We start from the raw sequence: 72,089 nt of genomic DNA, 5'->3' as shown, positions 1-72,089 counted from the left end.
TACATCACGACATGATGTTATGACTATTTGTCTAACCTTATCCTATTTCTTTGCCAGAAATAATCATTTAATGGCTCAAAATAACGACCCAATGTCATCAACTCAAGCAGCAGGAACTCAAGGAAATCGTCTTGGACAAATGTCCATTGAGATGTATTTTTCGCAAATAACCCAATACCTTAGTTACGTGTCATTAGTTTACAACATGAGACTAATAGAGCTGATGAGCGACAGGGTGAACCATCGTTTGTCGTTAAGCCATTTATAGGAGAAAAAAAGGAAAGAACCGAAGAAGCAATCTGCACGTGGCTGGGCCGATGGGAGTCTCATTTTGAGCTCTATCCCACGCCAGATAGTACAAAATTGCATATGTCAGCCGAGAACTAGGGGGTAAGACCTCCGCCTGGTGGCGTGGGCTTCGAACTTTGGGGAAATTGCCCGATACTTGGATGGATTTTGTCACAGTTTTTAAGGGCCAATTTCTGCAACCTCCCTCTCGAACCGAGGCAGCTCAAGCTTTAATGAACCTCTCTAGCAAGAAATTTTCTTTGCTAGAAGACTATGTCCACCATGCTAAAACCCAAATCCAAAAATCGGGTCTAGAATGGGACAATTGGTTAATAGCATGTTTTTAAGGGCCAATTTCTGCAACCTCCCTCTCGAACCGAGGCAGCTCAAGCTTTAATGAACCTCTCTAGCAAGAAATTTTCTTCACTAGAAGACTATGTCCACCATGCTAGAACCCAAATCCAAAAATCGGGTCTAGAAGGGGACAATTGGTTAATAGCATGTTTTGTCAATGGCATCCCCAATTCAGACTATCATTAGATAGTGCACGATAAGGATCCAAAATCCTTCGAAGAGGCCGTTGAAATAGTTCTTCGCTATCAACGCACTTCGAAGAAGGACCACAACAAACCCAATGAAATGCCCGGGACTAAGTAGTCGCAATTCGCTGGGAAATGCAAGACATCCAACGAATTCATGGATCGCGATTATAAGTGACAACATCCTTTTTGCATATTGTTGAGAGACAAGCTCAACATTCGTGCGTAATACAATGCGTAACCCAGTGCGTAGACTGGGTGTGTAAATCGGTACGCATAACATGGTCGTATCGGTATGAAAACCGCGAGGCCATTGGGAAGATATTCCTCGTAAGGAATAATTTTGGGAGTTAGTGTAGTAGGCTCATTTATGAGCGGTCAAGTACTGTCAGTACTTGTGTTAGCCCTATTGTCACCCCTTGTATAAAAGGTGCTCACTGAGCACGGTGTATGTACAAATTGAGTATTATTTTGAATTCAGTTCTGTGTGTTCTCTCTCTGTCTCTCCTGCGTACTTTGTACATTCAAGCTCTCCATTAAACCTGTGTATTTTCTGTGTTTAGTTTTCTATTTCTTCCGTATGCTATTCTTTTTACACATATTCTGCAAAAAGAAGGGTCATACAAAAGAGAAATGTCGAAAGCTCCAACGGAAAGAGCACGACAGCAAAGCTAAAGCTGAAGACCATAAGGGTCAGATTCCTAATGTCCTTCAGGTCTATACACATCATTTAAGTAATTGTCAATGTTCTTTCCCTCACTATGTATTGGGTCCCAATGATTTAATACGTGCAAACAGGTATATCAATGGATCTCCCATACAATTTTTGTTTGATTCGGGACGCTCACACAACTTTGTGAATGATCGTTTAGTTCAGATATGGGGAATCCAACCCACTGTAAGTGATCACACCTATACAGTGCACTTGGCTTATGGAAGAGTACAATACATCAACAGGGTGATTCATTCATTAGGAATTTCTATTGACACTTATATAGAGGAAGTAGACTTCCATGTAATGAATCTTTGTACCACCGATGTAATATTGGGTTATCCTTGGTTCTATAATAAAAGCTCTTCTTTATCTATTGATTGGGTTCATCATTCAATAACATTTGTACTAAACGATTGTACTCATTTTATTCAATGTGTAAAAAAACCATCCCTCTCGATTGTTTCCTCTCCATTAATATCCGAGTTGTCTTGTTCTACTCTATTTTATTGTGTACTTGAACCGGACATTCACGTTTACAATATCGAAATGTCTCGATTCAATTAACATATTTTGAACAACAACAACTCGATGAAATCTTAAATGATTTTCGTGATGTTTTTCTGAGTGAACTACCAGATGGGTTACCTCCTAAACGTAATATAGAGCATCATATAGATATTGTACCTGGCGTTGCACCAATAAGTATACCTCCTTATCGCTTAAGTCGATCTAAAGAGGATGAGGTATCTAAGCAACTCAAGGACTATTTACGAATGGGTTATATACGTTATAGTAGATCTCCATGGGGTGTATCAGTTCTCTTGGTTAAAAAGAAAGAGGGCACATGGCATATGTGTATTAATTACCGACGCTTGAATAGAGTGACGATCAAGAATTCGTATCCATTGCCCCGGGCTGATGATCTAATTGACCATCTCCAAGGAGCTCGGTATTTTACGAAACTTGATCTCCATATTGGCTACCATCAAATTCGTATAAGTGAGGACGATGTTCCTAAAACGACATTTCGTACGCGCTATGGCCATTATGAGTTTTTGGTTATGCCTTTTGGTTTGACCAATGCTCCGGCTAGATTTCAACAATAAATGAATGACATTTTCCGAGAACAACTTGGAAAATTTGTCGTTATTTTCTTGGATGATATTTTAGTTTATAGTCGTACATTACATTCTGTCAGTCCCACGAGGACTTGTATAAATAATGCTACTGAGCATAGTTGTATGTATAGAGTGTTTTATATATTTTTGAATATAGCTTTGAGGTTCTGCTCTCTCTGTCTCTCCCGGGTACTCTGTGTATTCCCTAATTTCTCTGTTTTTCTAACGCTTCCGCAAGTAATCGTTTACATGGTATCAGAGCGCGAGGGTTGAGAACCTCTGCAGCCGACAAACGCTTGAAAGCAAATCCTACCAGGTCGTAAGAACAACAGACAGAGAAGTGATGGATAGAGGAATGGCTGGTTTGCTCCCTGTGGAGAAACTCGACAGATCCAACTATGCATCTTGGTCGTATAAGATGCACTAGTACCTGGTTCGGCATGGGTACTGGAGTTTCGTCGAAGGAGCCAACGAAACAGCACCTGATGCGGCACATAAGGACTTCCTAGTGTGTGAACAATCGGCGAGAAAAGTGATGTATTGCTTCGCGTCCAGTGTCGGAGACCAGCTGTTGAGCCACATCCGAGATGCGAAGACGCCGAAGGAGGCTTGGGGTAACCTGAAGAAGGTTTTCGCCGCGAGCACTACAACCCGGAAGCTGCAACTCCGACAGGAGTTGAGCAATGTCCGACAGAAGGACATGTCGGTGGCGGATTACACAGCCCGGATCAAAGAGATCTGTGACTCGCTTGCCTCTATCAACGTTACCATAAAGGAAGACGAGATGATACAGGTCTGTCTTGGGGGCCTGGCATCTAAGTTCAGAGTGTTCCGAACGGCGGTGTGTACAAGGGAGAATACGCCGTCATTTTTCGACTTACAGTGGAAGCTCCTTGTAGAGGAGAACCACGTCGGTGCGTCAACTAGCGCACCCACTGACAGCCAGATGTTGTACACGGAGGCGGATCGGTCCCGTGGGTGTGGTGGACAAGGCGGGTCGGCACGCAATGGAGGCGGCCGGCAAGAGCAAGAACGAAGGCACAGAGAATGTGCCGACAGCAGTTCCGGGACTTCCACATGCAGGGGGAGTCAAGGCAGTGCCGGAGGCTGGCAAGACAAATCTGCAACGAAATGTTGGTATTGTGGCAAAAAGGGCCATAGAGAAAGCGAGTGCTGGAGAAAACACGCGGATTCAGCCAAATCCTGATCCGGCAAGGCCAGCAAGGATGGCCGACAAAGCTCGCACTACGCGAAGGGATCGGGAGGATCCAAAAACGGTAACGGGCCAGCCTTGGTGATGAAGCACGAGGCAAACTCGATGAAGAAGACCACTTCCAAATCGGAGGAAGTGTGTTATGTTGATTCCGGTGCGTCGAACCACATGACGAACCAGAAAGAGTGGTTCTCCTTTTTGGAGAAACCGGATCAACTAGGAATAGTCGAAACCGGAGACGATACTCCTCACCCAATTGTGCACGTCGGAGAAGTCCCTTTGAGCCACATCGGAAAGAAGGGGAAGCTGATGAACGTATTACACGTTCCAACGATCACGAAGAACCTGGTGTCGGTCAGACAGATCATCGACCAAGGGATGCAGGTGCGGTTTACGCACCTCGGGTGCTTCATCGAGGAAGAGGGCCAGATTATTGCACAAGGGCGCAGAGACAGGAGGATGTTTATCCTCGACACCAATGATGTCGGCACCGCTCTGTTTGCAAAAGGACAGAAGGTCGAATCAGACATCGACCTGTGGCACAAGCGGAGAGGCCACATCAATTACTGGAGGCTTCAAGACCTGCAAACGAAACAAGTTGTTTTCGGTTTGCCGAAGTTTAGCGGCCGGAAGGCCCAAGTATGTGAATCCTGCCAACTCGGGAAGCAACACTAGCTTCCATTCCCCACCGAATGTAACCGGAGCCGTAACAAGCTCGACCTTATCCATTCGGATGTGTGCGTACCGACATAGAATGTTAGTCTTGGCGGGAGTCGATATTTCATCTCCTTCATCGATGACTGTACGCGGCACACATGGATCTACCTCATTGAGCGGAAGAGTGAAGTCTTCGTGTGTTTCCGGAGTCTCCAAAGCATGGTGGAACGGGAATCGGAGAGGAAGATCAAATGCATCCGGTCGGATGGCGGAAAAGAATACTTTTCCAGCCAATTCAACAGTTATTTGCAGCAAAAGGGAATTCGGCGAGAGTTCAGCTGCAGATACACACCGCAACAGAACGGTGTTGCCGAAAGGAAGAACCGGTCGCTTATTGATGCGGCAAGGGCAATGCTGGAGGAGAAGAGCATGCCCAAATTCTACTGGGCGGAGGCAGTCTGAACAATTGTCTACATCCAGAACCGGATCGGTGACAAGGTGTCAGCTCACGAACTGTATTTCGGAAGCAAGCCAAATTTCAGACACCTTAAGATCTTCGGTAGCATTGCATATGTGCATGTACTGGAAGAGAAGCGGAGGAAGCTGGATGCAAAATCGGAAAAATGCATCCTAATCGTCTATGCTCAAGAGCAAAAGGGTTATAAGTGTTATAACCCCCGGACAAGGCAGGTCCGAGTTAGTCGAGATGTCGAGTTTGATGAATCGGCATCGTGGTACTCCATACCGACTCCGACTTCCGAATCTGACCCGATGCCGGAGGATGAGGCTAGTGAGCCTGATCCGATCCAGGTAGAGGATGATGAAGCGTGGACTCAAGATGAGAGTCCGGAATCGTTCCGGTTAAGCGGGCCAAACGAGAGACTGAGTCAATCTGACCAGTCCGATGAGGAACTGGCGAGTAGTGGAGACTCTGCCGTGCACTCCCCGCACAAGGAACCGAGGAGACGGTTCACGTGCAAAGAGAAGGGGAAGAACAAGAGGCCGGAATTCAAAACCGGCAACAATGAGTCGGATCAGTGTGCATCCGATCCCGGCAAGGAGAAAGGCGGATCCTCGGCAACGAAGACCGAACCGGCCAAGAAGGGCCTCAAATCGGGTAACAATGAGTTACGTCGGTCCACCCACCAGAAGGATCCCGTCAAGCGGTACAGGTACAATGAGTACATGGCGCATCACTATGCATACATGACTAAGGTGGCGGAACTGCGTGAGCCAGAGAGCTACGCAAAAGCGGCCAAGGACGCAAATTGGCGTGCCGCTATGGAAGAAGAAATGCAGGCACTTGATGTCAACAAGACATGGGACCTTGTTGACCCTCCTCGTCACTGTAAACCGATCGGATGGAAGTGGATATACAAGGTAAAGTAAAACGCCGACGGTTCTATTACCCGGTATAAAGCCTCGTTAGTGGCAAAGGGATACGCGCAGACCCACGGAATGGACTACGACGAGACCTTCGCTCCGGTAGCGAAGATGACGACGGTTTGTGTGGTGCTGGCGGTTGCGAAAGCAAGGGGGTGGCATCTTCACCAGATGGATGTGAAGAATGCGTTTCTTCATGGTGATCTTGAAGAAGAAGTCTTTATGACTCAGCCCCCCGGTTTTGAATCGAAGATGAACAAGTCGGCGGTATGCCGGCTGAAGAAGTCGTTGTACGGCCTGAAGCAAGCCCCTCGAGCTTGGAATGCGAAGATCACGCACCGGTTGTGTAAGATGGGGTTTGTGGCCTCCAAATCGGACTCTTCATTGTTCATCGGCAAGGCTTAGCTGGTCCGGTATGTATACTACTATATGTTGATGATCTAGTCATCACCGGACCAGGAGTTCCAGAAATCAACTGCGTCAAGTCCCAGTTGTCAGACACATTTGAGATGAAAGATCTGGGGGACCTTCATTATTTTCTAGGGATCGAGGTGATCTGAACCCCGGACGGCATATTGCTCTCACAACGACATTACGTCTTGAATATGTTGTACAAGTTCGACATGACAGAATGCTGACCTGTCTCCACACCCTTGGACCGGAACCAGAAGCTTCGTCCCAACTCCGGACCGGCCTGCAACAAGCAATGGTTCCAACAGATTTTCGGAAGCCTTATTTACTTGACTATCACACGACCCGACATCAGCTATCCAGTCGGAATGATAAGTCAGTTCATGCAGAAGTCGACTGTGGAGCACCTTCAGTGCGCGCAAAGGATATTGCGGTATGTCAGTGGCACGAAGGACCGGGGCCTGTTATACCGGCGCAGTATACCCGAAGAGCTCATCAGTTACACGGATGCCGAATGGGCCGGCGACGCATCAGATCGCCAATCAACCTCCGGGTACATGTTTTCCCTAGGTAGCGTGGCTGTTGCATGGAGCAGCAAAAAGCAGCCAACAGTTGCTCTGTCGAGCACTGAGGCTGAGTATCGGGGCGCTACCATTGCAACCTGTGAAGCCATTTGGCTTTGGCGACTGCTACAAGACCTATGGATCGAGGTACCGACCCCAATTCTGGTCTACTGCAACAACATAAGTAGCATGCAACTCGCCAAGAACCCTGTATTCCATGCTCGCACAAAGCACATAGAAGTGCACTATCACTTCGTGCATGAGCGTGTCCTGAGCAGTGAGGTTGAACTTCGGTATGTTCATACGGATCGGCAAGTTGCCAACATCTTCACCAAACCACTCGGATTGGACAAGTTGCAGCACTTCACCGAAATGCTTGGTGTTCAGCATCTCGACGTGCCACACTTGAGGGGGAGAACGGGCAAAGACACCGGAACGGGCAAAGGCAAAGAGACTGCCGATTGCGCTAGTGAGGGAAGAATAGGGGGCGACAGAGTCAAGAAGGACAGAGCCGACCGAAGGAAGAAGGTAAAGACCCGGACATGGTCCGATGTGGTGAAGGGCTTGGAACCAAAAGACGAATCAGGAGCAACCAATTCGGACAAGAGCTAGAACGAATCGGAGACAGTCGATTCGGTTCAAAACACAGACTCGGAAGAACCAGATCAATTCAAGGCCAAGCAGACACGACTGCAGCGGAAGTCGATGCCATCGTGGAGGAACCGACGGATCGGCAAGCACCGGAGTCATAGCAACGAAGAAGCTAAGAGGGGCCTATTGAGCAAACATGCCGACCAAGAAGGTCGAGGCGCGCAGAACCAAAAGGGTCGTGGCAAACAGGACCGGACCGGACGAGGAGCACGAGCAAGGCGAAGCGACGCCAGGAGAAGTCGGTTGGAAGAACCGACTGCCACAGAGACTGACACTAATATCCAACCTCAAGTTGAGCTTGAGGGGGAATGTTGAGCGGCAAGCTCAACTGGAGCCGGATCGGCTGAATAAGCCTGAGCCGGCAAGCGAGACGGATTGGTAAGCTATGAGCAACCGAGCCGGCAAGCAACAGAGCCGGTGAGCTGGGGAGCCGGTTAGCCGGTTAGCCGGATCCAATTAGTAATCGGAAGCCTAGTATTAGTGTAGACTACTAGGCAATTATAGTCTCGTAGTAAGTGTTAGATGCTCGTGTGAGCATTGAAGTACACAGTACTTCTGTCAGTCCCACGAGGACTTGTATAAATAATGCTACTGACCATAGTTGTATGTATAGTGTTTTATATATTTTTGAATATAGCTTCGAGGTTCTCCTCTCTCTGTCTCTCCCGGGTACTCTGTGTATTCCCTAATTTCTCTGTTTTTCTAACGCTTCCGCAAGTAATCGTTTACAAGAATCGATTAAAGGTCGAAAAAGGAAGGAGGGTTCTCCTTCACAAGAATGGCCGATTTGATTGTCCCGAATCGAGGTGCCAAGCTGCCGAGGCATATTTGCACCATTTCGTCATCATCGATTACGACATTAATTGAATCAAGGGCATCGCACAGCTCCTTGATCTTCAAGGTATAGCCGGTGATCGACATGTCCCTCTATTGCATATTGTTTAGCTCCTGTCGAAGTTGGAGCTTTAGTGCAGTCGTATTGACCGCAAAAATCTTCTTGAGATTTCCCCAAGCTTCTTTCGATGTTTTCGAATCTCGAATATAGCCGAGCATGTGGTCATGAACGCATGACGCAAGGCAGTACAACACACGGCTCTTGACCTGATCCCATGCTAGGTAGTTAGCTTGTGTCAGGTTGGGTTGCATTTTGTGAGCTCCCTCGATGTAGCTTTAGTAACCTTGTCCGACAAGGTACTTGTAAAGAAATGGAGCTGGTGGTGTAATGTAGCGGAAGATAATTGTGTGTGTGTGTGTGTGTGTGTGTGTGTGTGTGTGTGTGTGTGTGTGTGTGTGTGCGTACAACAAAGAGAGAGAGAGAGAGAGAGAGAGAGAGAGAGAGAGGGAGGGAGGGAGGGAGAGAGAGAGGGAGAGCTCTTAACAAGAAAACTGTATAGTACTTCCAACAGTAACAAGGTTGCAAAGGGTTGGTTTAAATACCAACTAAACTAGGGCAAGGGCCCTTTCTACTATTTACAAAACTAGCATGGTTGTCTATGAGCTAGTGTGAAACCTATTTCTATGGGAAGTTGAGTTCGATTCTCAACACGCCCCTGACGGGAACTTGTCGTTCCTTATGCACAAGACTCTGCCACAACCGAGATTCTTTTCATACACAGAAAACGGGAAATAGAACACGACACAAAGAAGAGAAATGGTACACAGGAGGTTAACGTGGAAAACCCCAAACTAGGGGAAAAACCACGGCAGCGCACAGGCTGCAAACTGTCACTATGTATGAATGTACAAAACAGTGAGTACACGGAGGCAACGACCTCGTTCTCTCTCTTTCTCTCTCTGTACAGTTATGCGCTCTCTCTTCTTCTTCTGCACCAACAAGGAAGAATGACAACAACGTTTAAAAGTTTGCCCTAAGTCATATTTATACTAATATGACTTTTCGGCTATTTACAAATGTAGCCACAATGGGCTCTCAGAAACATATTTACGAATATGTCTCTTCCTCCGGTTCATACTGGTTCCGCACCATCCGGCTCTCCGTAGCCGGGTACTACTCATCCGGTTCACACCGGGCCTGTATTTTCCGGCTTTCCGTAGCCGGGTACTCCTCATCCGGTTCACACCGGGCCTGTATCATCCGGCTCTCCGTAGCCGGGTACTCCTCATCCGGTTCACACCGGGCCTGTATCATCCAGCTCTCCGTAGCCGGGTACTCCGTAGCCGAGTTTGTTCGTCGACACTGTTCTTCTCCCTTCCCATCCGGAGGGACCTGTCTCCCAACAGCCCCTTCGAACACAACTTCCGGATATCAAAAAATTGTTTCGGATCAGTCTTTGGAACACTTCGAACTTTGATTGTTCGGCTTTTCAGTTGCGTACTCCTTGTTCGGCTTCATTGTTCTATACTCCCCCTCAAGCTCGGATGGTCGGGAAGAGATAAGCCAAGGTTCGACGCGAACTGTCGTAGCTTGTCGATACCAAGGGCTTTCGTGAAAATGTCAGCAACTTGGAGGTGCGTACTGATAGGTGTAAATCAATATCTCCGGCACGTACGCACTCGCAGATGAAGTGGTAGTGCACTTTGACATGCTTAATCCGCGCGTGGAATACGGGGTTCCACACCAGGTAGATACTGCTCATGTTGTCGCAGTATAGATGAATCGGATCCTTCATGGGTACGCCCAGATCCTTCAGTATATGCTTGAGCCATACAGCTTCGCACGCGGCGACCGCCGCGCCCTCGTATTCGGCCTTTGTACTCGACAGTGCGACTGTCAGTTGCTTCTTGCTACTCCATGAGATTGCTCCGCTGCCAAGGGAGAAAACGAATACTAATGTTGACTGTCTATCCGCTTTATAACCTGCCCAGTCCACATTTGTGTACCCTTTAAGTCGAATTATCGTATTTGACCTAATTTGACGTCGTAATCCATTGTACCTCCAGCGTACCGAAGTACCCTCTTAGCGCAGTCGAGTGCCACGCACGTGATGCTTGTTTGAGGCCATAGAGAGGCTTCTTGAGTCAACACACGGCGTTCGGATGACTATGCGATTCAAAACTGGGTGGTTGGATCATGTCCACCTCCTCTTCCAATTCGCCTTGAAGGAAGGTGTTCTTGACGTCCATCTGGTGGAGGTGCCACCCTTTTGCTGACGTGATGGCAATTATGGTCCACACAGTTTTCATCTTTGTTACCGAGGCAAAGGTCTCTTCGTAGTCAACTCTGTGCGTTTGTGCGTATCCTTTCGCAACGAGCCATGCTTTGAAGCGATTTATAGAGCCATCAGCATTGTGGTTTACTTTGTAAATCCATTGGCAACCAATTGCTTTCTTGTGCAGAATGTGAGGAACAAGATCCCATGTCTCGTTTTTGCATAGGGCTTGCATTTCTTCATTCATCGCGTCGACCCATCGCAGATCCTTTATGGCTTCGGAAAGGGTTTCCGGCTCCCGTACTAACGCTACCTTCATCATAAAGGCGTAATGGTACGCCATGTACTCATTGTAGCCGTAACGGCTTACGGGGTTCCTCTCTCAGTTGGACCGGCGTAGCTTTTTGTTTGCAAATACTAAGGCTTTCTTTGCTCCATTGATCGACCCAAGGGCATCGCACAACTCCTTGATCTTCAAGGCGCAGCTACCAATTGACATGTCCCTTCGTTGAATGCCATTCAACTCCTGACGAAGTTGGAGCTTGCGGACAGCCGTATTGGCCGTGAAGATCTTCTTGAGATTGCCCCATGCTTCTTTGGGCGTTTTCGCCTCTCGAATATAGCCAAGCATGTGATATGTACGCATGATGCAAGGTCGTACAACACACGGCTTGCAGCCTACTCCCACACTAGGTAATCGGCATGTGTCGGGTTGGGTTGCGTTTCCTGAGCTCCTTCAATGTAGCTCCAGTAACCTTGCCCGACAAGGTATTCATGCATCTTGTATTCCCAAGATGCAAAGTTCGTTCTGTCGAGCTTCTCCGTCGGAAGAGCGCTTCCCATCTGAGTATTCATGGTGGTTTCTTCTCTGTTGATGAGCCGGTTCTATTGTTCGTCGGCGTGTAGCACCACACAAGAAATGAGGAGGAGGATTAAGCAACCACACGCTCTGATACCATGTAAAGAAATGGAGTTGGTGGTGTAATGCAGCGGAACATAATTGTGTGTGTGTGTGTGTGTGTGTGTGTGTGTGTGTGTGTGTGTGTGTGTGTGTGTGTGTGCAGCAAACAGAGAGATAAATAGATAGATAGATAGATAGATAGATAGATAGATTATATTATCGTCTTCGGAGGTCAAATATGACCTATGAGACCAAAAATATTACATTTCATGTGATACATGTGAAAGTGAGTAGTGACTCTCGATGTTCAAGAACTTTACCAATGAATGTTGCAATTGAGAGTGCACATTGTGGTTGTGAGAGGAATTCGTGCAAAGATTGGGCTCGATCGAAGAGATGTGGAAAGCATGGTCGAATATGATCAAAGGCAGAGCATTGTATCAAAGTGTGATACTCAGACTCGCGAACTTGTTTAGGGCAAAGTGTGCATAGCCGACCACTCTCATCACTTGTACCCCAACGCCCTATTTCACATCACAATGCATGTGAGCTAAGTCGCATGGAAGCAATGGTTCGAATGGCAGATAACGGTATGGGCTCTAACATGTATGGATGTGTACGATTTCCCCGTTCCGCAAAGAATATGGTTTTGTAGTTAGGTGCAACATGTGTAGTATAATGTGTGAAGTGTGAGCCTCCACATTTGTCCCATGTCATGATACATTGGCGTTGCAAAAATGCCTCATTTACAGAGGAATCTAATGATGCATCATGAAGCAAGTGTCTCGCATCCCATCTACCAAACCATTTTTCTATATCTTGCATCCAACCGGAACACAAAATTTTGCTTTTATGCATCTTTTGGATCTTTTTGCTTGCTTCCCACGCAATTCTAGGAAGTCGATGTGAGGGACTTTTTTGAACCTTAAGCATGTATTCAACAACCCTTTCCATGGCCATGATCTCAATGGGAAGCGATCCCGTCTCAAGGAGGAGGAGGGTGTAGGGCGTTTGTTTCTTAACTTGTAGAAACTTGGTAAGAAAATGCTTTTGGACATTTTCAAACTCTTTCCACATAGATTTAGGGATGCTACGCCCCCATACTTCCACCCCATAGAGAAGAACTGGTGTCACCAAAGTGTCGAAAACATATTTCTTGAGGACCCAACACTTAATATCTCCAAGATTGCATGTGTTCTCAAATGCATAGTATGCTCACTTGCCCACCTCTAAGCGACGTGTAGCACATTCATTCCATCTATGATTTGAAGGAACTTCAAGGCCAAGATTTTTGAAGCTTTCCACACATTCAAGTGGCTCATTGTTGTATATAATGCATGGTGTTGAGAGACAAGCTCAACATCGGCCTGATCGGCTGAAGAAGCCGAGGACCGGATCGGTTGGGACCGATCGGTTAGGCCGAGTGCGTAAACCGGGAGGTCGTTAGGAAAGATATTCCGTGAGGAATATATTTGGGAGTTAGTGTAGGAGCTCTTGATGAGCATTGAAGTACTGTCAGTATTTCGGTCAGTCCTTCTAGGACTTGTATAAAAGTGTTCACTGAGCACGTCTTATGTACAGACTGAGTATTATTGTTGAATATAGTTCTTGTGTTCTCTCTCACTCTCTCTGTCTCTCCCGCGTATACCGTGTAATCTCAAGCTCTCCATTAAACCTGTGTTTCCTTCCTTCTGTTCGGTCTTCATACTTGCTTCCGCACACTACTTTTCACATGGTATCAGAGCGCGAGGGTTAAGAACCTCTCTGCAGCCGACACAGCTTGACGAAGAAGAACAAGAAGAACGATGGATAGAGGCATGGCGAGCTCACTTCCAACAGAGAAGCTCGACAGAACCAACTACGCGTCTTGGTCCTACAAGATGCACCAGTACCTGCTCAGGCACGGCTACTGGAGTTATGTCGAAGGAGCTAATGACGTGGCACCCGAATCGACACACAGAGGCTTCCCGTCGGGGGAGCAATCGGTGAGCAGGGTATTATACTGCTTCACGTCGTGTGTGGGCGAACAACTATTGAGCTATGTTCGGGATGCAAAGACGCCGAAGGGTGCATGGGAAAATCTGAAGAAGATTTTCGCCACGAGCACCACAGCCAGGAAGCTTCAGCTCCAACAGGAGTTGAGCAACCTACGACAACGCGACTTGTCGGTGGCGGACTATACCTCGAAGATCAAGGATATCTGTGACTCCCTCGCCTCCATAGAGGTGAACATCGAGGAGAGCGAGATGGTCCAGATCTGTCTCGGAGGTTTGGCGTCGAAGTTCAGAGCGTTCCGAACGGTTGTGTGTACCCGGGAGAATACGTCGTCCTTTTTTTACTTACATTCAATGCTCCTGGTAGAGGAGAACCACGCGGGTGCGTCTACAAGCACGCACGCCGACAACAGAATGTTGTACACGGAGGGAGATAGGCCCCGTGGACGTGGAGGACGAGGCGAGTCGGCGCGCAATGGAGGCGGCCGACGAGATCAGGGAAGAAGGCACCGAAGTGATGCTGACAGCAACTCCGGATCCTTCGAAAACAGGGGGAGTCGAAGCGATGAGAACCGGCAAGGGAAGTCCATCGCGGAGTGCTGGTATTGTGGCAAGAAAGGCCACAGGGAAAGTGAGTGCTGGAAGAAGCGCGCCGATTCAGAGAGAACTGGTTCCGGGAACGGCTCCAGACATACCGACAAGGGAAATCGGCAGCGATCGCACTACGCCGAAGACTCCGGGAGAGCCGGAGAAGGGTCTGCCTTCGTGACGAGACACGAAGCAAACTCAATGAAACAGAGCACCCCGAGATCGGACGAGGTGTGGTACGTAGACTCTGGCGCGTCAAACCACATGACGAGCCATAAGGAGTGGTTCTCGTACCTCGAAAAACCGATACAACCTGGAGTAGTCGCAACTGAAGACGACACTTCGCATCCGATCGCGAATGTCAGAGAAGTTCCCCTTAGCCATGTCGGGCAGAAAGGGAAACTCATGAACATGCTACACGTTCCGACAATCACAAAAAACTTGGTCTCGGTCGGACAGATCGTCGACCAAGGGATGGAGGTTCAGTTTACACACCTCGGGTGCTTCATTGAGGAAGAAGGCCGTGTGATTGCGCAAGGGCACAGAGACGGGAGGATGTTCATCCTCGACTCCACTTACGGCGGCACCGCAATGTTCGCGAAGGGAAGAAAAACCGAGTCGAACATCGACTTGTGGCACAAGCGGATAGGCCACGTCAACTACCAGCGGCTTCAAGATCTGCAATCGAAACAGGTAGTGATCGGATTGCCCAAATTTAGTGGCCGAAAGGCACAAATTTGTGAAGCTTGCCAGCTCGGGAAGCAACACCGACTTCCTTTCCCCAACGAGCAAAACCGGAGACGGAATAAGCTTGACCTTATACACTCCGATGTATGGGGGCCGGCACAAAATGTTAGTCTTGGCAGGAGCCGATATTTCGTCTCCTTCATCGACGACCACACGCGGCACACGTGGATCTACCTCCTTGAGAGAAAGAGCGAAATCTTCGACTGTTTCCGTGACCTCGAAGGGTTCGTGGAAACGGAAACAGGACGAAAGATCAAGTGCCTGCGGTCGGATGGCGGAAAAGAGTACTTTTCCGGTCAATTCAACGGTTATCTACAACAAATGGGAATTCGCCGCGAATTCAGTTGTAGATACACGCCGGAGCAGAACGGCGTGGCCGAGAGGGAGAATCGGTCTGTTGTGGAAGCGGCACGGGCAATGCTGGAGGAGAAGAGCTTGCCCAAGTTCTACTGGGCCGAGGCAGTAAGGACTGCGGTATACATCCAGAACCGGATCGGAGACAAGGTGTCGGCGCACGAGCTATACTTCGGAACGAAGCCGAACTTACGACACTTGAGGGTGTTCGGTAGCATTGCGTATGTGCATATACCGAAGGAGAAAAGGAGGAAGTTGGACGCAAAGGCCGAGAAATGCATCTTGGTCGGTTACTTGGACGAACAGAAGGGTTATAAGTGCTATAACCCTCGCACCAAACAAGCGTGTGTTAGCCGCGACGTTGTGGTTGACGAGTCCGCATCCTGGTACCAGCCCCCGACTCCGAACCCCGAGTCCAATCCGTGTTCTGACGATGAGGTCAGCAAGGCCGAGATGCCTCGAGATGAACCCGAAATCGAGACCCGCGAAGAGAGTCCGATTTCACCCAACTTAAGTGGACCGATTGGACGACTGAGTCGGTACGATCAGTCCGATGAAGAGCCGGCGAGTAGTGGAGACTCGGCCGTGCATTCCCCGTGCAGGAAGCTAAGGAGACGGCTTACGCGCAAAGAGAAAGGGAAGAAGAAGGTGTCAGATTCCGGCACGGATAAGAACGAGTCAGACCAAAGCGAGTCCGACTCCGAGGGAACTGGTGACAGGTCTTTAAAGGTGAAGACCGCGTCGACCGAGAAGGCCTCAACATCGGCTAATGTGAGATTACGCCGATCTACCCGCCAGAAGAATCCTATTTTGCGGTTCGGATACAACGAGTACATGGCGCATCATTATGCGTACATGACCCGTGTAGCGGAAGTGCGTGAGCCAGAGAGCTACGCAGAAGCGGCTAAAGACGCGAATTGGCGTGCCGCGATGGAAGAAGAGATGGACGCATTGGCGGAGAACGGGACCTGGGACCTGGTTGACGCACCAAGAGGGGTAAAACCGATCGGGTGTAGGTGGGTGTACAAGGTCAAGTACAACACCGATGGCTCGGTCAACCGGTACAAGGCTCGGCTAGTGGCAAAGGGCTACGCGCAGAAACACGGCATCGACTACGATGAGACGTTTGCGCCGGTCGCGAAAATGACGATCGTCCGTGTTTTGCTCGCAGTAGCCGCGGCCAAGGGGTGGCACTTACATCAAATGGATGTAAAGAATGTGTTCCTGCAAGGTGACCTTGAGGAACAGGTGTACATGGTACAACCCCCCGGATTTCACTCTGGAACGAACTCCTCGGTAGTATGCCGATAAAAGAAGTCCCTTTACGGACTGAAGCAAGCCCCACATGCCTGGAACGCGAAGATCACGCAACAATTGCGTCGGATGGGCTTCATCACGTCAAAATCGGACTCTTCCCTGTTCATCCGGAAAGGTCGACTCGGACCGGTTAGTATTTTACTATATGTTGATGACTTGGTCATCACCGGCGCCGACCTAGGTGAAATCGACCGCATGAAGCTCTAGCTTGCGGCATCGTTCGACATGAAGGATCTGGGAGACCTTCATTACTTCCTCGGGATCGAAGTGATCCATACCCTCGAAGGCATATTGATCAGCCAACGTCATTACGTGTTGGGTATGCTCTTCAAACTCGGGATGGCCGACTGTAAGTCCGTCTCGACTCCTCTGGACAGAACCATCAAGCTTCGTCTCGATACGGGAAAGGTATGCGACCCGACGAGGTTCCGACAAATTGTCGAAAGCCTCATATACTTGACCATCACCCGACCCGACCTCAGTTATCCGCTCAGGGTGATCAATCAGTTCATGGCGCGACCTATCGAGGAGCACCTTCAGTGTGCGCAACGCATACTTCGGTATGTCAACGGCACTAAGGACCGTGTACTGCTATATCGGACCGGTGCAACCGTGCAGTTAGTCAACTACACTGATGCTGATTGGGCTGGCAACGCCGCCGATCGCCGATCCACGTCCGGATACACGTTCTCCCTCGGAAGTGCCGCGATCGCGTGGTGCAGTAAGAAGCAACCGACAGTTGCACTGTCGAGCACCGAAGCTGAGTACCGAGGAGCGGCTGTCGCGACATGCGAAGCCATATGGTTGAAGCGGCTACTTAAGGACCTGCACGTGGAGGTGTCAGATCCGACGACGATCTACTGTGACAACCTCAGCAGCATCCAGCTCGCGAAGAACCCTGTTTTTCACGCACGGACCAAGCACATTGAGGTGCACTACCATTTCGTCCGTGAGCGTGTCCTTTTCGGTGAAGTCGAACTTCAGTACGTTCCGACGGATCGGCAGACAGCCGACATCTTCACAAAGCCGCTTGGTCTGGACAAGTTGCGGCAATTCTCAGGTGCGCTCGGGTTGTGTCACCTCGACGTGCCATACTTGAGGGGGAGAACAGTCCCGAATGACCAAGCAAGGCAGCAGGAAAGGAACGGAGACCGCGACACTGAGTCTGAGTCGGTTGACTCGGTTGTCGAGTTCGAGTTCGGATCGGCTGAAGAAGCCGAGGGCGGACCCACAAAAAAGTCCGAAAGCGGACAGAAGGGGAGCAGCCGAAGGAGAGAGCCGATGCCAACCACGCATGGGGGAGATGACGCAATCGAGGACGAGAAGACCGAAGACGAGTTGGAGACAGCCAACTCGGACGAGAGCGAAAACCGATCGGAAGTAGCCGAGTCGGTTCGGATGTTTGATTCAGATACGCTGAATCAACCGAGGCCCAAGCGAAAGAAAAGGCAGCAGGAGAAGCGTCAACACCGCAACAGCAGAAGAGCTTATAAGGGCCGCATGAGTAGACAAGCCGACCGGAAGGGTCGAAGCGCGCGGAGTCGAACAGGTCGAGGAGCGCGAGCGAGGCATGAAGCCAGGAGGAACCGAAGCTGTTAGCCCGAGGATCCCAAAGAGCCTCAAGTTGAGCTTGAGGGGGAGTGTTGAGAGACAAGCTCAACATCGGCCTGATCGGCTGAAGAAGCCGAGGACCGGATCGGTTGGGACCGATCGGTTAGGCCGAGTGCGTAAACTGGGAGGTCGTTAGGAAAGATATTCCGTGAGGAATATATTTGGGAGTTAGTGTAGGAGCTCTTGATGAGCATTGAAGTACTGTCAGTACTTCGGTCAGTCCTTCTAGGACTTGTATAAAAGTGTTCACTGAGCATGTCTTATGTACAGACTGAGTATTATTGTTGAATATAGTTCTTGTGTTCTCTCTCACTCTCTCTGTCTCTCCCGTGTATACCGTGTAAGCTCAAGCTCTCCATTAAACCTATGTTTCCTTCCTTCTGTTCAGTCTTCATACTTGCTTCCGCACGCTACTTTTCACAGCTCAACACATGGTTTATCTCTTTTTTGGCTCTTCACAAGCATAATCTTTGTTTTAGATCTATTGACACTTAATTTAGTATGCATGCAAAAAATTTCCAATGCCTTCATAAGCTTTTGTGCATCTCCTAAAGTATTTGCAAAGAGCACTACATCATCTACATATAGCAAAAGCATAATCACAACATTCCCAATGGCAAATTCTTCAAAACATTCTTCCTTTGCAAACTTGGTAACCATTTCTTCCAATCCATCAATGCATAGACCAAATAGTGTTGGTGAGAGTGGGCATCCTTGTTTAACACCAATAGTGCTTTTGAAAAAATTTGAAAGTTTATCTCTCATGCGCACACAACATATAACCTTCTCATAAATTCGGGAAATTGCAAGCATATATTCACTTGGCACCTCAAGTTCTTCCATTCGCCTCCAAAGATGCTCACGAGGTACCATATCAAAAGCTTTCTTGAAGTCTACAAAGCAACAATATAAACCTTTACCTCTAAGGAGACTTTCCTCCATTAATACTCGAAGGGTGATAAGGTGATCAATGGTGCTATGGTGTTTCCGAAAGCTAGCTTGTCCATAAGCTCTCTTACCACATTTTTCAGCCCATACACTTATCTTCGATTCCATTATACATCCAAATAGTTTTGCCATTAATGAGCCAACCATGATGGTTCAATAGTTGTTTACATTATTTATATCTCCACCTTTATGTAAAGGTTTGATCCAATTTGTAGTCCAATCATACGGCATACCATGTTTCAATGCATCATTAAACATATCACGTATCCATATATGTGCTTCCTTTCCCATCCATTTGAGCATTTCAGCCTTTATACATTGAAGATCGCTTGCCTTTCGAGAGGCCAATTTCTTAAGTCCTATGCATATATCTTCAATTGTAAAGAAGGGAGGCATATGTGAAAGAGAACCATAACACATCATCTTTCCGGCAAGAGATAACTCATATAAATTCTTACAATGCATAGACAAGTTGTGAAGAGTTAAGTCACCATAACTCTCAACACGTTTTCCCTTTAGATTTCCCCAAAATTATCACATGCATGTGCTTTCTCTTGCGTTTGGATAAATTGTTGAGTAACTTCCCATATTCTTCTCTTGCTTTTGGTAATTCTCTTTATCCTTAACTACATCCAAAACCATAAGGCACTTTCGAGCTTCACGACATTCTTTATCAAACCATTTTTTCCTAAGTTTCTTGGTGCATTTCCAAGATGTGCGGTTGGTCGAAAAACATTTGTTTGTACATGAGAGAATGACTTTCTTGAAAGCTTCCCATTTGCATTCTAGTGTGGCACCATGTTGTATCTTTGTCATTTGTAACATATCCTCAACCATCTTGGAATACATGGGTGTTTGCTTAAGGTTCATGCTCAAGTGCGGTTGTTTATTATCTTCAATAGCCTTCTCACAATCAAACCTATGCATACATTTGAGATCAATACATAAAGGCCTATGATCGGATTCCGGTGTCCATTCACCAAGTGAGAATTTATGTATACGATCCAAAATACCTTCGGAAAGTAGCACATAGTCAATCACACTATTTCCGTTGTGTTTTCTACATGTAAAACCATTAGTGTTGGGCCATAAGGAAATACCATTTGCAATAAGCAATCCGGTACTATTGCACATTTGTAGGAGTAACTTCCCAAATTGGTCCGGATCTTTTTCATCGCTAGAAGAGCGGTTATACATTTGCATATCCTCTTGCATCCTTGAGATATGTGGCATGAAAGATTCTTGTGAATCAAGTTGGAAACTTCTTGTACGAGCATTCATGTCACCAAAGACAATAACTTCCCCTTTGGATTTGAAATAAGCAATATCATCTTCTAGATTGGCAAACGGTTGATCTTTATCCAAACAAGCATAAAAGTTAGAATCTTGATGAGGAATGTAACATCCAACTACAAAAGTGGGCAAATCATTAGGTGTTTCTATTTTGAGCCATATGTAGCATTTATTTTCATCATTTTTTATGATTGACACATATTTCTCTATTTCCTTTTTAACCAAACATGCCACCCCTCCTTGTCCTCTTCTTTGTCTTGGATTTTTCTTCCATATCAAAGAGTGTACATTATAGTTTCCTAAACCTTGAATCCTTCGAGTATCATGCTCCCATGTTTCAACAAGAAGTGTGATATCCGAGTCATCGGTGAACTCCTCTATGCCAAATCCCGCATTCCATGGGTATCCATTGCAATTCCAAAAGCATAGTCGTAAAAGGCGTGGGTTAGTCTCATAGATCACGTGTCCCTATTTGCCTACATTTCCATCTTTAGGCACATCCTTAACCTTGTTTTTCAATCTTTCTTCATATGCTTTACGGCGAGCATTTTGTTGTGAGATAGTACGATCTTCACTCACAAAGCATTGTGTACCTTTGAGGTATACCCAACTATTTTCGAGTATGATCCGTCGCTTTGTATCATCTGTCATTGTGCATACAATAGGCCTTTCTCTGGAGCGAGTAACACCATGTTTCCCAACTCGGTGTGCCCCATATACATTCACATCTGACATCCCATAATGCATGCTAAAAAATTCACCAATGGCCTTTCCAAGGGATGCGGGTGTTTCCATAGTCTCTTCTTTAATCCCACGGACGACAATGTTCTTTGATCGTCGTTCACGTTCTTTCAATTCTCAGACATCTATGCTTTTTATATTCTTCTCTTGATGCATCACATGCATATTAGATGAGTTTGATAGCACATCCCCACCACATACATCGGCCCATGACTTCGTTGTACATACATTTTTCATCTCACTTACATCCCACCTCATCGTGTCCAATTTTTCTTCTTTTAATGCTTCCTTTAACTCAATCTTGTTAAGGTGCTCATTTGTTTCAAAAGAAGCTCTTTTACATTCTTGAATCTCTTCTTGAAGTTTTGCAACCACTTGTTTAAGACTTTCATTCTCAATGACAACACTTTGGAGCTTAGGATTCTCTTTCATTAATGTCCTAATCTCTTCACCTTGCTTGTTTATGGTTTCTTGAAGAGAAATCAAGTGACTCATAAGCATTTTGTCCATTGCATTAGAATCGAGATTTGTTGGTGATCTCGGGTCATTATCAATCATACCCCCGAACTTTGCGGCGGTTTTACGAGTATTTGCCATTGTAGGGACAAACCCTATGGGAAAAGAGAGACAAAGAGGGAAGGATAGAGAATGTACCTTTCACTCGATTTAGGACTTCAAAATCTACCTTCCGTTTGAGGAACCGTGGGGCAAAGATGGTTGCGGATGAAAATGCCCATAACTTCTCGCCACGGTAACGGAATTCATTAAATGAACATTCTTTAGAAAGCTCTCTCAAAGAGCTTTCTAACGAGCTATAGAACATAGAAAACGATGGCGAGAGTGAACTTACAGAGAGCTTTGAAGAGAGAGAGAGAGAGAGAGAGAGAGAGAGAGAGAGAGAGAGAGAGAAAGCTCTTAAGTCTATCAAACAACCTCTCCCTAGGAACTGAGAAAGAAAGAAAGAAAGATATATTAACGTCTTCTAAGGCCAAATTTGGCCCATGAGACAATTGGTTTACAACAAAAGAGTATTTATCCAGTCATCATAACTAAAATAAAATTAAGTAAAAAATAGAACTTAAACAATCCCTAGGAACTGAGAGAGAGGAAAAAACGCAAGAGTGGAGAAGGGAAGAAGAAACGAATTTGTTTTTATTGTTGCGCTCTCTATCAGTAACGGAATTGAGCACAAAGATAAGCATTGGAAAGCCCTCGAGTAGAGCTTCGCAACGAGATATTGTTCGGATTTCGGTCCCTCCGGATGGGATGTCCGGAGATGAATGACGGCAAGCCCGGTTGCGGTTACGGAACCGGAGGATGAAGAGTACCCCGCACGAAGCCGGATGAAGAGTACCTAGCTACGGAGCCGGATGACGGATGTACCCGGAGAGAGATCCGGATGCGGGGACATATCTGTGAATATGTTTGTCAAGGGCCCCTGAGGCTATATTTGTAAATAGCCCGAAAGTCATATGTGTATAAATATGACTTAGGGCAAACAATTTATGTTGTTGCTCATTTTTCTTGTTTCTCACTTAGAGGTAGAGAGTGAGAGCAGCCGAGAGAGAGTGAGAGAGAGAGAGAGACGAAGAGGTCGTTGCCTCTGTGTATTACCGCCGCCTGTGGCGAGGACAGCGAGCTCAAGGTCGTCGCCTTGCAGCTCGCCATTGTACATTCCCTACGCATAGTGATAGTTGGAGTTCGTGGACTCCCGTGGTTTTTCCCATTTAGGGTTTTCCACGTAAAACATCCTGTGTACTCTTCTCTCTGTTTTCTTCGTGCATTTTTTGTATTTCCTGTTTCCAGAGAGTTGATCCTATTCCTCGGTTGTGACCGGGAGCTGTGTTCAACAAGTGGTATCAGAGCGACGGTAACACAGAAAATGGAAGGCGGCGGTAGTGGGCCTTCGGGCATGATGGTGTTGAACTCACAGAACTACGCCGACTGGAAGATAAAGATGGAAGACCTTCTCATCGTCCGAGACCTGTATGAACCGATCGACAATGCCGAGATACCCAAGGGGGTAATAGAGTCGGAGTGGAAGCTCCTGAACCAGAAAGCCGTAGCGACGATCCGGCAATATGTCGATGTAAGCGTTCTACAACATGTGGCGAACGACACCAACGCATATGAGATGTGGAAGAAGCTGTCGGGCCTCTACGAGAGGAAGAATGCGTTGAACCGGACCTCCCTGATGAGGAAGATAGTGAACCTCAAGTACCGGGACGGCGAGAATATGGTGGAACACGTGAGCACGTTCATGGGATTCGTGAACCAGCTTGCGGCGATCAAGTTCCCGTTGGAGGATGCAATGCAAGCCATCATTCTGATGTGTACATTGCCGGAAAGCTGGGAGAACTTGGTGGTGACTCTCAGCACCTCCTGCACCGAAGATAACTTGTCTCTACAAACGGTAAAGACAAGCATTTTGAACGAAGAAGCGCGTCGGAGAGATAAAGAACCGGTTTCCGATCCGAAGATGCTGCTTACCGAATCGGATCGGGGAAGACAATGGAACCGGAGTCCGCAAAGACGGGAGAAGTCGGGGACCCGGTCGCAGTCAAGAGGAAGGCCCACATGCTTCCACTGTGGGAAGCCGGGGCACTTCCGGAAGAATTGTCGGCATTACCGAAAGGACAACGGAGCCGACGACACCGATTCGAAGAAGTCACCGGAGAGAAACGGTGCATACCGGGGATCCACGGACCGGAGAGGTCCGGATCGGCGAGGGCAGGACCGGAAAGGAACGACGGCACTCGCGGCAAGTGAAGAAGAGATAATGCTCATTACCGAAGAGACGGAGCTGAACCTTGCCGGTGAAGAGATGACCTGGGTGGTCGATTCCGGAGCGTCGTTCCACCTGACCCCGGAGAAGAAATATTTCTCATCCTACACAGCCGGTGAGCACGGCTGTGTCCGGATGGGAAATGAAGGTACATGCCGGATTGCCGGCATAGGAGACGTGTGGCTGATGACATCAACCGGATGCAAGATGCTGCTAAAGGATGTTCGACACGTTCCGGAGGTTCGATTGAACCTGATTTCGGCCGGGAGGCTAGACGATGAAGGCTACACGGGTAGTATCCGGAACGGTGTCATGAAGTTCAACAAAGGGAGCCTGATAGTGGCTCGGGCCCGGAAGGTCAACACACTGTACCTGATGAATTCCCGGCTATGTCCGGAGGAGCTGAACGTGGCAGCCGACACTGCTGGTGAGCTGTGGCACAAGAGACTGTGCCACATGAGCGAGAAGGGGATGAAGAGGCTTGCCGAAGACAACCTGATACCGGTAAAGCATGTACAACTGGGGAAGTGTACCGACTGTCTGGCCGGTAAGCAAAACCGGACCTCCTTCCGCTCAAGACCACCGACGAGACGTAGCGCACCATTGGAGTTGGTGCACACTGACGTGTGTCAAGTAGAAACGAAGTCACATGGCGGAGCCCAGTACTTCGTGACATTCATTGATGACCACAGCCGGAAGCTGTGGACGGCACCATTGAAGACAAAGGACCAAGTATTGTCCGTCTTCAAAGAACTCCACGCTAGAGTGGAAAGGGAATCCGGCAAGAAGCTGAAAGCGATACGAGCGGATAACGGAGGGGAATACCGGGGGCAGTTCGAGGAGTACTGTCGCTCGAAGGGAATCCGGCTCGAGTTTACTGTGCCGAAGACGCCGGAACTGAACGGGCTGGCCGAGAGGATGAACCGGACCATAATGGAGAGGGTCCGGAGTATGCTGGCGCATGCGAAATTACCCAAGGGGTTTTGGGCTGAGGCAATGTCGACTGCGACATATGTGATAAATAGATCACCCTCAGTACCCCTGGATGGAGACACGCCACAGAGAGTGTGGACCGGTAAGGAAGTGTCCTACCAGCATCTGAAGGTGTTTGGGTGTCTCGCATACGTGCATGTGGCAAAGGACCGGAGAGGAAAGTTAGATCCAAAGACCCGGCCATGCATATTCCTCGGTTACGGCAACGACGAGTTCGGCTACCGAGTATGGGACCCGGTCGACAAGAAGATATTCAGGAGTCGAGATATCATCTTCATGGAGGACGAGACACTCGCCGACTGGGAGTCGGAGAAGAAGATGAAGAGCTCCAAGTTGACCGGTGAGGATCAACTCTACGAAGAGCAGTCCCGACCGGCAAGGGACCGGTTAGCACTCGAGGATCCGGCCGAAGACGGTGAAGAAACAGAACCGGCCGAGGAAGATGAAACTGATACCGGAACCGGCCCCGATCCCGAAATGGATTCGGATGAAGAGGAAACGGAGGAGCCGGTTACCGAAGCTCCGGAACGGAGATATCCTCTAAGAGAGAGAAGGGCCCCCCGGAGATTTCCGGAACCAGAGCACGTGCTACTAACCGACGAGGGGGAGCCGGAGAGTTTTGAAGAAGCAAAGCTTGATACACATAGCCGCAGGTGGTTAAGTGCCATGCAGGAGGAGATGGATTCCCTGCATGAGAACCACACATATGAACTTGTGGAGTTGCCGAAAGGAAAGCGGGCACTTCGAAACAAGTGGGTGTTCAAGCTGAAACCGGGAGATGCCGAAAAACCCCCGAGATATAAAGCCAGGATCGTGGTGAAGGGGTTCCAGCAGAAGAAGGGCGTCGACTTCGACGAAATATTTGCCCCGGTAGTGAAGATGACCTCCATCCGGACGGTGTTGAGCATAGCGGCAAGCATGGACCTCGAGGTAGAACAGATGGACGTGAAGACTGCATTCCTTCACGGTGACCTCGAAGAAGAGATCTACATGCAGCAACCAGAAGGATTCGAGAAGAAAGGGAAGGAGCACCTGGTGTGCCGGTTGAAGAAGAGCCTTTACGGACTGAAGCAGGCTCCCCGGCAATGGTACCGGAAGTTCGACTCTTTCATGACTGACGAAGGGTACCACAAAACGCAGTCCGATCACTGCGTGTTTGTGAAGAAGTTCGAAGGAGGAGACTTTCTAATACTCCTCCTGTACGTGGACGACATGTTGATCGTCGGACGGGACCAGGCCAAGATACGGATGCTGAAGAAAGCGCTTCACCGAACTTTCTCAATGAAGGACCTGGGTCCGGCGAGGCAAATACTAGGGATGCACATCATCCGGGACCGGAAGAAGAAGCAGTTGTGGCTGTCACAGGAGAAGTACGTGACAAAGGTGCTTCACTGGTTCAACATGTCGGAAGCAAGACCGGTCGGGTCGACCCTCCCGGCAAACTGCAAGTTATCCGGCAAGCAAAGTCCCAAGACAAAAGTGGAAAAGGAGGATATGATGAAGATACCATATGCCTCTGCCGTCGGGAGCTTGATGTACGCAATGGTGTGTACAAGACCGGACATAGGATATGCAGTCGGAGTGGTGAGCCGGTACATGAGCAATCCCGGCAAAGAGCACTGGAACGCGGTCAAGTGGATACTCCGATACCTGAAGGGCACGGCAAACGTGTGCCTCCAATTCGGCTCCGGTAAGCCCGAACTCGACGGCTTTACCGATTCGGATATGTCGGCTGATGCAGATACCAGCCGGTCCACATCAGGGTATGTGATTACGTATGCAGGGGGAGTTGTTTCGTGGCAGTCGAGGCTGCAGAAGACGGTTGCGTTGTCAACCACGGAGGCGGAGTACATGGCGGCTGTTGAAGCCGGCAAGGAAATAATATGGATGAAGGACTTCATTAGAGAGCTCGGTATCCGGCAGGAGGAGTACCGACTTTACTGCGACAGTCAGAGTGCCATCCACCTTGCGAAGAACGCGGCCTACCATTCCCGGACGAAACACATCCAGCGTAGATACAACTGGATCCGGGAAAGGATAGAAGACAAGGAGTTCGTGCTGACGAAGATCCACACGGACGAAAACGGGTCGGATATGCTGACCAAGGTGCTCACACCCGACAAGCTGGAAGCATGCCGGAAGAGGATCGGATTGGAGAGACATCCCATGCCGAAGTGAAGGGGGAGTTTGTTGGGATTTCGGTCCCTCCGGATGGGATGTCCGGAGATGAATGACGGCAAGCCCGGTTGCGGTTACGGAACCGGAGGATGAAGAGTACCCGGCACGAAGCCGGATGAAGAGTACCCGGCTACGGAGCCGGATGTTGAAGACCCCGGCTACGGAGCCGGATGACGGATGTACCCGGAGAGAGATCCGGATGCGGGGACATATCTGTGAATATGTTTGTCAAGGGCCCCTGAGGCTATATTTGTAAATAGCCCGAAAGTCATATGTGTATAAATATGACTTAGGGCAAACAATTTATGTTGTTGCTCATTTTTCTTGTTTCTCACTTAGAGGTAGAGAGTGAGAGCAGCCGAGAGAGAGTGAGAGAGAGAGAGAGACGAAGAGGTCGTTGCCTCTGTGTATTACCGCCGCCTGTGGCGAGGACAGCGAGCTCAAGGTCGTCGCCTTGCAGCTCGCCATTGTACATTCCCTACGCATAGTGATAGTTGGAGTTCGTGGACTCCCGTGGTTTTTCCCATTTAGGGTTTTCCACGTAAAACATCCTGTGTACTCTTCTCTCTGTTGTCTTCGTGCATTTTTTGTATTTCCTGTTTCCAGAGAGTTGATCCTATTCCTCGGTTGTGACCGGGAGCTGTGTTCAACAGATATAGCAAGCTGAATTTGGCGGTTTGTACGAGAAGCAGCGATAGCAATAAGGAATCTTGTGTTGTTGGCATCCACATACTCAAAACTCATTGTGGGTCTTCGATTGCTTTCAAAATCTTCGACCTCTTCAATCGGGTGAGTTCTGATTTTCTCTCTTGTTCATGGAAAATTATTTTTATCCCAGATCAATATAATGATGGACATAAACATGAATTCCTCACAAATTGTGGGGGATATTGATATGGAAACAATGGATCCAAAAAAGAGTAATGTGATGGTTGAATGTAATCATGAAAGGGAAGACATCGGAAGCTCTAAGAGGTTTAAGGGAATTGAAGAAATTAATGAGAAAAAATTAACATATGCCGAAATAATACATGTAGATGAAGTTGACAAGGATCACTGTAATTGGGATAATTTATGGGGAATTACCAATACCTTATTATCGGATATTGTGGAAGAAAATGAAAATGCAACAAAAGAATGCATTGAAGAGGATGTGCATGATGTGGAAGTTGATGCTAAGGCAGTTTTGCAATCATTTGATGTATTCTATGATCGTGCTATTATATTATTTTTTACCGGCAAACTCCCATATGTTAATTGGATTAAACAATGGTTGAACACAATCGTGTCACCAAATTGTGCTGAAAATATATATGTGGGACCACGAGGGTTTTATGATGTGGTATTTCGTTCACCGGAGCATCAAAGTGCATTGTTGGATAAAGTTCTTGTGTTTTTTGATAAACGATTGGTGCATGTTATGCAATGGTCCCCCGTAGTGGACTATCATGCTTTGTTAAAACAAGAATGTCCTGTTTGGGTTACAGTGGATTGTAAGCATGCTTTTTTATGGCCACTTTTACCAGAGTTGATGAGTCAAATGGGTAAAGTGTTGGTATCTCCACATGCAAATGCTACAAATAAGTGCAGATTTTGTGTGTTATGGGATACAAGTCACAAGAGGCCAGGATGGGTGCGTATGAATGCTCCTGGTATGAGAAGTCTTTGTTTTAAACTGAAGTGGGAGACATTTGCAGGTCATTGTTTTGGATGTGGTGAATGGGGTCACTTTATGGCGGAATGCCACGGTCATTGTCCTTCAACTACAGAGGTTCCTATTGAAGGGAACAATAAGGAAGGAGTTGGGAGAGATGTTGGTGTGTCAAATTTTGTGGATGAAGGAACATCACCTAGAGCAGGTTATAAAGAGGTCTCACTTCAAGGTTTGGGCCCTAAGAATAAGGGAATTGAATCTATGGATATGGAAAAATAAAGTTTAGTGGTTAAAGATAAGGGGAAAAAACCGTTGGATAGAGCTAGTAGTGATGTTGTTGACAAAGATTGGCATGAGGTTAAGGGCAAGTCGAAAGGGAAATCAATGAATATGCAGCGTAGTAGCTTGCCCACTACTTGTGTGACTACTTGGCAAGGTAATTCAGGAACTAGGGAGGGCCCTCGAAAAGTTCCTTGGCAACGACAATCTAGGGATAAGGGATTACCCCTTCACCTTCAATTTGATTCATTGGGATGAGTTGTAAATTCATCGAATTCTCAAGGTTTTCATCAAGCGGGAGGACCTAAAAAAAAGATTTCGATAGACAACCCTAAGGATGTGGTGCATGAAAATCCATATGCAGCATTGGAGCATGCTTTGACTAGTTTCATGACATCGGTTGCTCTAAAGGAGCAAGTGCTCCCATAACATTGTTGATTGAATGAAAGTGGTAACATGGACTGTGAGAGGGGCATGTTCTCCTCATAAGAAGTATATACTATGGGAAACTTTGTTAAGTAGAGAATGGGATGTAGTATGTGCAGTTGAGCATAAGTGTCATGAGTTAGCAGGATCCATAGTGCATTTGCGTGGATATTCATCATTTTATGCAGGACATCTTAATAATCATTATTCAGGTGTGGTATTAATCGTGAGGGATAAGTATTATCCTCAAGTGGTGCATAATGATCCTTATGGTCGGTTTTTGGTTCTAGAAATCACTTTTTTTGGCGAGGTTGTGTGGGTGGTTGGGATTTATGCCCCTAACCAAGCCACTCAACGTATTGCATTATGGGGTTCACTCCTTCAAACCTATCTATTGGACGTCCAGGATTACTTATGGGCGATTTTAACATGTGTGTTGATGCATTTCAATCCACGTCTGAAGTTGGATGTTTGGACACGGTTGCAAGGGAATGATCCAGGTTTTACCTTCCAATCTGCTCAACATAGACAAACATGGAGTCGGTTAGATAGAATGTATGTGATGCATGATGATTCTTTTTTACCGACATCACTTTGTATGAATGTTCTACAAGATGTTGGAACTTCAGATCACTTTCCTATTTGCTTGGAGGTGTGTAATCATGCAATTGACATTTATAAATCTTTACTTGGAAAGCCTCCACTACGCTTTAACTCTTCTCTTTTGCTTCAACCTCACTTTGATTCTCTCATGGAGCAAATTTTGGTAAATTTTTCTCAACAAGTGAATCTTAAAGGAGTTAAAGCATGGGATATCACGTTACGAAACATTAACATCATTCATCGTATGTATGGAGTAACCAATGCTCAACGAAGAAGAGGTTTTATTCGACAATTCTCACAAGTTCTCTCTAGATGTAATGCATTATTGATACATACACCATTAGATGAGGAGCTTTTGGATATTCAGAGTCAATTGCATGTTATTATTTCTCAGTTGCAATGCCAAAGTTATCGTTATCCTAAGATGTGACAACTCAGGGAAGGACTCATTGATAATCAATGTCAATCTCATTTGTTTTTCCAAGCATTACATCCTACTTATGCTCGATCTAATGTGGTACATGTGAAGCAAGGGAATGAATTGATAGTGGATCCTACAACAATAATTGACATATGTCTTCATTACTTTAAGGAGTTGATTGGTCCACAATTGTTAATGACAGATGAGGTGAGTAGAGCACGTCATGAGTTTTATGATGTGGTTGGATGTATTGTGCATGATCTCATTAGTCATGAATTGGATGCAGATTTCACTAAGGATGAGGTGGATGTAGTTTTAAGGCATCTTCCTAGTGGTAAGAGCCTTGGTTGGGATGGCTTGACAAATGAAGTTTTTAAGAGATATTCCAACATTTTAAAGGGGCCCTTGACTTTGATGTTTCAACAGTCTTGGGATTCTGGTTGTATGCCTCAAGCTTGGAAGATTGGTCTAATTAAACTAGTTCCAAAGGTGGCATCTCTTGAGTCATTTCATCAATGGAGACCTATTTCTTTGATGGGGGGGTTGTACAAGATATTTACGAAGGTCTTGGCAAATAGATTACAAAAGTATTTGCCAAAGTTGATACACCCCGCCCAATATGGTTTTATTGTAGGTAGAAATATATTGCATAATGTGTTGAATGTTCAAATGGCCATGGATTATGCTCGGAACACTCATCAAGAATTGATTATGGTGCAATTAGATTTGAAGAAAGCTTATGATCATGTTAATTGGTCTTTTGTTTCTGGGTTAATGCATACAATGGGCCTTGCACCTCATATGTCTCACCTCATATTTTTATTAGGACAAGATGCATCGTCTCGAGTAATGCTTAATGGGGAGTTACATCAGATATTGCCCTCACAAGATCCGTTCGTCAAGGATGCCCTCTTAGCCCATTGTTGTTTGCTATTGTTACTCATCCTTTGTTAGTGATGTTATCAAGACTTGCAATAAATGGTGACATTGTGGGTTTGCACCTTCCGTCCGGAGGGCAAATAGTAGCACAAGCTTTGGCGGATGATTCTTTCATGTTTTTACGAGCCTCACAGGAGAATCTTGAGAAGGGGATGCTTGTATGGAATCAGTTTGCATTGGCTTCCAGATTACATATTAATTGGAGGAAGTCTAGTCTCATATCATGCACTGAAAGGGATTTGGAATGTTTAGGATGGCAAGGATCCGTGGTGAAGAAAGGCTCTATTTTTCAACACTTGGGCTATCCATTAGGAATGAATGTTACAAATGGTCAATTGATTGAATGGATGTCTAGTAAGTTGAGGGATACGTTCATGTATTAGAAGTCACAATCTTGGCTATTTCATGTTCGCTTGAAGGTTGTACAATGTATTATGGAACCCATGATATTATATTACTTGCCATTATTGCCATGGACAAAGAAGGCGTTGAATTCTGTTTTGCAACCTCTTTGATATTTGTTGTGGAAGAAGAGGGATAAGATGGGAATCACATGGATTGCTTGGAATCATCTAGCAACCCCTAAGCGATTGGGGGGGGGTTGGAATATTGAACTTATCTATGCATATGATGGCTCGTAGATTTTCCTTATTACAAGACATGTGTTCAAACTCACAACCATGGATATCTATTGTTCGATATTTCATTGAGAACAAGGGTTTAACACATGGGAGGACAACGATTAAGGCTTCATGGTGGCAATTACTGAATGGATGTATTTCACTTAGGATTCCAGGTTCTTCATGTGTTCAACACTTAGTTACCTCATGACAAGAAGCACTCTTGTTATGTGTATGGAAACCATCATCTAGTAGAGAGCATTGTAACTCTTTGCAAAAAGAGCTACTTGTGTCTTCTCGGTTATTATGTTGGCCAGGAAAGGAGAGATTGCGTTCTCAATTTAATCGTTTGTTTCGTTTGGGGGTCAAAGAGGTGGGAGATATAGTTGAGGTTCCATCTCAAAGAATTTTGGAGTTTACTGAAGCACGACAATTATTACGCATCCCGCCTAATTATGGGTTTATTTTGCAACAACTACAGAATATTGCATTGATGCAAGGTCCCTTACTTCTACAAACAAGAGAACAACCGTGGATTGATTGGAGTTTAAGAGGTCAAACACCATTGTTACAAGTGACTACTAATCTTTTGTATCATTGTTTCGTTGAGTCTCTCAGATGGTTATCATCTAAGGCTGACGAAGAATGGAAAATACACAAATCTGATCATGGGGGTGGTGGCAGATCTTACAACGTTGTTGGCATTCTAAATTGCCACTTGTTGCAAAGGTATTCTACTACGCGCATGACCATTTAATATCCCGTGGTGAGAATTTACCGTAGTCTTCTATACACGTGGATAAGTAGAGTGTAAAGAAGACTACGGTAAATTCTCACCACGGGATATTAAATGGTCATGCCCGTAACATATTCATTTGGAGAGTTTTGATCGGAGGATTGCCTTTGGGATTAGCTTTAAAGCGTCGTGGACTAGCAACGGGTACCTACTTCTTTTGCACAGTTCAGATAGAAGATAGTACTCATCGATTTATACAATGTCCAATTGCTTGTCAAATTTGGAGTTACATTTCTCAAATTTGGCAAGTTTTATCACAGAGTTATTTGACACCTAGACAATAGGTGTTTGCACAATTTACACAGGTTGACCCAAAATCAAAGATGGAGATTGTTTTCCTATTTCTGAGATATTGGGGATTGCGTCATAATTGGAACATGCACAACGCTTTTGTATTCGATGGTAGACATGGAGTAAAAGCATATCTACGAAAGTTGGAGTACTAATGTGGCAATTTTCTTTATTGGAACAAGTGGAAATTCTTTCCTCGGTGGAGTGTTCGTCTTGCTTATTGGCAATTCAACATGTTCCACTACCCATGTAATGTAGTGTGGTTAGTGTGTGACCATACTCCATTGTCACACGTATTGTAAGTAGTGTTTTTCACACACATTTATTAATATAATTGTGTGTTTTCACCAAAGAGAGAGAGAGAGAGAGAGAGAGAGAGAGAGAGAGAGAGAGAGAGAGAGAGAGAGAGAGAGAGGGAGGGAGGGAGAGAGAGGGAGAGAGAGGGAGGGAGAGCTCTTAACAAGAAAAATGTATAGTACTTCCAACAGTAACAAGGTTACAAAGGGTTGGTTTAAATACCAACTAAACTAGGGCAAGGGCCCTTTCTACTATTTACAAAACTAGCATGGTATGTCCATGAGCTAGTGTGAAACCTATTTCTATGGGAAGTTGAGTTTGATTCTCAATAGTATATTGATGCATCTTGTACTCCCAAGATGCGAAGTTTGTTCTATCAAGCTTCTCGGGCTACCACGCGCTCTAATACCATGTAAATAGTGTGTGTGTGTGTGTGTGTGTGCGTGTGTGTGCGCGTGCGCGCGTGTGTGTGTGCACGTGAGACAAAAGAGAGAGAGAGAGAGAGAGAGAGAGAGAGAGAGAGAGAGAGAGAGAGCTCTAAAACAAGAAAACTATATATTACGTCCAACAGTAGCTAAGTTACAAAAGGTTGGTTTAAATACCAATTGATCTAGGGCAAGTGCCCTTTCTACTAATTACAAATCTATCCTAGTATGATTTCCATTGGCCAGTGTGAACACTACCTCTATGGGAAGTTGAGTTCGATTCTCAACACTAGTCCACAATGCTTTAGAGCTAATCCCAAAGGAAATCCTCCAATCAAAACTCTCCAAATGAAGACCTTTGCTACAAGTGGCAATTTATAATGCCAACTACATTGTAAGATCTGCCGCCACCCATGATCATATTTGTGTATTTTCCATTCTTCTTCAGCCTTAGATGATAGCCATCCAAGAGACTCGACACTTGGGCTATCCATTAGGAATTAATGTTACAAATGGTCAATTGATGGAATGGATATCCAGTAAGTTGAGGGATAAGTTCATGTATTGGAAGTCACAATCTTGGTCATTTCATGTGCGCTTGAAGGTTGTACAATGTATTATGGAACCCATGATATTATTTTACTTGCCATTGTTATCATGAACAAAGAAGGCTTTGCATTCTGTTTTGCAACCTCTTCGATATTTGTTGTGGAAGAAGAGGGATAAGATGGGAATCACTTGGGTTGCGTGTAATCATCTAGCAACCCCTAAGCGCTTGGGGGCAGTAGGAATATTGAACTTATCTATGTATATGATGGCTCGTAGATTTTCCTTATTACAAGACATGTGATCAAACTCACAGTTACCAAGGATATCTATTGTTCAATATTACATTGAGAACAAGGGTTTAACACATGGGAGGACAACGATTAAGGCTTCATGGTGGCAATTACTAAATGGATGTATTTCACTTAGGATTCTGGGCTCTTCATGTGTTCAACACTTGGTTACTTCATGGCAAGAAGCACTCTTGTTATGTGTATAGAAACCATTATCTAGTAGAGAGCATTGTAATTTTTTGCAAAAAGAGTTATTTGTGTCTTCTCGGTGATTATGTTGGCTAGGAAAGGAGAGATTGAGCCCTCAATTTAATCGTTTGTTTCATTTGGGGGTCAAAGAGGTGGGAGATATAGTTGAAGCTCCATCACAAAGAATTTTGGAGTTTGTTGAAGCACGACAATTATTACGCATCCTGCCTAATTATGGGTTTATTTGCCAGCAACTACAAAATATTCCATTGATGCAAGGTTCCTTACCTCTACAAACAAGAGAACAACCGTGGATTGATTGGTGTTTACGGGGTCAAACGTCATTGTTACAAGTGACTACTAATCTCTCTCTCTCTCTCTCTCTCTCTCTCTCTCTCTCTCTCTCTCTCTCTCTCTCTCTCTCTCTCTCTCTCTCTCTCTACATAAGTCATGGCTCCATTACAACTCATCAAGATTGTGCCACCACAAAGGATGATGTTATGCCAAAATCTCGTACTTTTGCATGCAAGTTCTGGATGTTGTGATGTTGAGGACCTCTAGGGACAATTATTCATCATTACAGATCATCAAGAGTGTGCCACCACAAACGATGATGTTATGCCACAATCTCGAACTTCTGCATGCAAGTTCTGGATGTTGTGATGTCGAGGACCTCTAGGGACAATTATTCGTCATTACAGATCATCAAGATTGTGCCACCACAAACGATGATGTTATGCCACAAATCTCAAACTTCTGCATGCAAGTTCTAGATGTTGTGATGTCGAGGACCTCTAAGGGCAACTATTCGTATGAAGAAGATGTAATAGCATTGACATATGAACACTTGATAACAATGGTTATGCTCTCTTGGAGTACAGGACATTGCGAATTCAAGTTGGTTTGTCTCGTGCAAAACAAAGGCATCTATATACGTTTTGGAACTGTGGAGATGACCATCCTCAATGATATACACACAAGTATGTTAAGTGTACCTGTGTGTGGTCATGGTAGGTCCATGTGGGAAATGCGGAAGGGTAGAAGTTTGAATTGCCACTTCCCCCACACATACTTCTTAATTTTCTTGAAACAAAGAGGGTTTGAAGACTTTATTCTATCACGAATCTATAATGTGTACAACAAGCCAATTGGCGGGCCCCTAAAATGTTATAGTGAATGAGCAAGTCCATAATAACTATGGGATCATTTCCAATCATCCACCACATCTTGCACAATGCGGTGAGGCTATCGATCTCTTTTGAAGATTCGACCCAGTCGGGAGCACACCCAATAGGCATCTCCCTAGGAATACCCCTTGCTTAAGTGGAAGACCGGAGCTGCATAAGCTTGTAAGCCCGTTTTCCACCAGGATTGTGTTTTGTGTAGGTTCCATAATGCATTTGCATGTTCGTGAAACCATGGGACAAGTTGCAACAACATATACACTAAATGTTTTGTAATGTTATGCATTGGAATAACAATGTTCCCTTTTTGTAACATCTAATCCTGAATCTTGCGATCTCCATCTAGAGGTGGCACATGTACAAAGGAAAGTACCAACTCTGTGATTTGATTCCAGATAACGCGATGATGTGGCCCAAGACGATAATGACATGTGATGTCATTGAAGTGCAATAAGTGACCTTGGTCATTTACCACATCTGCAATTGATTTCAGCCCCTTCTTTGCTAAAAAATAAGCTTTCCTAGGCTCTTGTTCAGCTAGTGACTATGGGAATATAACACTCCAGTGTAAGCTTCCGAGGCGTAAAGAGTTCCTTGATCCTGAATTCCTACCTCTCCATTTTATAATTCTGGATTTTTAGTAACTTGGCATGAACAAACAAACAAATAAATAATCCTCGATTTTGAGTAGCTTGGCATGAATAAATAAATAAATAAATAATTCTGGATTTTGAGTACATAGCTTGGCATGAATATATAATTAAATAAATAAATAAATAAAATAATTCGGGATTTTGAGTTGGCATGAACAAATAAATAAATAAATAAATAGGTAATCCTCGATTTTGAGTAGCTTGGCATGAACAAAAAAATAAAGCAATTAAAAAATTAATTAGTTAAATTCGAGACTTGAGTTTTTCAGTGTAGCTTTTGCGTTTCTTGTTCTTCCGTTTCGCTATTTGCCGTTCGCTTCAGAAACGGGACCTCCGAAACGCATCCGAAACGGTAAGGCTCGTGTTCGATTCCTCGTCCTCTCTTCTTTCCTTTTTTTTGCAGAGATCGATCCTCCACACTCGCTCATTCAGTTTTGATCTCCTTCCGGGAATTTGAAACGCCCTGTAAACCTTCCTCTTTTTCCTACAGACCAATGCGTTCCTTCTGAAGCACAACGCGCAAGATCATCAAGCACCAAATTATGGTTAGTTAACCTAGAAAGAAAAACCTCAGATCTTATTACTGTTCCTGTTTTCAAATTTGGAATGTGATTTCTATTCCACATCTGCGTCTCTTTTTCTTTGAACTGATTCTTTGACATTAAAACTTGCTTGTGCGGTTTTGGTTCTTTGTATTTCTGACTTTATTGTCTGATGTATGTGGTTGAAAAGTATGATTGTCAAGAAATATCTCGTTTTTAATTGTGATTTCATTCCACAATTTTCTTGTTTTTTCTTTGAGTTGGCTCTTTTAATCCTTGTTTTTCTTTTTCTTCCACATCCAATCTTGCGTTTGCATTTTTCTTTTGGCTTCCTTTGGAATTCTGGAATTGTTTCTGTTCTGTTCTTAGAATGAAGATCATTCTTTGACATTCAATCTTGCTTTTGCTTCCTCCATGTTTCTGACATTATGGTATGATTTTATGGTGAAACAAAAATATAGTCTTCTTCAAAGAAGGTGTACACTAGGGAGGAATGGGAGAAAAAGCTTAATGATGTGAAGATTCAGAAATCAGAGATGAATAGGATTGTCATGAATTATCTTGTGACAGAAGGATATGTTGAGGCAGCTGAGAAGTTTCAGATGGAGACAGGAACAGAACGTATCCAGAAGTTATTGCATGTTATGTGTATGTATACAAGCATAACTTGTTTTATTTTCTTTGTTTTCATGCTATATATATTTATGTAACTTGTCTTCTTTTCTTACATGTATATTTCACTTGTCTTTTTTTCCCTTCTTTTTCTGGTGATTATAGATAACTTCTTATTTTTCCTTTCCTTTCTTTGTTATGTGCCTCTGCTCTGAATTTAGTAGCCATACATATGTATGATGTTTTGAAGATCACATGTTGTAATGTGTCAATTCAGGTTAACATGAGATTTTTTAAGAGCATAACTTTTCTAGTTTGCAATCATGGAATAATTCGTCATTTCCTGAAGATCATAACTTATTTGGCTTGCTGTCATGAAGTAATGTGCAATTTTCCTAAAGTATCCCCTCTTTCTCATGAAGTGATGTCTATCTGTGGGACGAATAAGATGTTTTTTGAAGACCACAACTTGTCTTTTTTGCATTCATGGAATAATGCATTATATTTCAGAAACAATGTGATGCTTTTGAAGATCACAAGTTGTTTCGTTTACCTTTTCTGTGTAACAATATGCAATTCGATGAAACATTATGAAATATCAAGGCTTGGTTGGTAGCAAGCTAAACAAACTATATGCGGCTTATCAGTCATGAATGACGTCTTTTATGTAGAGGACATGTGATCATTTTGGGGATCACAATTTATTTGGTTTGGTTTCATGAAAATATGTTTTTTTAAAGATTGCCACTTGCTTGGTTAACAGCTATGAAATTATGTTCTATTTCTGCAAAAATATGATATTTCTGAAGATAAGAATTTCTTTTGGTCACCTTTTGCAAAATAAGTGACAATTTCCAATGTTTTTGAGCATCTGAAATTGTTTGTTTGTTGTTGTGAAATACGATGTGATCCTTAGAGACCATACGGGTTTGAAGATCACAACTTGTTTGTTCACTTTGATGATAGACTGTGCAAGTATGCAGATATTTTGAAGATCACAAACTGTTTGGTTCACTTTCTTGAAACAATATGTGGTTTTGGAAACAATACAATGCTTTTAATGTTCAACAGGGTGTGGAAATCTCTTTGAAGCTGAGTTGGGCTCGTTTTCACTACACCATGTATATGTGTGATGTGCAACAAAGATTATTGCAAGATCCATGGTATAACTTGGATAGAAAACAACGGTTTTGGTTTTGTGTGGCTTAATTATGGTGAAGCTATTGCCCAGAAAATTGGAAACAGTGGGAAAAGAATGAGGTTTATAGTATATTAGACAGTTTTGTGCAATTTGTTGTGAAAGCCGGTGTCTTTAATTGGAATAAAACCATAGGCAGACTAATTTCATTCACAAGTTAAAGCATTAGACACCTGTGTGAAGTTTGATTGCTATGGAGCAGATAAGTTACAAGAACAAAGAGCATGTCTAATTTTTCAGAAGAGGATGGAGAGTAAGAAGAATGACAGAAGATAGATAAGCAAGAAGATTTATGCAATATAGACAGGACATGAATAGTACAAAAAGTAACAGCAATGTCTAAATAAGTGAAACCGCGGAAGGTGTTTTTGGTGAAAGTGTCTAATAAAATTTTTAGCATTTTTAATTCTTATTTATTTTACAAAATGTCTGTCTCTTTGAAATGAACAAACTTCTGAAACAAAATCTTGAAACCATGAAACATTTGTGGTGACACTCGTTGCCACTATATTATTCTTGTGATCTGCAGCATATGGGTTATATTTCCTTAGCTAAGAATAGCAGATATGGATCTTGGGACGATCACAGATAGGATGTCCGTACGAAAAGCTATTCAATGTGGCAATGTTCAGGATGCCATTGAGAAAGTGAATGATTTGAATCCAGAGGTTAGTATATGGAACATTTCTTTGAGTTTAAAATATCTGGTTTTGCTGTCACAAGTTAAGGTGTTGCTGCTTCATTTACAGATTTTAGATACAAATCCACAATTATTTTTCCATCTCCAACAGCAAAGACTTATCGAACTCATACGATGTGGGAAAATAGAAGAAGCTTTAGAGTTTGCTCAAGAAGAATTGGCACCCAGAGGCGAAGAAAATGTAAGTAATAAGATATGTCTTAATCTTGTTTTATGTGAAGTAATCTGCTAAGATTTTTTTATTAGGATCTATTGATTACTTTTATATAAATCCTGGGGACATGTTCTAGATCTTCATTATTGTTATATGTGCATGCAATATAAGAGATCTTAATCTTGCCATTACAATTGAGGTTATCAATGGTGCCCTCATTATGTAATTTGACCTTGTTCTTTTAACAACTGGAAATATTTTTTATGTTCTAAGTGATCAATTTTGAGTATTCAAAACTCTCCCATCAGCTCATTCAAGGCAGTGTCATTTTTCAGAAAGGGCGCAGGTGGATGGTATATAAACATATAGGATTTGGGATCTATTTCTTGTGTGAAGCAATCTTTAATACTTCCAATTCGCCTAAAAGTCACTCTGAAAATGTCACTTAAAAGCAGCTGCTGCTTGCTTGCTTGCTTACATGTAAAAGGTCCGATGGTTGAAAACGCTATTTTGTCATTTAGATTCTTGGTGATTGCAGCGAGTTTGAGTGGTTGCATAGCAGACTTCCACTGTTGTCAAATCTCAAACTAGGGCTTCGGGTTTTTCTCTTGTATGAGTGTTCTTTGATATTTTGTGCTGTAGATTCTTGAGTGTTTGTGGTGAGCTTGATCGGTGTCTTTGAGTGGTTGCAGTGAGGGTTGAATAATAGTCTTCCACAGTTTTCACATCTCAAATTTCATTCTTCAATGTCCCTTTCTGATACCAGTTGAAAGGGACAAAAATTATGTCAATAGAGCTGAGGAACACACGGGAGTCACCAAAGTATGGGTGCTTTAGGTGCAATAGTAGAGCGGCGGTTGAAATGGAGAGCGTAGCAGTTGGAGGAGCTCTCCTTTTTTGGAGTGAGATCCAAAAGTTCTAAACTTATGTTTTATATGACCCATTTAGGGTTGGCCAAGTTCACATTGAACTTGGCCCAAAAATAAAGAATAAGTGATAAGTGACTTTTGGCCTTTATAATTAGGCCTATACAGATGTATACACTATAAGGGGGTCATTTAGGGCCTTTACCCCAACAACCTCCCACTTAAAGGCATGAATGACGCCTTTACGCTACGTGACTCCCACCATCTGTATACATATCAGATGTTGTGCTTTGGGTAAGCACTTGGTGAGTATATTTGCAGGGTTGTGTGATATGTGGACCTTTATCAATGTGATAAGGCTATCCTCAAGCACTTCTCGAATGAAGTGATATCGCACATCAATATATTTTGTGCGTGCATGAAACATAGCATTCTTTGCCAAACCGATGGCATTGTGGCTATCACAACCAACCATATCGCTTCCTTGGAAGCCTTAGTGGCTGAAATATATTCAGCCTCAGTAGTGGACAAAGCAACCACCGTGATACAACAACGCTTGCAAGTGTGAATACATAACCACTTGTGGATTTCCGTGTATTCACATCACCTGCCATGTCAAAGTCATGGAAACCCTTCAACTCTAATGGGTCTTTTCCATAATAGAGGCATTTATTTTTAGTCCCTTTTAAGTACCTCATGGACTTTACTGCATTCCAATGTGCCTTGCCCGGATTAGCCATGAATCAGATTACAACTCCCACTGTAGAGGCAATATCAAGTCTAGTAGCAACCATAGCATACATAAGTGAACCACAAGCTGAAGCATAAGGTACACCTTGCATGTCATTGATTGCTTCTTGTGTCTTAGGACAATCTTCCTTGGAGATTTTATCATATGGCTGCAATGGCACTCCAAAAGGCTTTGCATCAGCAATACAAAATCTTTCCAACACCTTTTCAACGTACTTTTCCTGAGATAAATACAATGTGGGTTGCTCCCTTTGTCTCCTAATTCTTACTTAAAGTACATGTTCAGCCTTTCATTGAAAATGCAGATTTCAGCTGCTTTTTATGGACATTTAAAGGCATCAACAGTGTTCCTTTTCTTGCCAGCTATGAGCATATCATCTACATATAGTACAAGAATGATTGAGCCTGCCATTTTCATCTCTTTTAGTGTACAAACAGTGATCATCCTGCATTCTCTCCTTCCACAATTCGAAACCTGTTCCCTCAAATCGTCAATCTCAAATAGATTCTTCACATCCGAAGAAGACGACACCATAGTTGCACAATGAAGAGGTTAACCTGTTGGAATTTTAGGCCAAATGCACCAAAATCAGAGAATAACCTCAAGAAACAGTGCACCACAACTCCAAAAGGTGACAGGAGCAATTTGAGGCAAAAATAAGTAATTTTGGGCACAAAAAGTGATCTTTGAATTTTTTGCGCATAGAATTTTAGAACCTTAATTTGTGCTAGAAAACAACTAACTTCGTTGTTTTTAACCTCAGAGAACATACATAAAGCTAATACTTAGCTTTTAGATGCATGTTGGCTCTGTTTTGCAGAAAATTACAGCAAAATACTCCACTTGTCATACATGGATAAATTTGCAGAATTGTAGAAATTCCAACAGGATATCTCTTCCAATGTATGTGTTTTGCACGTTGATAGTGAGAAAACTTGCAAAAACGTGAGAATTTGCTAGAACCACTGATATTTTGCTGAAAAACCTGTTTTTGCCTGTAAATCACCTAAAAACCACCTGTTATGGACTATTGAGATGCCCAAGAAGTTCCTCGAAGCTCCGGAGCAAGGTTCTTTGTGATGGAACTGAAGATTATCGAGATAGAACACCTTTCTTTGCTGATAGCACGTGTACAGCAGTTCTGAAACCCTAGATCCGCTCGGATACCAGTTGAAAGGGACAGAAATGATGTCAATAGAGCTGAGGAACACATGGGAGTCACCAAAGTATGGGCGCTTTAGGTGCAGCAGTAGAGAGATGGCTGAAATGGAGAGCGCAACAGTTGGAGGAACTCACCTTTTTCGGAATGAGATCCAAAATCTCTAAACTCATGTTTTATATGACCTGTTTAGGGTTGGCCAAGTTCACACTAAACTTGGCCGAAGAATAAAGAATAAGTGATAAGTGACATTTGGTCTTTATAATTAGGCCTATACACATGTATACACTATAAAGGGGTCATTGAGGGCCTTCTCCCCAACAACCTCTTCCCATTCAAATTTAAGGTTAAGTTGTGAATGCTCATCTTACGTTGTTCCTATTCTTGCTGTTGTGCAATGGCTTTGTGAGTATTGGCAGGTTTTCCAACTAGGACTCAATAAGTTTCATTGACTTGATCCATCTATAATTTCTTGGCATACAAGATGGAGCCTCGATTATCTGCAGTTAGTTAAAAAAGGGTAATAGAATCTGAATAGGATGGTGAGCACTTCATATAACCCAAAAGGATAATGGAGTTTGTTTGTATGAATTAAATTTCTTTTGGAGCTTCTTTTCCAGGTTATTGGATGTGGCTGACAGTTCTTTCATGGTTTTTGTATGCTTTTCGAAGATATATAATATAAAAACAAACTTTTCAATATGTAGCTTCTTTTCCAGGCTATTGGCTGTGGTTGACAGTTCTTTCATGGTTTTTGTATGCTTTTTGAAGATATATAATATAGAAACAAACTTTTCAATATGGAGCTTCTTTTCCAGGTTATTGGCTGTGCGTGACAGTTCTTTCATGGTTTTTGTATGCTTTTTGAAGATATATAATATAAAAACAAACTTTTCAATATGAAGCTTCTTTTCCAGGTTATTGGCTGTGCGTGACAGTTCTTTCATGGTTTTTGTATGCTTCTTGAGGATATATAATTTAAAAACAAACTTTTCAATATGAACTTCCTTTTCTACTTTGGGATGCCTGTCTCTTGTGTTTCTTACCTACTTGTAACTATGATGTAAACATGGATGTACTGGTCATTGAGATATCTTGTTGTGGGTATCTTCACACAATGCACAATGCACATAATCATTAACTACTATATCTGCATGCGTTCGTGTAGTTGGGGAACATTTTCTCAGCTCAGGTGAATCTCTTGTTGGATGTACTGTTCATCATTGAGGTTGTGCATTGTGGGTATCTTCATAGTGCACCATGCACATAAACATAACCATTAACGACTATTATGATCACATGAGTTTTTGTTGTTGGGAATGATATTCTCAGATCAGGTTAGTATATAATGGTGTTAGGGTGTTTCATAGTCATTGCTTAGGTGGTTAGGGGAAACAGGAAAAAGGATCTTTGGTTGTTGGATGGTATATAAGCAAGAGAGAACTCAATAGGGTTTCCCTACTACGCTACTGCATATATTTCTGCAGCTATATTTAAACCAAAAGATCCCACATGATTATTATGATAATCTACATCACTGCAGAATGTTAAATGTGGAATTTGGACCTGGGAAGGCTGTGCATTTGGGTAAATAAAGAAAAAACTCAGATATATATCTGAGTGTTACCTTAAATTACTTCTGGAAGTATTACTTGCAGCTATACATCATATAGTCTGCTAAATCTGCCCTAATTATGCAGGCCAAAATTAACAAAGGGCAAACACATTTCACTCATAAATTTTTATTTTCTTGCCATTGCGAATTGAAACTAACCCGATATTGATTTTGCTGTTCTCTTTCTACTCTCAATTTCAAATTACTTTTCCTTTTTCCCTATCAATTGCTTCGCAATTCTCAAAGAGATTTATCATAACATGATCTCATATCCTTCCAGCATCATGCTAATTGCAAATATAATGCATCAATGACAGCAAGTATTAATTTTTGTTGTTGACAGCATGCCTTTCTTCAAGAATTGGAACGCACTGTGGCTCTACTAGCATTTGAAGACATTTCAACATGTCCTGTAGGGGATCTCTTAGATGTATCACAACGGCAGAAGACTGCTAGCGAATTAAATGCAGCTATCCTCACAAGCCAAAGTCATGAAAAAGGTTGTAAGTGTTTTCTTTTAGGGGGATACAATAATATTTAAATATGCACCCTAATGGTGTTGTTTTATCTCTTGATAGATCCAAAGCTTCCTGGCTTGTTGAAGATGCTTCTTTGTGTCCAAAATCAGCTTGATGAGAAGGTTTCCTACCCCCATGTAACCGACCTTGTAAATGCTAACCTCGAAGATCCAGAAAAAACTCGTTAAAGATATATGCGCACAAACCTGGTTGTGGTTATTTGAAGTAATTCAGTGATTAGTAATCATCTTGGTCAACTTTAGATAAATAGCTTAAGCAATTATGTAGGTTAATGTTGATTATTTTAATATGAATTTGCAGTCTGGTATGATGTAACATAGTTCGAAAACATTAGTCCGTATACACATTCTGGTTGCTTCTTAATGTCTTGCATTGCCTCTCATGCCTAGCAGTGGAGAGTGGTTACGAATATATTGCATGTCTGTGTATGGTAGAGTTTGAATGCACAATTCCCTTCTTACTTATATCCTGTGAGATGAAACAAATCAGAACTGAAATGATGAAAAATTGTGGATAATGAAGACCAAAGGTAATTTACACTCTATAATAGCTGTATTCCAATTTCTGATATCCTGTGACAAACATTCTGTTGGCTTATACATCTTCTTTATTCACATGAGGCAGTAAGGATTGAATATTAGGTAAGATGAGACCTGAGGCATTGTCGGTTCAACTAAATGCCATTAAGATTGAAGTAGGATAAGACTAAAGAAGAATGCAGAAAATGGTCAAAATCCAAGAGATAATGAACCATAAATAAGTATATTTCAGAAGACCCAATTCTGATGAAGGCAGCATCTTAGTTTTTGTTGTATTATAAATAACCATCATTTCACATAGATTGTGAACTCACATTAGACGAATGTTCACATGTACTTTTGAATTGGTGTCTGTGCCTTAATTGTATACTTGCCCATAGTCATCATGAAGTTTTCTTGGTCTCTTTTAGTAAACGTGTCGAAGCAAAGTGAGGGAAGTTGGCAATGTGAAGAATGATGTGTTGTCTTTTGCTTGTTCCAGGAAAGTTTTCTTGGTCTCTATTAGTAGTAATGAAGCTCCTATAGGAACTCTAAATCTAGATGCACTAGAATTGTCACATGGGGAGATGTTGATGTTTCTTGTATTTCTTGACGTGCAAGGTTTTGCTTGTAAGCCTACAATATCGTGTGTTTCTCAATATTTCGCACAAGATAGATAATGTATTAAATGGCAAGTGCTAAACACATACTACTATCCTTAACAAGATTATTGTGGACATTGAAGTTAACTGTTGAAACTTTATAAAGTAGTATGCCAAGATTAAAAGAGATGCAGCCACAAGTAATCATGATTCATGATATAGTCTTTTATGGATGCAAGATGAAGTCAACTTGTTGGCCAATGGCTTTTGGGAATATTCTATTCCTACATCCTTCCTCTAAAGAGAAAGGCTTTTGGAAGAGTATTGGATTAAGGATATTTAAATTTTGAGTTTATAAATGAATAATTCATAATTCTAGGTGCGTTCCAAGGTAGATTTCAAATGATTATCATATATTAAATAAGGCCAAAACATTAAAAACTCGTCCTAAAACTTGAAGTGGAAACCTCTTCCTTCACAATATCCATTACAAAAAGAATTATTGATTCTTCACGTCATTAGGTTAGCTTTACTACAGAAAAAGATTTTTAAAAATCTTATATGGAAATGTAGTCATTTGGGACTTGGACCAAATTTGACTGTTAGGATTAAATGCTCATAATCCTCTCACAATAATGTGTTCAATATTGTCTTGATTCTTGAACACACAACTAAAAGACTCATAAAAAGGTGCTATACAATTTCACTACCTCTCATTGCCCTTAGATGGGACCAATAACTTTGCTTCCCTCCTCTACCCTCCCTTCCCCATCATGATAAAGTCCTCATCACAATCATTACAAAGCACTCTCGAGTCTCAACATATACATAGGTAGATGTTTTCATAACTATTCTAATGTAACATAAGAAGTAGTCTGTAGAGAGCATGCCAAACAATTCAGTGGGCCAAGTACATGCTTATCCTTTCCTAAATCATCAAACTTGGTTCACATATCGAGACCATGATATATATTTATATATAGACAACGAATTCGTTTCATATGATTGCTCATGTTAAAGAGGAGTTGGCCCTGGGAACGAAGGAGACTGCCGGGGTTTCATCCGAGACATTGTTGATCCAATGAAGCACAGAGTCGGTAAATCCCGAGACATCGTCACTAGATGTTGTGTCAACCACAAGCTTCCTAACACAACTAGAGGGATCAATAGGGTAATCCCAACATCCATCATAAGCATGGAGGAGGGCTTGGAGGTCCTCCCACCTTTGAGGCTTATGCCATGACAAAGAAGAAGAATAGGATCGAGCCTCCAGGCGTGTCCGCCAGAGAGTGGCATCTCTAGCCATGCACTCGATGACGACGAGACGGGCCAGGTCGCTGGAGCGGCACGAACGCTCCTCCACAATCTCCATAGCTGATGCGAGCAACGAAGGGCATGAAAGAGGGCTGTCGACAATCACATTCAACCCTAAGTCGACGAGTTGAGTCCGTGCCATCCGCCACATGATCCCATATGCCAACGAGTTCATCAATGCCATTGAACTACACGGCAAAGAATCAACATTCTTATATTGCACCGCCTTCCTCTTGATCTCATGGTGATTGCACACTATGTAATCGATGTGCTCATTGCTATGTATATGATTGTTGTGATTAGTTGTGATCATTCCGGTGTCGAGTCGATGCACTTCGGGGCACATGTAATCGCGAACATCGTCTTTGTCGATGACCGGCCAATGTAAAGATCGTCCAAGGCTGCGTGCCAGTGTGGACTTGCCGCTTCCAGGATGCCCTTTCATGGCCACTAGCATCAACACCATGTTCCTGATCTTCTTCCTTTATTCCTACTGTGAAATTTGTTTCCTAATAAGGAAACAAGTTTAAATGACAATCCTTCTCTTCTAGTGTTTCCTAATATGGAAATATGCCGCCTCCTATATGATAAGGAATAGAACATGATCTTAATGGCCCTGCTTTACATGGAAATGGTAGATGCTACTATACATAGCTATTCATTTCGTGTCTTAAGGCAAGAAATCTAAATATAGTTTGCATTATTATCATTACTAAAAATGGAGCTACATTGTGGGAGGAATATCCTTTAAACATTAAGTCTCAAAATAGATGAATTGTGGATACCAGACACTGAATTCCAAAGGTCTACACTAAATTCTTAAGGTTGTCAAACAATATAAACGTGGGATTTAGACACTCTTGTAGGGGATTGGCATCCCCATGGGACACACCTCTTTTAAGGAAATCCCTTTCCTAGGAGACCAATTCCTTTCATTTTCACATCAACCAACCTTGAGAGTAATAAAAGGTTTGGTATCAAGGTTTGTTACTCAAGCCAAAAACTCTCCTAACATCAGGAAAGCTTGTCACTTGCTCATCGTTGCATGGTATGGAAGCTTGTCATCTGCTTTGCATGGTATCGAAGCTTGTTACTTGCTTATCATTGCATGGTGTCGACGCTTGTCACTAGTGCCAATACAAAAGAATTGGCTTTATTATCTATGTCCAAAAAATGGAGCTAATGGTACCTTGTGGATCAACAACTTGTCCAACACGTATGTTCCGGGCATTTTATCAACTTGCTCAAACATTGTACCACTAAGAGAGAAGATTATATTAAAATTTAGAAATGAGGCAAAAGAGAATAGGCAAACTCTTTTATATCTACATTGTGCATATTACCTTAATCAAATGGAGATGAATCAATATACCCATCCAAGCTTCTTTCTAATCCACAAAGACACCAATCGATCGTTTAAGTACCATTATCAAGTTAAAACACAAAGCTTTTCTCTTCTGTTATTAGTTCTTCCATTCACTATCTCATAAATTAAAAAGCCAAAATTACCACATATTTTCTACCAATCAAACAAGTTTAGCATATTGTGGTGTGCATGTGTTCCTTTGTGTCACCCTTTTTAGGATGCATGTACCTAAGTCGACCCACCCTTTTAGCACACCCTTTCTAGCTAAGCCAACCCAAATGGGTACCTTTATATCAACTATAAATTGAGTAAGAAGTAAGAAGCTAACTAGGCTGGTTTTGATTTCTTATGTGCATTTCACAATATTGTATTCCATTCCCACCAATAATGTTGCTTCATATATTCCCCACTCATTAATATTGTTCCAAACAACTGATGTTCCAATCCCACCAACTCTCTTCCCAAGGTTCTCGAAAGTTTAAGATCAAGTCCTTAGTTCCATTTAAATAAAGAATCATGTCAACAAACTTGTTCAAACAAACAGAAGATAGCAAACAGTTGATGCGTATGAATGTTCGCACATTGTGATTTTTACCTATTTAAACAAGTTTCCCAGTGAGGCAATTTACAAGAAGGCATCCTAAAGAACTATTACTGTATTAACTTATTCCACTTTATGGAGTTTAAGGACAACAAAATAAACCAAATTGGAACATCATTCACTAATCACAACATACATACACATGCACAAATGCACATATTAATACATTGATATTTGTACCACCTCAACCCAATGAGATGTGACTCAGCTATCTTCCATAGAATCAAAATAATTAATTTTAAGGTTTCGTAACTCATGAAGAAACCATGGACATTAAAAATTGATTAGTCTCCATTTGATTCACATAATATGCTTGATGTAGATATCTACATATATCTACATCAAGCATATTATGTATTAAACACTTTAATCATGCATTCAATGCATGTCAAAAACTTTGCAAGTGTTCTCCCTCTTGAGTCTCTATCTCACAAATAATTCTTCATATGATAGAAGTCAAGATCTCCACAGGTTATATTTTGGAGAAGTGTCCAAAATACCTGTAATTTAGTTTGTTCAGTTTTTTATGCTTCAAAAACATTTACAGTTTTATGTGATCCAGCTAAGCAATCATTTGACTTGATGTGACGAATCATTTTCCGATAACTCAAGTAGCAAATAGAATCAACCATAATAAATACATATGATCCAATATCTCATAGGTATTAGGAAACAATGTTTGATCCGTACCCCTATTGTTGTTTTCTTGTCCAGCATACTGTGGTGGAAACTCTGCTCCAATTGCGCCCATTCTGTCCACCACCAAGCATTACCACAAATAGAATCATTTAAAATCACATGAAGTCTTGAGTTTTTTCTTTAAATCTTTACTTTAATGAATGAAAACAAAATTGCACAATATAGCAATCGCCTCCATTAAAACTTTTGTATGACATATTTCTTCAGAGTTTGCTTGAATAAAAAAGAGGAGAAACCAAGGGTGCCATTGTATGGAAATGCACATTAATTATCCTTGCATTCCCAATCATTAATTCAATGTCAATTTTCTACTTCAGTAATTTCCTTATTTCTTTATTCACATTCAGTTAGTATTAATGACTTCATTAATAACTTTAACTGAAGTAATGGCATCATGCCAGACCACAAGGCCAGTGAAACATGTTACAAACAACATAGCCGGTATCACAGAGTTTATTTCTCGTTTCTAAAACTCTGTTTGTTCCAATATCCAACTGATCACACGCATCATAGGCCTTCACAGTAAACTAACTCTCAAAAATTACCATCGCTAACGGTGAAACAGGGACACCCCTGTTTCACCCCAATGTTGCAGGTTTTGCACTATCCATAGGGGAAGAAATTTTCATTTAGCACCTTTTTTGAGAAAAAGAGTGCCACTTCCTTCAACTCTTTCAGTACCTTTAGTCTTTCCAATCTTGTTCCTCACTTACTACATGGTATGCTATCAAAAGACTCGGCAGAGAGAGAGAGAGAGAGAGAGAGAGAGAAAGTTCAAGAAACAACCAACAAATGCCCTGTCAATCCCCTCAATTGTGACTAGTTGGTCTATAATAGTAGAGTGTATCTTCAGAACCCACTTTTCCTCTAGCTTGAGCCCAGTGAGATTCAACTCAAAAGCTTTTTTGTTTCTTAACACTGCCAAATAGCTTTTCCATAAAGAGTCCATGCCATAATGGTTCAGTAATTTTTTGCACAAAAATTGGATTTCCAGCATTAAAGATGGGAACAATGTGATTCAACCATCAATTGCTCAAAGAAACCTCACTGTAAATGCTGGAGATTTAAAATCTCCTCATAGGCTGGTACCCATCCAGATTTCGCAATGGAAAGTCACTTCTTCCCATTTGGCCATTTTCATCAGTGATGTATTTATCTTCGCAAACGTGACTACATTTATTTATAATGTTGCTATCTATTTCATCCATTAGCTAGTATTATTATCGAACATTATATAGTTCCTCTGCATAGCCAGGTAAACCTTTCCTTAAAATCTCAAGAAGTGCCAATGACCTTCATATAACCCCCATAATTTATGACGGGCTTTGCTTAAGCTCTGCAATTATGTTCTATTGGTAGTGAAAGGCCTCCCGTTAGCTTCTTTCTACTTCATGAATTTCTTGAATAGCTTTCTAGTCTCTTGCTTATTGGAAGTGTTGTAAAATGTTTGCCTAGCTTCTGAGCATGATGATCCCACCAAAATTGATGCTTTAACAGACTTTGTGTTCCTTTGAGGATACCAAAGTTTTGTGCTGCATATTGCTGTACAATATCTGTAGAAGATGGTTATGAGGATTTGTATCTAATGGACAATCCACATTTAGCAATGTTCAACGCCCCCATTGTTTCGGCAGCATACTCATTTGCTTTGCATGGTAGGGTAATGATATTGGTTCTAATCCTTATGTATATATCTGTGCTTAGTTAAATAACTAGTGATAATCATCGAGTAAGGAATTGGACGTCATGTAAAGAAGGATACTTTATGTTCATTTGCAAATCTGTTATCTTGATCATGGCTCGTTCCAAATTTGATCATTTTTCTGCTATCTGTCGCCCACTCTGCTTGCAATACCCTTTCATACCTTTTGACCTAAAATTGTAGCACATTCGGCAATGAGTTATTAAATCAGTTAATTAAATCAGTTAATAAATAACAAAGTTAAGTCGGTCACAAAAGAAATACAACGAAACTGGTTACAAAAGGACATCATTTCGTCCGTTACTTCAGAATTGCTGTTTTACATTTTATAAATTTACAAACCTCATCTTGCAATGACTGGATTTGATCTGTCTGATCAGTTATTATTCTTCGAAGCCTATTGATCTGTTAAGCAAAAACTTACACAGTGAACTGAAAGTGGGCGAGGATTGTAGAAAAAGCAGTAAATTTATTACATTTGATGTTTTCCAAAATAAATGTCCTGTTGATCATATATCAACTTACAATTTGAAATTACAGAGAGATTACTTTCATGAAATAAATGTGTCCTGTTATCAACTTGTTTCGTACATTCATGTCGGAAAGATATAATCATGAAAGAGATTCCAAAAAACATCATCTAGTTCCAAACATACTAAGCATTCTTACAGTCATATTTTGTAATGACTCCTTCTTAGCATGAAGTGAACTGATACTTGTAATCTTCTTCCGGAGCTCCTCCATTTCATTTCGTTCTATTTTGGTGGGAAATTGAGCTATCAACTTTGTTTGTTTCTCTAATTTTAACCTCTCTTTCCGCAAGCGGTAAGTCTTAAATCACAAAATTTGAAGGATGTAAACCAATTGTTTGAAACAAGTAATAATGTTTTAAATCATAAATCTCATTGCAGAGATATACTGTTCCATCAAGTTGTGCTGGTAGTAGCAAAAGAATACATTTAAAATGCGCAATGTGGAAATTGAAACTTCTGTCTATATTCTCTTGATAATAAATGTGTCCTTTCCATATTCTTACAAAGACTTCATTGCTAACAATACCCTAACATTTATGAGCTAAGAATGCATACCATGTGCTACATGAGCTCCCTACAGCTCCAATACATTTCATAACTTGGGTGTTACAAATTTTATGTTGTAGATTTTTACCTCCTCTTTGTATGTATTAAACATGCTCAAATTAGACAAATCTTTCTGCTCCCACAAAGCTCGTTCTTTTGAGAAGTCTAGTATTTTTTTCTGTCAAAGATTAAGATAACATAAATAATTTTGTGCTACATCCTTCAGCATACATACAATAGCTGTTGGTCTCTATTACCACAAGTTCACATATCACATGATCATATAAGAAATCGTATAGTCAATATGGATTAGGAAATTTTCGAGAATAAGTTCAATTTATCTCTTCATGTAGAGCAAAATAGTACTGCTACTAAAAAATATTACCGAAACAAACAAGACCACAAATACAAGGTGACATATAGGTGGAACCAAAGTCAAAACATGGAGAAAGTGCATAAACCCAATCAAGTGGTGTATATGACCTTTGAATATGAAAATCCATACTTTACAAGAAAGGGAAGGCCTCACAGTATCTCTTTTCATCTTATCTGATACTTCCTATTGTCTAAATGAGAAATCTCCACCCAAAAGAGCATCCACAACTCAGCAGTGAAAACCATTTACTAATCTATGGGCAAATTTCCATGTAAATGTCCAGTAGTGAGGTCACTTTGACAGCCTGGGCTGAGATGTTAAGGAAATGCTAGTACAATATCTGAGGTGGCAATTGGTTTTGTAGGTTAATCCAGGTCTCGCAAATCACATTTCTATCACTTCATGAAGGAGATCAAACACTGCCTGAGCCATGCCCACGCCATGCTTCAAGAGGCATTGATGGGTTTGTGCATCCCAACATCCAGCTCAACTAAATTTCTAGAGGTTTTGCGTTTTCTATTGAAAATCTGTTCTCCTGCTATGATGGAAATGCTTTGTTGAAGTATAGACCTATATATGTGGAAAACTAGAATCTTAATTTTCCCCAGACTCATCGTCAATTCTCTCAGCTTCCCGCCAACATTGGATATGTCTCCACCATTTCCAATTTCAGTACCACTGTTGATATATCAAACACGTATCATGACTGATGAATTTACAGATTACACCTGGTGCCAGGACTGCTCTTTGATCTACCATTTGGACCCAAATGGGGATAATTCTCATTTTGTGAGGACTGAATACTCTGCACATCCACTCACTTATCACATTTACTACGGATCTGCCATCCATCAGGACTACGGCAAGCTCTTGATTGTGAAGATTGGCCATAACCATTGGTACTTCGAATATTTTTTGGCTTCTTCCCTTCTCCCAAGATTAGCCTTTGTGTTACCTTTGATTGCTTTAGTTAAATTCTCCACCATTTGCTGGTGAAAGCACAGCATGAATTTTGGGAAGACCATTAAATGGTCCTATACTCCATATTCTTTTGTAGAAACCCTCCATTCCTTTATTCTTTAGCCAGATTTCACCTACACCGTTGCTGGTTGATTTTGATGTTCCTCTAGTGCGAAATCTTTACCCACTCTAGGGCTTGCTGATGGTTTGTCTCCTGCACCTGCCCACTGTTCCTCACAACCTTTTTCCAAGTTTTCAGCTGCAGTACCTCTGGTTCTTTAGGATCCATGTTCGGTTCAATCAGATATAGAATTATGGACACCTACTTCCCTCTTCTCGCAGTGGTAGGATATCATGGATTCCCCTTGAAACCTACAATTATTTGGCATCTGCGTACAAAGTATCCCTTCAATAGCCTCTTTTGCCAGGATCAGTTTCCATGTTGACTAGGCATGGTGCTTATTTATGTGAATACTCAAATCAATGCAGGCTAATGAGTCAATATCCACATTGACTTGACTAATAATAAGTTAAAGAACTGATACACTGATTTTCTATAACTTTTTTACAAGATATGTGTCTTTCTGTGCTAGCTAATAGCTGATCAAGGCAATATTACTATAATATTGAGTCAAAATAATATTCTTTAAGAAATGCACTGAAGAACTGAAACATATACCTTGAGAAGCTTTTCTAGCCGTTTGTTTTCTATTTTCAGCTGATGAAATTCTTCCTTGAAAACTTTCATAACTTCTGTCAAATGAGCTTCTTTTGTTCCATTCCCCATCACAATGAATTTTTCCTTGTTCCCTGTCAATTCATTTTTATCGACTCTATGGCATGAAACATCAGGATTTACATGTGTCCTTTTATCATTTGCATATAAAAATGATGATGATGTCATGTTGCTGGGATGTATAGGATTATTCTTTCCATCTCCACAATAATCTTTTTCTGGCATGTCATCCTCAGCATTAAGATTGCCAAGGTTCTTCAATGTTGCACCATATTCTGGTTCAGGATCCAATAACTACACAAAAAGCATAGATTTAATAAGATAAGAAATTTGTCCTCAGTGTAAAATTCATGGTGAGAAACAAAATAGGCAACCAAACAACAAAATCTGCCTACTATGTGTCCATAACCTTTATTATGTTAAAAGCATTAATTTTCTTTGGTTTGGGAATGCTACAACAGGTCAAAGTCAAGTCATGACCATTTGCAAGGATAAATGTACATAAACAAATTGCTGCCCCAAGTGTATTATTACAAACAAAAAGTAAAACATGTATTGCTTGCTTTTAAGCAAGAATCAAAGGTCACTTTGCCACAAAAAGAAACGAGGAATGTTATCCTTTGCTTATGAAATAGCTACATTTCAGACCTGGAATCATACAATCTTACAGCTCAATCTCATCATCATAAGTATGAAAATCACAAGGAAAATTATTTCTTCTGTCTCTCTTATTCAGTCTTTTTCATGTAAGAAAAATAATCTCTAAACTCCTTTGTTCAGTCAATTAGACGAGCCTTCGCAGTGAGAAAGTACAAACTGCAAGTTGCCAATATGCCTAGAAACCATAATTCCACAACTTAATCTTCCATTCATATTCAAGCTACCAATATTGAAGTTACACCTTTCAGGAAAACGAATAGTAACTTTTTAATGCAATACAAATATTGTAATATAGATAATCGATGTCATAACCAACAGTTGAAACTAATTGACACCTCTGAATTGTTGGTTATCCAGGAGTTCGTATCATCAAACTCGTTCGTCATTTTAATATTTTTAGAACTTGCCGCTTCCAGAGTATTTAAGTGACACAAGTTGTTTATCGGATTTGCATATTTAGACGTTTGGTTTTGCCTAATCATTGATTCATGCATAGGATCTTCAAATTGATCATATAACGTTTTTCTTTCATGTCTGTTGATTGCTTCCTGGACTTTTTTGTTTGGGCTGCAATGTTCTGCCAAATGCCAACATTTAACTCAGAAATTCAGAATTATGCAGTCACTAAAGGCTAATCTTACCAGTCAGGAGATCAACACTACAGTCTTCTTGTATCAAAGAATTAAATCGAAGGCTCAATGCTGTTCCACAAGAAAAGGATAACAATACACAATTGGAGCATATACACACAAACATGTGAAAGTACCCACCGTCAATTTCAAATGCCGCTAACATATCAGAATTTCTACACAGGTAATCTTTCTCGAGTGGGGAGAATGTTCTCAAATCCCTCTTATGATCTTCAGAGCTTCTCCACAACATGTCTTTTCTACTGTATGCAACTGCTTTCTTTCCATCAACTGTGAGCTCATAAAGCTTCTGACCTGGTAGGAGAAAATTCCTGTAGTCCCCTACATATCACATTGATTACTGTAAGACTACAGGTAGGAAGCTGATATGTGCTCTGTATAATGAATCATGATGCTTATTTAAAAACAAGCTTATGTACAATCAGTGCCAGAAAATGCACACAGAGTGCACATACTCCTTTTTCGTGATTATCATTGCATTACAGTACTAGTGGGACACCTCAAAGTCGGGTAAAAAGCCATGAAGAATATTAACAGCATTTCAAATTTGAAACATTACAAAATAGGCACTTTTCTGCTGATTACGAATAGTCCATAGTGTCAACAGAGCCCAGTGCATCATTAAACACCAAAAAGATAAAAGAACTTTTAAAATTGATAGTGCAGGGAACTGTAGCTGTCGACAGTGCATAACCTTTTACACGAAAGGTATTGTATGGGGACAAATATAGCAAAGATAAAGATGGGTTTCATCTTATTTTCCAGCCCACTTACAAGTGGCCAAATCAGTTTTCCTTGATAGTAACCATAAACTAACAGGCAAGATTCGAGTAGAAATTGCCAAAGGAATAGTTGTTTCTTAAGAGACAATGAATTCTTCTAGACCACTATGACTCGCCATTTCCACCAATCGGATAACTTTTCATATTCCACACATTATTACAAAATATAAAAAGCAAAGGGAGGAGCTGCAATCCCATGGTTCCAAATATTCTTTTCACTATATTTAGTATTATCTTTCCTATATTTTCTAGCATCCAAGTATGGACAAGTCCAAATGAGGGCCAATAAGCTTTCACATTATAGCCTATATAAAAGCAACCTCAACCATTTGAAATATCTTAATGCAAATACTATATCTCTACCATTTGTCTCTCTACTTTTACTTCCTTAATGATTAATTTCTCAATTTCAGTAATACATCTGCTATGAATTATTATAAAACAAATTCTCCCTACATATGAGCCTTCAATAGACACACACAGACATATATATATACAGATATATACGTGTGTATATATAATATAGAGAGAGAGCAGAAAATCACACCAACAAGCTGTTTACTGCCTCTTTCCCTCTCTGAATCGGGCTGTGATTCTTCTCCATCTTGATTTTCTTTCCAAGCAACGTTTTCTTTGCCGCGAATTCCCTGAAACTTTCTGGACCAAGTATTCACCTCTTCTTTATCAAATTTCTGAGAATATGTTTCGGATTCTTCACTGTTCCTATGAGAGGTAAGCATATGTTTCTTTATGGTTAGGAAACATATAGCACACTAGTTTTTCCCAGATATTGCAGCATTAAAGAAACCTTTTCCACCTTATTAGATTAAGATCCATTGCTTCCATGTCATTATTTTCATGCTTCTCTAGCATCATCATCATCATCCTCATCTCTCGGTCTGAAACATCCTTAAATTCTATTGATGAATCTTCTTCTAAATCATAGCTACTACTACCCTCCAATGTTGAAGTTGAACCATTCTCTAGTATATCAAATTGAGGCCCCCAATAATTTGCATCGGCTTGAAGATTGTCTGCAGATTCATAAGATATTATAGAATAATATAGGCTAATTATATCTTTATCCAGATATACATACACACACATATATACATATATGTGTGTGTATATTTGTGTGTATATATCTATCTATATGTATATGTACATACATACATACATACATACATACATACATACATACATACATACATACATATACATATATATATGTATCATGTATGTATGTACGTATGTATGTATGTATATACATAGATTTGAAACATATCCTCACAATGGAGTGCCACTAAAAGCTTCATTTTACTTAAAACAGACGTACGTCTCACATATCATCAACCACCCTAGGCATGTTTACTGTTATAGTTTCCTTTCTTCTGTCCATTAAAATAGAACATAATACACCAAAAAACCGGAGGTCCACTACCTGTTGCTATCGAACAATCATTCACCATATTTCTGCAGAGAGATGAGTGAGACAAAGACCTTTAAGGCTTCTAAGAGGGAAACCAGCACTCGTGGTTATTTCTTCTTCTTCTTCTTCTTCTTCTTCTTCTTCTTCTTCTTCTTCTTCTTCTTCTTCTTCTTCGTTTTCGTTTCTGTTTTTCATGTTATGCTGATCTTAGGTAGAAAGGGAAAAAACTGTTCCCACCATTGGTTTTCCAGCGCGACTAAGATTCTGTCGTCCATCTTCGGGTCTCCTGCAGTCATGCTAGTCTCCGCCTGTCTGCTTCTACCAAGACATGGCTGCACGCAACCCCCCTCCCCCACCTTCCCTGTACAGGGAACCGAAACCCTAAAGCATCGCCAAGGACGGGAAGGAACTCTCTGTCTGTTCTCGTCTCGTCTGTTCTGTTCTGGTCTGGTCTGGTCTGGTCTGGTCTGTTCTTGTCTGGTCTATTCTAGTCTGGTCTATCTGGTCTGGTCTCTTCTGGTATGGGCTGGTCTGTTGTGGTCTGGGTTGGTCTGTTCTGGACCTGTGGACACCAGACGTCGCGGTTTTCCATCATCGGGTCTCTACCTTCCAGAAGGTCAGGACATCCATCCAGGCGTCCATCACTGGGCCTGGACATCCAGGTGCCCATCGCATCTCTCCCTTCCAAACGTCCATCCAACATGTCGTCCATCGTCAGGCCCTCTCGCCCTTTCGAATGCCAGCAGACATAGATATCGAGGTGTCCATCATCGGGTCTCTCCCCCTTCTGAATATCCAGACATCAATCATCGATCCCTCCCTCCCGAATGGCAACAGACATCAAGACCATCCAGGGTTTGGGTCTCTCCCTTCCGAATGGTCCGCACACCCCGATGCCCGCCGCCCCACGCTCAATTCTGCCTTGCTTGTCATCAATCCCCTGCCATTTCTTTTTTCAGAATTCTCCAAGAAAAGATACTACATTAGCACTAAGAAACGCCCTAAAGTTGTGTATGAAACATGTGCAAATAAGTAATTCCCTACTATTTTGATCAAGATTAAGTTCTACGTATTAGCTTAGATAAATACTTCGATGTAAGATTAAAACCACTCCATCTTGTCAAAAGTCCGCCTATAAAATATTCCTACCCATATGTCATCGATTCCCTACCTTGTTGAATTCACATCGGTGTTGGGCATATGTCAGTATTCTCTCGCACATTACTCACAACCACTCCACAATTGCAAAGGAAGCTGACACATTTGTCAATGTTCCTTTATGCCCGAGCTCGCGTCTATATAACACTAAAAATATGTTTACTCGCTAAACTTGCGATTGAGTTGTCTCGAAGATGTAAACAATGAAAGAATTGTCCACAATGCCTGTAGAAAATTTATAGTTTTGCATCAAGTGTTTCAACACTCGTAGTTTGACCAGGCATTCCCTAGGTATAAAGAACAAAAGAATAATATAGAATTGTCATTGATAACAATTGTTTATTTTACATCATGTTTCTTTAGGTTAGTATCTCTCTTGATGCATTGCCTACATGCTACCACCAACCATTGGACTACATTCACATTTGCATAAGCATAAGGGCATTGTATGTAACTAACTAATGACTACGAAAGAATAATATGGAAAGGCAATCGAGAATTAATCATAAACATCATTAGGGTCTACAAAAGAGATTTGAGTGTTAATTGCATCACTTCAGTCCATCCTAACGCCAAAAACCGTTTAAAGCAAGATTCAACCTTTCTCATATGAACTATCGAGTAAGTTCTCTTGTCTTGACAGAGATGCTCAATCATGTCAAGCATCTTTTAAACCACTTCATAATGTCAAGCACCTATCTAGATGAGAGGATTTTGCTCTTAATAGATTGTCATACCTCGCATCCTTATTAGCTTTGGCCATATGTAATTGGGCATATCTTGACTTTTGCGATATATTAGTATACTCTTTTTGTGGTTAGTGCTACAGACCGAGGACATATTTCTAATGGCACAACAAGATAGGATGTTGAGGGTTTTACACACAATTGTCTACATAAGAAGAAATTTTGGATTTTCTCTTCATTCCATGCATTAAGCATGATAGTGCCACCTCATAAAGCAATGTTTGGATCACCACTACATTGAATAACATCAATCTCATTTCCCAATCAGAGAGACTTTATAATCATCTTCAAAGATCAAATATAGCCTATGGAACCAAAAGTGAAAGATATTTATATATATTGTATGTGCAATTTAGGAGCAACTCTCAATGTCAAAGAATTTTACTAATGAGTATTGCAATCAAGAGTTCATATTCCAACTTTAAGATGAATGTGTAGGAACTCGACTCCATTGACAATGGGTGGAAAAAGCAAACTTGAATGTGATGAGAGAGAGAGAGAGAGAGAGAGAGAGAGAGAGAGTGTGTGTGTGTGTGTGTGTGCATATGTGCAAAAACACAATGACAACGATACAAATGATGGGTGTATATTAACGAATTTAACTTTAAACTTTACTGTCGTAAGATTATCATAAACTACAATGAGGCAATGTGATCATGAACTACAAAGAACATCTTCCGTAATTAGCGGAACAACATTTTATTCACCATCATGAAAGAGGGAATATCCCACCTTCAATCTCTCATACAAGATAAAAACACATCACATCATGGATTGGATGTTTCGACTCATGTTTATTGAAAAACTAGATACCTCCTTGGCATCTTTACAAATGGGAAATTTCCTCCACATTCGGGCAACAAAACCCGCCTCCATGAGGCGAGAGCGTGCACCCAAGGAACTTTGTGCTACTTTTTCTAAATGTATAGATTGATATGTGTGGAAATCTCCCCTCAGGGGAAAATATACAATTGTTTTGTCAAAGAAGCATGTGAGCTTTCTCCCACTAGAGGGTATGTATAATTTTACAATGAGAAACATGAAATGAATTTCTTTATTGGGCATAGATTTCAACCACTTCAGAGAGTTGAGGCCTCTTGTACCTATTCAACAGCAATGAGGAGCATACTACAGTAACAGAAGACAAAGCCATTGCAGCACCAGCAGCCCAAGGTGGCAATCGTAGACCTAACATCGGATACAAAGCTCCAGCGGCCACTGGGAGGGCGAGAACATTATAACCAATAGCAAATACATAGTTGAGTTGAATGCGAGAAAATGTCTTCCGAGACAAGTCGATCGCAGTGACCACACCTTCGAGACTACTTTTCATTAGAACAAAATTGGCTGTTTCGATGGCAATGTCGGTGCCTGCACCCAATGCCATGCCAACATCTGCCACGGCAAGTGCGGGAGAGTCATTAATGCCATCACCCACCATTGCAATTACTGAGCCGTCCTTTTGTAACATGCGAACTTGGTCAGCTTTCTCACCAGGCAAAACTTCGGCAATCACTTTATCGATTCCGACCTAAAACGGAATCCATGATGATCATTGGCAAATTAATTAACATCATACTTGTCAAGACTTCAAATTTACTTCAGCAATCACTTAATCGATTCCCGCCTAAAACAACATCCATGATGATCATTGGCATAGCAATTAACATTGTACTTGTCAAGACTTCAAATTTTGGAAAAAAAGAACTGAAATGCCTCTAAACTTGATATTTTTATGAGAACAGCCCTAAGGTTTTCAAAAACACCAAAATAGCCCTGTACTGTATAAAATATATTGCTAGATAAGGGTATTTTTGGTAGATTTTAAAAATTTTGGAGCATGGTAAATATTCAGCAAGTTAGGGTATCATGGTATATTTTTCTGTAGAAGATTTCACATGTATCCACATGTAAACCTTTTCATGTATCCTTGATAAGATGTGTGGATACACAAGCAATTTTCAACCTTCTAGCTCTATCTAGCTTTAAACCAACACACAATTGTTAAATATAATATTCACTGACATTTGCATGCAAGCATAACCTAATTAAGGAATAGATAGTGAAGAAAACAATAAAGAAAGTATTGCATGTTTTGCCCTTCTCAACATAAAATCAAACACCGATATGAACCTTTCAATGAGAATACATTGAAACGAGTACACCGGAAATAGGTTTTCAAATTACTCAAGTATTGTGGCTAAAAAAACTGCAATGGGTTCTAGCTTCGTACAATCCAAGGCCAAGGCACATAGAAGGTCAAATTGAAGTCATGTAATGCTTGACTTCCCAAATCACAAGCAACTCTCTCACAACTAGAACAGACTGGACCAGTTTACACCAAAGATACATTCATATCATACAATATGTAAATCTCTTCATTGCTTCACACTTTTTAAGACTCGAAAAAAATGACCTAAACATATGAAGCATACCTCTCTTGCAACCGCATTTGCAGTTGTCCAATTGTCTCCTGTAAGCATGATACTAGTAATTCCCATTCTTTTCAATTTACTAATGACAACTGATGCTTCCACTTTCAGTGGATCCTCTATCCCGAATACTGCCTCCAAACGACCATCAACAGCAATCAAGACTGCCGATATCGCTTTCTTCTCAACTTCCAGCAAATGTTCTTCGGCCTCCAGTGGAATATTTACACCAGCTTCACACAGCAATTTCCGATTTCCTACCTACACAATCAGAAATCAGATGAATTTTTTTCGGCATGTTCATATCTTCTTCATAACATATTGTTCAAGATAAGCAAAAATTCAAACAATACCAGGATATTTCTGCCATCCACCACACTGCTCACTCCTCTTCCAGCAATAGCTTTAAAAGAAGAGACCTTTTTCATCCAGCCCGAGTGCTTGACAGTTAATCCATCAGCAGCAATCTGCTCATTGGAGAAGGATTCCCCATTCATGTACTGTACAATAGCTCTACCTAAAGGATGTTCACTCTCAGCCTGGATATAAATGCCACCAAAACAAAACCTTCAGCATTGTGAAATCTTGCTGTACAAAGTAAGTCCTAAATTCTTAGCGAAAACTCCAGAACACCCATAAGTCATCATTTATTTCCAAAAATGCCCCTTTTTTGTTATTTCCCCAAATGCCCTTGGCGAACACCCTTGTCTATTCCTCTTCTTTTTCTCTTTTTCATGGATTGACCAGGGGAAATAGCAAAAACTTAAAGAAATTGGAGAAATAAAGAAAACTTGGGTACTTCTGGTGTTTTTCCATCAGTTCTTTCATGCTACTACTAGTTTCCTCACCTCTGCAGATGCAACTAGCTCCATAAGGTCAAGCAACTTTGTGTTTGAAAACATCTTGATACTAGACACGTGCGGCTTCCCTTTGGTTAATGTCCCTGTCTTATCAAAAATGATAAATTTAACCTTTTTTGCAAGTTCCAATGCATCCCCCCCTTTGATTAGAACGCCGTTACGTGCCCCAACTCCCGTTGCAACCATGACTGCTGTAGGTGTCGCTAGCCCCAATGCACATGGGCAAGCAATGACTAAGACCGAAATAGAGAACATAAGTGAAAACACAAAATGATTGGTGCCCATCGGAAGCCATGATTCCGAATATAAGCCACACGTTCCAGCTAAATACCTGCAATAAACATAGAGGTATATAAACAAAATCATCTTTCTGTAGTAGAGCAATAATTGATTTGGTTTAATTCAAAAGACAAAATGTCACACTATACCAACAAAGCCATGTCACCAATGCAAGAGAAACCACAACTGGGACAAAAATGCTTGCAACCTGCATTTAAAATACGTCTCTTTAGCATGCAAAGTATAGATATATATTTATTTTAATTTGCGTTCATAACAAAATTACATAAAAGAAGAGCGTGTCAACAATCATCCTTCATGGAAAAGTTACAGCTACTCCACAGATTTTTAAGCAATCAATTATCTATCCGAATACTACTCTCAAAGTGCTAAACCCATTTATAGAAGGTAGACAATGTTTAGTGGTAAAGGTAGTAAGAAGGTTAATATTGTGTGGTACGTGGTATAAAACACCCACAAAATTATGTAGACCAATGTATTGAATGCAGAAAAAGCAAAAACTACTTAAATCAGAGCTATAAATATTTCAACCTTGTATTCATGGAACCAATTAACAGAAACAGTAGAACTAACTAAACTAAACTACCTTTAGATGGTGACACATGGACAATCTGCCTCTTTAGTCTACAAAGAAGTCACTGAACAGCAATGCTTGGTGATTCCAGCTGGTTCGTATTATAATAAGATTATTGAAAATTGAAAGGTCTTTACATGATTGGATGATACTTACAAAATCAGCAAATTTTTGAATTGGCGCTTTCACCATTTGAGCAGTCTCTACCAAATCCACAATCTGTGCCAATGCAGCTTCAGAACCCACACGAGTCACACGAATATGGAGGGCGCCACTGGTATTGAGAGTTCCCCCTATCACATTGTCACCAACTGTTTTTGATACAGGCAAAGCTTCACCAGTTATCATGCTCTCGTCAATGTGGCTGGAACCCCATATAACAAGACCATCAGCAGGAACCCTAGACCCTGGAGAAACTTTCAATATATCTCCTTGCTCCACCATTTGCACATCAATCTCTGCTTCTTTGATTGGATTTCCATCTACATAGAAAAACACAAATCAGCCCAATAACACCAATTTTCCATGGTTGAATGTACAATATATCTTTTAGGAATACACTAACTGAACCCCTGCTTCCTACTTCCAATTCAGAGATAAAGAAATGAAAGAACATTCTACTAGAACATGTACTTCTTGGGGTAATAGACACGAAGCTCATCTTCCTGGACGAAGGGTAGCAGGGACATACGATGTCGTTTATGCCCAAAGTGTGGGACACTAGCACATATCATTGCGTATAATATACATTCAATAGACTTTGGATCCAGACACCATCTTGTTATCTATAACGGGAGGAACATCTGTCCAAGGTCAGGAAAGAGAGTTTTCTTTTCATCATTGAGGTAGAGCAAGGATTAAAATTCTCAATCCGGAACATGTTGGATTGCATTAGAGATTTCAAGCTACCTCCCTTGCAGCAGACCACCTATTATTTTTCTTTATTCCTGATACTATGGAAGTAGTTACATGTCCCCCTCTCTCCATTAAACATATATTTCATACATGAGCTAGTACATCTATGTTCCCATTAATTTTAGATAAGCTTCTTCAATTAGATCCTTCTGCAGCCATAAAAGCACTCACCGAATAAATAGCTTCTACACACATTACATGTATAGCTGTCCATTTATCAGCACAAAATTGTGGAAAATGTCACAAGGAGGTATTGTCATTCATGGCTACATGTATTCAAGCTTTTTAGTTCAGGAATCTAAATGGAAAACATATTTTTCTTTTGTTAGATGCTTTGACAAGTTGACAGAAGCAAAGTCGAATTTCTGTTATGTCTCATTGGCCTAATGGTTTTTTAGAGATCTTCATATTCTTGCTTTGATTCTTTGAATTTTATAAGGCATAAGACGTAAGTGATTTACATTGGGTATTGTTTTTTTCTTCTTCTTCTGAGAGACATATAATAACAGCAAATTGGGATGCAAAATACATACCAATGTCAACAGTAAGTAAAACAGCAGTTGAAGGCGCAAGCTTCAAAAGCTTTCCAATTGCCTCCGAGGTTTTCCCTTTCGCAACTACCTCCAAATACTTTCCGAGAAGGATAAAGTTTATCAACATGACAGTAGTCTCAAAATAGGTGACTAATGCTTGTCCAGTAACTGCTCTATAAATCAGAGCAAAGAAGGAGTAGAAGTACGCAGACGTTGTTCCAAGCACCACGAGGACATCCATATTCGCTGACATGTTTCTCAGTGACCTATATGCCCCCAAGTAGAATCGCCTTCCTATGAAAAACTGCACCGGAGTCACTAAACCCCATTTTAACCAGTCAACTATACTGAAAGAGCCATAGCAAAGTGTCATAAAAGTATGGAAAAGTGGGATCTTGGGACAAATGATCCCAAGGAAAATAACAGGAATCTGCCACAACACAAGTTGAGAACAATATTCAGCTTAGAACATTACCATAGAAAAATAAAAGAGAGAAACTGTCTAAACTTACACTAAAAATCAAGCTCCATCTCAGTAAATGAAGTATACTCTGTGCCTCAGTTTTTCTGTCCATTGTATATGGACTCTGACGCTGTGACATAGTAACCCTGAATCTTCCTTCACCGTTTTGTTCTATCGCTTCTGCTATGGCCCTCACTTTAACCACTTCAGGATCAAATGTCACTTTCACCCTCTGAAGAAGTGGATCCACATTGAATTCCTTTAATCCACGCACCTGGTAGAAAACATTCTGAACAATTTGTTCATCTTTTTCAGAAAGCATGCCTTCAATGATCAACTCCACGACATTTCTCATCTCACTTTCAAGGAATTCCGCTTCGAACCCCGCATCGGTTATTGCTGCAATAATTGCATTTTTATCTATGATAGAAGGATTATATGTTACATCACCCAAACTCGCCGCCGCTAAGCCAATAGTGGCAGAAATGATTCCGTCAAGGGACAACAAGATGCTTTCAACAGAAGTTACACAAGCTGCACATGATAAACCTGTAATCCTGAAGCGACCAGTTATAGTAGATTTTTTAGATACCAGAGATGAAACTGAATTTGATTTGACCATAATTTCTGCATCAAAGCCAGAATCTTCTATTGCCTCTTTAATACGTTCCTCCTGAAAATCAATAACCTTAGTTTAATAAGAGAAAATTTTAAAAAATAATAATCCTATCATTACTCTATCATCTGCATGATCCCCAAAACATGGCTATATACATATATATATAGACACACACACAAATGTATATATATGTATGTCTGTATGTATGTATACATATATATCCATGCTTAATAACATCAAAGTGAAGCTAATTTAACCCTAAAAACCATTCCAACAGCATCTAATTTAGTTAGATTTCAGACTTAGTCTTACATTTCTATCACAATTTCAGTGTAGCTTGAATTACAAGAATTATTTTCCCACAATGATCCCCACATTGCAGATTAGGGCATAATAACGTAAGGATTTTCTTGAAGCTCAATGTTGAACATCATATGGAAAAATGAGGGCTAGTAGGTTTTTTCTGCATGGGAAACTTCTTATCTTTCTTCTTGTGTATGAGTACCCTTCATAATGGCATTTGACATCTTCTTATGCAAAGAAGATTGTCCTTCAAGAAGAGACAATACAATTTCACAAGAAGACGCAATAAGGAGTTTCATTTCTAACGTTAATATCAACAGAGAGATGCACCAAAAGCCAAGAACCAAGAAGAAAACGGTGAAGCAATAATGGGCTTGGTCACCTTTACTCTCATTGAACTATACTGGATGAACTAAGAAGGTGATTCCCAACATCAGAAAAGATGCACAAATAAAACAGCAAACATGAAAATGCAATGTTGGGACTTGCTTATTTTTACTTGCACAGAACCATATCAGACAAACAAAGAGCCTCTTTCTGGGTATTAACCTCAACAAAAAGATGCAGCAAAAAAAAGCATGCATGAAGGAAAAAAGGAAAACATTTGAAGCAATTTAGTTCTTGCTCATCTTCAATAGTCTATCAAATCATACCTGACAATCAAAGAGAGGAAAGAAGGTTTAACACAATGATCCAACAAAAAAACACAATCATGAAGGAAAAAAACAATGTTCGGGATTGATTACCTTTACTTGCATTGAATCATCCTCGATGAACAATTAAATATTCTCGTTCTGAACGTTAATCTCAAGACAAAGATGAATAGTGAAAAAAGAAGTATGAAGAAAAAAATGATGTCAATGTTGGGCATGGGCATTCTTACCTTCACGCTCACTGAACAAACATAGAGTTTCCTTCGGACATTAATCTTGGAAGAAAGATGCGAGAAGAAAAGTATCAAGCATGAGAAAAAAAACAATTCTGGAGCTTGCTAGTTATACTCACATGAAATCATACTTGAGGATTTAGATCTCGATAGAAAGGTGGGACAAAAAACACAAGTATGACGAAAAAAATATGTTGTTTTGAAGCATAATGTTAAGGTTTACTTATGTTTACTCTCATCAAATCAAAATCAAACCACTTAAAAAGATTTTATTTTCTTACCTTCACTCAAATTGAATCATACTCATCAAAATAATTCAAAGTACGGAGGGGGGGGGAAGCAATATTTGGGATGATAGCTTTACCTTTTCTCTCACTGAATCATACTCAAAGAAAAATAAATCAGGAAGGAATAAAAAAATCAATGTTTGAATGATTCCTTATCTTTACTCTCATCAAATCAAATCAAAGCACAAAGAAAGAATACAAAACAATGTTTGGGATGATTGCTTATATTTAAGCTCATTGGATCATAACCACATCGAATCAAAACATGAAGAAAAGAGAAAAGCAATGTTTGGGATGATGGCTTACCTTTATTTGCATAGGATCATATTCTATGATGGCCTTGTTTTGGAGGAGGGAAACAGAGGCAGAAAGAACACCATCAAGTTTCAGCAGTGCATTCTCGACCGAGTTTGAGCACGCTGCACATGTCATACCTACAACCTGCACTTCTATTTTCTCGGGAACAATCGCCAACAACGTTGAATCCGAATCCAAAGAAGAAGAATTGTCTATTGTTGGATCGACTATTGATCTTCTTTCACCATTGATGCTGGCATGATTCTCTAATGTACTTGTGGCCAAAGAAGAAGAAAGAAGCAAAGGTACCATTTCAGTCTCTCCTTCATCCGTACCAATTATGCCTCTCTCTAAATCTTCTACGACGTCTACACTGCTGATGGGTGTCCACTCAACCGCAGAGCTTCTCAGGAAACCCATATCTGTGTACCCAGCTCTTTACCTTTTTTCTTCTATATATGTTCGGTGTATATATGTATACAATCAGATAGGTATATATATATATACGAATCCAATCAGGTGTTGTATATACTATATACAATCAGACATATGTATGTAGATATATATACACATACACATATAATATATATATATATAAAGAGGCAAATGATGAAAGAATTCTTTGATTTGTATGCAGAACAGGGTACAGAATTCAGGATCTATCACGGGATGAAGCACGAATTGATGATCATTCGCCCAAGTGAGATTCTGACCTCAAGGCCATGGGATCGATGATGCTTGGGGATTGATTGAAGTCTCAGATTGACACACGGCTGGAGAGACAGAGGGAGACAGAGATGGGTCTGCGACACAACAGGGAAATTTGCAGAAATAGTCAATGGGTGGGGGGGGGGGGGCAAAAAAATAAAATATCTGAAGAAAAGAAACAAAAGACAGAGAGAGAGAGTACAAAGAGGAAGGAAGGGGGGGGGGGGGGGTAAAATAGATGAAATATGTGTGTTGTGTGGGGGGGGCAGGGGAGGAGGAGTAGTACAGGCAGATAGTACAATTTGAAGGCAAGAACAAATCCTCGCCTTCAAGCTCAATCCATCATCATTCAGTCAAATCAAAAGAAAGCAAAAGAAAGCAGAGATGCCTGTGAGAGAGAGAGAGAGTGGTGGTTGAAAGGCCAAACCCACCTATAACCAAATGGATGCAGTCTGAAAGAGGATTGATCGTGTGTGCGCATGCCCTGCCTACCCTTCCTGCCCCCGCCTGAATCTCAACCGTCTTCTAATCTTGAGCTCCGGCGGCAAGAAGAGATTCCGAGCGCTTTGAATCCCGCACCCTCGTCTCGCCTGCTTGCTCCGTTGGGGGGGGGGGGGGCACTCCTCCAGAGTTTCGATCCCCTACCCCCTCCCCCTATCATGGTCCTCGTTGGCTAGACACGATCTCAACCGTCGTACGGCGTGGACATGGATCTAGGTCATTTTACAGCTCCATCACATGGAGTGGACATGGATCCTGTGTGCGCCTGCCTTGCCTACCCTTCCTGCCCCCGCCTGAATCTCGACCGTCTTCTAATCTTGAGCTCCGGCGGCAAGAAGAGATTCCGAGCGCTTTGAGTCTTGCACCCTCGTCTCGCCTGCTTGCTCCGTTGGGGGGGGTGGGGGGGCACTCCTCCAGAGTTTCGATCCCCTACCCCCTCCCCCTATCATGGTCCTCGTTGGCTAGACACGATCTCAACCGTCGTACGGTTTTGGACATGGATCTAGGTCATTTTACAGCTCCATCACATGGAGTGGACATGGATCCTGGACATTTTATAGCTCTGTCTCATTGTGTGAACATGGTCCCATTTTACAAGCTCCATCACATGGCGTGGACATGGACAAAAGACATTTTACAAGCTCCATCGCATGTCGTGGACATGGACCCGGGACATTTTACAACGCTATCACATGTCGTGGACATGGACCCAGGACATTTTACAGCACCATTGCATTTGGTGGACATGGATCTAAGACAATTTTGTGCAACTCCATTGCATTCAGTATTCCATGTGTAAAATTGAACCCGTTGTGTGTCCTCGCGGTTGGACATGTTATAAACAGTATAAGTATGGTGTCCAACATGTGTTGTAGTTATAAGGCTCTATGAGCAGTGGTCCGACCCTACATATTGAGTCACGAGACATATGGATTAAGTGTTTATTGTGTCACTTCACGATTCTAAATATAATTTTTGGCATACCCATGTTTTCTTGGTCTAAATATGGTTAGTTATTTTCTATCTATAACATCCATTTTTAAGCCCTAGGTTCATATGATTATACAATGCACCATTGTTGCCACATTTGAATTATATGTATTGACAGATTATTAGGTCCTATAATCTTACATCATTATTTTGGTCTTGACAGGCTAAATGCCATATCCCTAATATGGTGTTGGATCATGGTCATGGCCATGGTATGAAACACGAAAAGCTACCATATAAACTTGTGGTTGGAGCTAGTAATGACCTCTCTCCTAAGTTGAGATATATGTGAGGAACAATTGATCTGTAGATGGGTGCTCCAATTTTGAAGGTTACATCTAGATATGAGTTGCTCATCCAAGGAGGTTATGTCGCCACTCACATTACCATGACCTTCTAGTCAACATAATGCTTCTAAATGCTAAAAAAAAGGGAAATACAATGTATGTGAAAATGAGACGTAGAGTGAAGCAAATACAATTATGCAACTATGCAATAACTAAATCAAATAGCCACTTTCACAATGAATAATGGAGTTCAAGAAATATGCAACACTTACGATAAGTGCCCACCTACAACAATTAAAGAACATGACAATGAGATTGCACCACATGAGAAGAGCAAGAAACAAGAGAGACGCGAGACAAAAGCACTTAGGGATCAATTAGAATGCTACGACTTTGTCTCAACTTTGTCCATGCAAAACATCTCACACTACTAGGATTGTACCATGGAAGAAAAATGTAATTTGGGCTTTATGGACCACATAATGCACCTTGTACTCTTAGTCATTTATTCCACAACCGCTTACCTTCACCTCATTATAAATTCAACCTACTCTATCATTCACATTTTACAAATATATGAACCCAACAACCAATTTAACCTAACTTTGTTATTTTGTTTCATCAACATGAGATTTGTGCAATCAATTTTTTTTTTTGTTGGTTTACATGTGATTCTCGATCAAGGAACATATCAAGAATAAATACAATTGTTGTTCAAGATTTGGGTCTCCTTTTAGTTCTCGAAACATGCCTCGTTGATACCTTTATCTTTGTACGCCGAGAATTTCTTTTTGTTATCCCTTGGTTGCCTTGTTGTATTGATATCGAGACCTTCCCTCATATGGAAACATGTGACATACCACTAACTGACATGGTTTATTTATTGCAAGTAACATCACTCATGCA

At 41.8% G+C, this 72,089-nt stretch overlaps 4 protein-coding genes across 11 annotated transcripts; 1 reads left to right on the top strand and 3 right to left on the bottom strand.

Annotated features, from left to right (window-relative positions):
* The first annotated feature begins 36,943 nt into the window (after window positions 1-36,943).
* On the top strand, window positions 36,944-45,160 carry LOC147860459 (LisH and RanBPM domains containing protein). 2 transcript variants are annotated; one of them, XM_087324681.1, is made up of 7 exons: window positions 36,944-37,066; window positions 37,205-37,259; window positions 37,718-37,877; window positions 39,631-39,734; window positions 39,816-39,947; window positions 44,655-44,811; window positions 44,890-45,160. In XM_087324681.1, exons 2-7 carry the CDS (start codon window positions 37,257-37,259, stop codon window positions 45,015-45,017), a joined length of 684 nt encoding a protein of 227 aa, XP_087180807.1. In that variant the 5' UTR covers window positions 36,944-37,066; window positions 37,205-37,256; the 3' UTR covers window positions 45,018-45,160. The 2 variants fall into 2 exon arrangements, with proteins under 2 accessions (XP_087180807.1, XP_087180806.1); XM_087324680.1 differs by having other exon boundaries at window positions 39,628-39,734.
* A 1,712-nt stretch (window positions 45,161-46,872) lies between these two features.
* LOC147860458 (uncharacterized) lies at window positions 46,873-47,776 on the bottom strand. Its single transcript, XM_087324837.1, has one exon. It carries the CDS (start codon window positions 47,748-47,750, stop codon window positions 46,980-46,982), a length of 771 nt encoding a protein of 256 aa, XP_087180963.1. The 5' UTR covers window positions 47,751-47,776; the 3' UTR covers window positions 46,873-46,979.
* A 1,728-nt stretch (window positions 47,777-49,504) lies between these two features.
* LOC147860457 (uncharacterized) lies at window positions 49,505-58,328 on the bottom strand. 7 transcript variants are annotated; one of them, XM_087324274.1, is made up of 8 exons: window positions 57,713-57,851; window positions 57,443-57,612; window positions 54,747-55,097; window positions 52,820-52,909; window positions 52,322-52,483; window positions 51,995-52,057; window positions 51,713-51,823; window positions 49,505-50,003 (listed from the first exon to the last, which is right to left on the bottom strand). In XM_087324274.1, the coding sequence occupies exons 2-8, from the start codon at window positions 57,497-57,499 to the stop codon at window positions 49,944-49,946; spliced, it is 894 nt and encodes a 297-aa protein (XP_087180400.1). In that variant the 5' UTR covers window positions 57,500-57,612; window positions 57,713-57,851; the 3' UTR covers window positions 49,505-49,943. The 7 variants fall into 7 exon arrangements, with proteins under 7 accessions (XP_087180400.1, XP_087180399.1, XP_087180403.1 ...); XM_087324273.1 differs by having other exon boundaries at window positions 57,443-57,850; XM_087324277.1 differs by lacking the exons at window positions 57,443-57,612; window positions 57,713-57,851 and adding an exon at window positions 56,234-56,376.
* Window positions 58,329-60,911: 2,583 nt separating this feature from the next.
* RAN1 (copper-exporting ATPase / responsive-to-antagonist 1 / copper-transporting ATPase (RAN1)) lies at window positions 60,912-69,407 on the bottom strand. The gene is made up of 9 exons (XM_087324271.1): window positions 68,707-69,407; window positions 66,355-66,978; window positions 65,843-66,272; window positions 64,551-64,876; window positions 63,949-64,007; window positions 63,509-63,851; window positions 63,014-63,199; window positions 62,664-62,921; window positions 60,912-61,759 (listed from the first exon to the last, which is right to left on the bottom strand). Exons 1-9 carry the CDS (start codon window positions 69,115-69,117, stop codon window positions 61,283-61,285), a joined length of 3,114 nt encoding a protein of 1,037 aa, XP_087180397.1. The 5' UTR covers window positions 69,118-69,407; the 3' UTR covers window positions 60,912-61,282.
* Window positions 69,408-72,089: the final 2,682 nt, after the last annotated feature.

The sequence above is a fragment of the Azolla caroliniana genome, unplaced genomic scaffold (assembly GCF_043228905.1).
Source record: "Azolla caroliniana isolate FFs.n. ecotype wild unplaced genomic scaffold, voAzoCaro1.0.p SCAF_9, whole genome shotgun sequence".
In the NCBI taxonomy this organism is placed as follows: Eukaryota; Viridiplantae; Streptophyta; class Polypodiopsida; order Salviniales; family Salviniaceae; genus Azolla; species Azolla caroliniana.
Note: the sequence above shows the minus strand (reverse complement) of the source record. Positions and strands in the feature narration are given on the sequence as shown.

Excerpts from the sequence above, each read along its gene's own strand:
- LOC147860458 (XM_087324837.1), bottom strand. The coding sequence starts at position 47,750 with ATGGTGTTGATGCTAGTGGCCATGAAAGGGCATCCTGGAAGCGGCAAG.
- LOC147860457 (XM_087324274.1), bottom strand. The coding sequence starts at position 57,499 with ATGGAGAAGAATCACAGCCCGATTCAGAGAGGGAAAGAGGCAGTAAAC. Across the intron at positions 55,098-57,442 it reads AGGCAGTAAACAGCTTGTTG|TTATTGGATCCTGAACCAGA; the intron begins GTGTGATTTTCT and ends CTTTTTGTGTAG. Across the intron at positions 52,484-52,819 it reads TTAATACATACAAAGAGGAG|ACTTACCGCTTGCGGAAAGA; the intron begins GTAAAAATCTAC and ends TTGTGATTTAAG.
- LOC147860459 (XM_087324680.1), top strand. Across the intron at positions 37,878-39,627 it reads GATGGAGACAGGAACAGAAC|CAGATATGGATCTTGGGACG; the intron begins GTATCCAGAAGT and ends AGCTAAGAATAG. Across the intron at positions 39,948-44,654 it reads CACCCAGAGGCGAAGAAAAT|CATGCCTTTCTTCAAGAATT; the intron begins GTAAGTAATAAG and ends TGTTGTTGACAG.
- RAN1 (XM_087324271.1), bottom strand. The coding sequence starts at position 69,117 with ATGGGTTTCCTGAGAAGCTCTGCGGTTGAGTGGACACCCATCAGCAGT. Across the intron at positions 64,877-65,842 it reads TTTACTTACTGTTGACATTG|ATGGAAATCCAATCAAAGAA; the intron begins GTATGTATTTTG and ends TTTTCTATGTAG. Across the intron at positions 62,922-63,013 it reads TGGATGGCAGAAATATCCTG|GTAGGAAATCGGAAATTGCT; the intron begins GTATTGTTTGAA and ends CTGATTGTGTAG.